This window comes from Crotalus tigris, unplaced genomic scaffold (assembly GCF_016545835.1).
Source record: "Crotalus tigris isolate CLP2741 ecotype Arizona unplaced genomic scaffold, ASM1654583v1 scf7180000017573.2180621, whole genome shotgun sequence".
Lineage (NCBI taxonomy): Eukaryota > Metazoa > Chordata > Lepidosauria > Squamata > Viperidae > Crotalus > Crotalus tigris.
Window position 1 is genome coordinate 257,314 of NW_024096483.1, and position 72,089 is coordinate 329,402.

The 72,089-nt window shown below is 37.5% G+C and overlaps 1 protein-coding gene across 9 annotated transcripts; it reads left to right on the forward strand.

Annotated features, from left to right (window-relative positions):
- The first annotated feature begins 14,250 nt into the window (after positions 1-14,250).
- On the forward strand, positions 14,251-59,684 carry TNFRSF19 (TNF receptor superfamily member 19). 9 transcript variants are annotated; one of them, XM_039356216.1, is made up of 11 exons: positions 14,251-14,515; positions 14,669-14,894; positions 38,941-39,030; positions 39,367-40,082; positions 41,638-41,816; positions 43,528-43,613; positions 52,215-52,379; positions 53,139-53,264; positions 53,901-54,003; positions 55,170-55,537; positions 57,895-59,684. In XM_039356216.1, the coding sequence occupies exons 4-10, from the start codon at positions 40,068-40,070 to the stop codon at positions 55,528-55,530; spliced, it is 1,035 nt and encodes a 344-aa protein (XP_039212150.1). In that variant the 5' UTR covers positions 14,251-14,515; positions 14,669-14,894; positions 38,941-39,030; positions 39,367-40,067; the 3' UTR covers positions 55,531-55,537; positions 57,895-59,684. The 9 variants fall into 9 exon arrangements, with proteins under 9 accessions (XP_039212150.1, XP_039212177.1, XP_039212184.1 ...); XM_039356200.1 differs by having other exon boundaries at positions 14,252-14,515; positions 14,664-14,894; positions 39,972-40,082; XM_039356196.1 differs by having other exon boundaries at positions 14,252-14,515; positions 39,972-40,082.
- Positions 59,685-72,089: the final 12,405 nt, after the last annotated feature.

Sequence of the window (72,089 nt, forward strand, 5' to 3'; positions counted from 1 at the left end):
TCAACGTGATGTGCCGGTGCCTGGAAGATGTGAGGGTCTGGATGGGGGTGAACAGGCTTAGACTCAACCCTGACAAGACCGAGTGGCTCTGGGTCTTGCCCCCCCAAGGGTCATCCTGATGGTCCATCATTGGTCCTGGGGGGGGGTAAACCTACCTCTCTCAGTGCAGGCACGCAACTTGGGTGTCCTCCTGGACTCACAGCTAAATTTGGAACAACATCTATCGGCTGTGGCCAGGGGGACCTTTGCCCAGGTTCACCTGGTGCACCAGCTGCGGCCTTATTTGGACCGGGAGGCTCTACTCACGGTTACTCATGCCCTTGTCACCTCAAGATTAGATTACTGTAATGTGCTCTATATGGAGCTACCCTTGAAGAGCGTTCGGAGGCTGCAGTTGGTTCAGAATGCAGCCGCGAGAGCAATTGTGGGTGCACCAAGGTACACCCATGTGTCACCTATCCTCCGCAAGCTGCACTGGCTTCCTGTGGGTCTCCGGACGCAATTCAAGGTGTTGGTTATCACCTTTAAAGGCCTTCATGGCTTAGGACCAGGTTACTTAAAGGACCGCATACTGCCGCATAGTTCCCAGAGATCGGTGAGGTCCCTCAGATTGGGCCTCCTTCAGGTCCCGTCGGCCAGACAATGTCGGCTGGCAGGTCCTCGGGGAAGGGCCTTTTCTGTGGTGGCTCTGACGTGGTGGAATCAACTTCCCCCCGAGATTCGAACTACTCCCACCTTGCCGGCCTTCAAGAAAGCCATTAAAACTCTCCTGTTCCGGCAGGCCTGGGGTTGATGTCCCCGGGGGGGGGGGGCGGGACATGATTGGGACATGCTGTATGAATGCACTCATTTTTATTGTTATATTTATTGTTTTAATTTTGTACGCCGCTCTGAGTCCCTAGGGATTGGGCGGCATATAAATTTTATTAATAAAAAATAAAATAAAAAAAATAAGACCATATTTTAGGCTCTTTTTGGAAAGCTAACCAAAGATGGGGCTGACCTCATCTCAAGGGAACCACAGCATTTTTTAAACAATTTTAAAAATATTTTTCATACTTTCCTTTTTCTGCCTATGAAAAACTTAGCTATGGAAAGTCAGACGTCAGAACAGTATTTCTTCTTTTCAAGCTTTCATGTTTTTACCTGTTTTATTTTTTTTTCTTTCTCTTCTTTCATATTCTATTTTTGAACAAGAGGAAAAAATAACTATTGTATGGCAAATATTGGTGTTGTCTTGTGAAAGGTGGACCCTAGAGAAGTTTGTGTCATTATAAAAAAAAATTGAGCGGAGGCATTTTTAAAAACCCAGTAAATCATTTCCAAAAACAAAACCTTATCCTAATCTTTTTTAGATATATTAATACTCTTGATTTAACTCCAATAGCCTGGGGAAAATGTTTCATAGAGTCAATCAAATTTCTCAGGAAAAATGTTACCTTGTTAAAGTTTTGCATGCTGGTACAGGGTCTTTTGAAACAGATTTTTTTATTCTTCAAAATTATTAAATTATGGAGACCTTCACATTTATAAAACAGCTCCCTTGTAAACTCCTTGGGAACCTGTGGACTTACGCCATTTTTGCATTCTCTGGATGCATTAAAAGCACTCTATAGTATATAATGTCCTCCTCCCCAGTACCTCATGCTAAAGGTGGGGAGATAAATTCAAAACTCAAAAATATTTCTCTATTTAGATTTTGAAAACATCTGATCTTCTGTAAATATTGCTTTATGGCTTGCTTGTTGCTGTTTGTGCAAGAGAGGCAAGCAAGAAAAATGCACATGACATTGTAAGCAAATTCCATCACTTATGTACTTGGATCAGATATCAGGACAAAGTACTTAAGGGCAGGATTTGCATTGTATTGTCATCACATAAGTGGTCATTTTTTCTGGCATCAGGGCTACCTGTGGACATCTATTGCACATAAATAAATAAATAATCAATAAAATAAATAAACAAGAGCAGAACTAGCACTTTGATAGATATGATGTACTGCAATTCTACAGAGAAAAATATTGATGCTAAAAACTTTGTGAGCAATGCAAATGTTTACATTGTCCTTCTAGAAATTATTTGGCTAAATCATTATAATTAAATGGAAAACCACGACATTGGCAAACATACATATCCATCATGCTATCCCATTTCTGGACAAGTAGGAGCATAGGAAAAAAGTTAAAAAAAATTAGTAAAACACAGAAAGTCATAACATAAGAAAAGGAATTACAGCTAAATGTGATGGGTGAAAGAAATTATCTAAGGATTTGCTAACATGAAGAGCACCAGTCCTGCCAGATGAAATAAGTGAAGGTAGTCCTCAACTTACAATCATTCATTACAATAGCCTTGGAAAAAGTGACTTGCAATCTGTCCTTGAACTTATGACCATCTCAGCACTCCCACAGTCATGGGATTGTAATTCGGGCATCGTTGCAAAATTTTATGGTCATGTGATTGTGATTTGCTACCTTCCCAGCCAGCTTCTAACAACAAAATCAATTGGGAAGCTGGATTTGCATAACAACCATGTGGTTCACTTAATGACAGTGGTAAAATGGTCATAAAATCGGATCCAATCACATGATGCCTTGCTTTATGACTGCACTTATAATGGAAATATCAGTCCCAATTGTGGCCATATGTCAAGTATTAGATGTACAGTGAGTTGCTGGTCTCCTACAGTTAAAAGTAAAGACTGCAAGGGACTTGTCAGCAAAGTGCTTACACAGAGTTACAAAGAATGAAGATGAGAATTGTTATGTCCTGAGCCTGTGCAAGCAGACTCAGGGCATTGCAAATGGTCCCGGGCAGGTGCAAGTTGCCCGGGACCAGACAGGCTGTCGCCAGTACTTGTGCGCATGCGCAAGTGCTGGCGCGCTAAAAGTTGCAGATTGACCCGGGAATGGCCTATATAAGAGGCCATGAGTTTTGGGCGTTGCTGGCGTCTTCCAATTGTAAGCTGAACTAAGAATAAAGAAGTCTTGAGAACTACAACTGCTTCTCGTGTCTTGCCATTTCGCGAAGGACGCAACACTGGCGACGAGGATGGGATGCCTTACATCAATCGAAAAGGTGTAAGCTTACCCAAGTGAGTCCTGAGCGGCAGGAGCGGCATCGACTCGGCAGCTACCCGCCAATCCAGCGTGCATTCGGGGGTAGGCTGGCAGATAGACCCTTCCTTTCTACAAAATGGCAAAAATTGGAAGGCTTTCGGAATTCAACGTCTCACATCCAGAGAGGTGGGAGTCCTACGTAGCCAGGGTGGAAAACTACTTCAAGGTAAATCAAGTACGGGAAGAGAGTTTAAAGGCTGCCACCCTGCTGTGCGTTTGCGGTCAAGACGCATTCGAAATCGCTGAGAACCTTGCAGCACCTGTCCCTCTAGAGTCTGTCAGCTACGCAGATCTAAAAAAGCTACTGAAGGAGCACTTCCAGCCCAAGATGTCTGTCATCGCGTGGTGCCACACCTTCGAGCAGAGGGATCAACGACCCGGAGAATCGGCCAAGGAGTACATCGCCGCGTTGAGGAAAGCCGCCAAACATTGCGAGTTCAAAGACCTCGAAGAACAACTGAGGGACAGATTTGTATGCGGTTTAAGGCATAGAGAGTTACAACAGGCTGAGGCCTTTTTGCCAAGGAGGACTTGTCATTCCAAGATGCCTTGAGAAAGGTCACCGCAGAAGAAGCAGCGGGCGGTGCCATCAAGAACATGCGGCCGATCAGAAACAGTCCAGATGCTGCGTCCGTGCACCAGGAAGAAGTCCAAAGGAACTCTGAGGAGGATCCTGACGAGGAAGTGGACCGTCTCCACCCCACAAAGGAAGGGAAACAAAAAGGAAGCTCTTTAGCTCTCCCCAAGTGCATCGGTTGTGGAGGTCGCCACAAGAGAACCGACTGCAAGTTCCGCTCCGCTATCTGCAGGGCGTGCGGAAAACAAGGACACATTGCAGCTGTGTGCCTGGGCCGTCAGAAGGTACAACCTCAGGAAGAATTGCACCTGAAAGGTACCAGGGTTCCCAGCCAGAACAGGGTGGGGTTTTGCGCTTCACGAAGAAGCATCTATAGGACAAGCACACACAAGCCCATTAAGAAAAAGCTGTCACTTAAGGTGAAGCTACAAGGGGTTCCATTGGCTATGGAACTGGATACAGCGTCTGCACTTTCAATCATTTCCATGCAAACGTTTAGGAAGATTTGTTCTGGTAGTGGAACTCAGGCCAAGCTGAGGCCTTCTGACATTGTGTTAACAGACTTTCAAAACTCCAGAGTGTGTGTTAAGGGGGAGGCCACCCTTAACGTACAGTATAAGGATTTTGAAGGTCCACTAGATCTAATAGTAGTAGGGGGTGAACGAACGAGTCTCATAGGACTCGATTGGTTTGAGGCCTTGGGAATACACGTCACAGGGCTCAATAGTCTGCAAACACTTGACCTACAAGGTCTGCAAAGAATTTGCAGATGTCTTCAGCCCCCAGCTGGGCACATACAAAGGACCCCCTGTGTCATTAAAACTAGACTCCACTATCACTCCCATTAGAATTAAAGCAAGAAGGGTCCCTTTTGCTTTAAAAAGTAAAATTGGCACTGAGTTGGACAAACTGATTCAGCAAGGAGTTCTAGAACCTGCTGACTCCAATCCCTGGGAAACCCCCATTGTCACGCCTCTCAAGGCAAATGGGGACATTCGCATCTGTGCTGATTACAAATGCACTCTGAATAAGGCATTACAGCAACATGCCTATCCTGTCCCTGTGGTCAGTCATATTCTGGCCTCCCTCAAGGGGAGGTGCGTTTTTGCAAAGCTTGACCTAGCTCAGGCATATCAACAGCTGCCTGTTGATGATGATGCTGCTGTAGCGCAGACCATTGTGACCTACAGAGGGGCCTTCAAAGTGAAGAGGCTACAATTTGGAGTAAATGTCGCTCCTGGAATTTTCCAAAGCGTAATGGAAAACACACTACGGGGTATACCAGGGGTTTGCCCCTATTTTGATGATGTCTTAATTGCAGGAGATTCTACACACAATTTAGCTGAGAGATTAAGGGCTGTCCTGTTAAGGTTCAGGAAAACGGGCCTCAAGCTTAAGAAGGACAAATGTAAAATTGGGGTGCCTTCTACTGATTTTCTGGGATTCAAAATTGGTGCTACTGGGATTCACCCTGCTGAATCCAAACTGAAGGCTATTATGCATGCTCCCAGACCAAAGTCTAAGGCCGAACTACAGGCTTTCCTGGGCCTTCTGAATTTCTACAATTCCTTTATTCCACATAAGGCTAGTGTAGCTGAGCCTCTTCACAGGCTATTAGACAAACAGGCCGTGTGGCAGTGGTCACAAAAACATGAGGCAAGTTTCAATGAGGTCAAGGCCTTACTCACTTCTAACAGTGTTCTCGCACATTTCAATGAATCCCTTCCTGTGTGCATTGCTTGTGATGCTTCTCCTTATGGGGTAGGAGCTGTACTAAGCCACCTCAGGGCAGATGGAATTCAGGTTCCTGTTGCATACTACTCCAGAACCTTGTCTTCTGCTGAGCGTAATTATGCTCAAATAGACAGGGAGGCTTTAGCTGTGGTTGCTGGAATTAAAAAATTCCATGATTTTTTATATGGCAGGCATTTCACGTCTTCACTGACCATAAGCCTTTGTTGGGACTGTTTACCACACGTAAGCAAACTCCCCAAATCATCTCCCCCAGAATGCTAAGATGGTCTATCTTTCCTTCTGCTTATGATTTCTCCCTACTTCATAAACCTGGGAAGGAAATGGGCCTTGCTGATGGCCTCAGTAGGTTACCCCTGCCGGTATAGAAGCTGACCCTGCTCCAGCTATCAATCTTCTCTCCATTCAGGCATTGCCCGAGTCTCCTTTGAATGCCAGAGATGTAGCCGCTGAATCAGGCACAGATCACACACTTTCACGTGTCCTTTCTTGGGTTTTATCTGGATGGCCAGAGAGCTGTCCAGGCACTGAGTTTCAGAGTTTCTGGTCTAAAAGGAACAAGTTGTCCACTTTCCAGGGTTGTCTGCTTTGGGGAAGCAGAGTTGTCATTCCTACCTCAATGAGGACTAGGGTCTTAGGTTCCCTCCACGAGGGTCATCCTGGCATTGTACGCATGAAGGCGCTCGCACGCAGCCATTTGTGGTGGCCTGGGTTAGATAGTGACATTGAAGCTAAGGTGCACGCATGCCACCTTTGCCAATGCTCGCGCCCTGAAATGCCACAAGCTCCTGTACATAGATGGGAGGAAACACAGTCTCCATGATCTAGGGTGCACATTGACTATGCTGGGCCCTTTCAGGGTCAATTCTTCTTGGTCCTAGTTGACAGCCATTCAAAATGGCTTGAGATTGTACCTGTATCTTCCACCACCGCTGCAAAGAGTATTCAAGTACTGAGGGGAATTTTTGCTGCACACGGGCTTCCAGATGTCCTCGTATCTGACAACGGCCCTCAATTCACTTCTTCCGAATTCCAAACTTTCTTACAGGCTAACATGATTCGTCATGCCATCTTTGCACCTCTCCACCCGTCCACCAACGGTATGGCTGAACGCATGGTTTGCATCACCAAGGACGCCTTGAAGAAAATTACCTACGGAGACTGGAATCACAGGTTGGCTGACTTCCTCCTTTCTTATCACACTACACCTTCCACTTCTACGGGGAGGAGCCCAGCTGAACTTCGTTGGGGGCGCAAACTGACTACCAAGCTTGACCGGTTGCATCCGGATAGACTGCCTTCTTCTTACACACGCCCCAGGGCACCTAGACAACTCCTTGTGGGTGCCCCTGTTTGGACTCGTAATTACGGGCCTGGTCATTCATGGGTCCCCGCTTCTATATCCAGGGTCACAGGTCCTCTGTCCTACGAGGTGTCCCTGGACAACGGTCGTGTCCTGCGTCGACACATCGACCAACTTCTCCCTAGACGGGACCTTCCCATTGAGACTCCTGGGTCTTTTCCAGGGGGGAGGGGGACCCCTTTGGGCAAGGGGAAGGGCATGGGCTGCTGCCCATTATCAATGAGGAAGCCACAAACGGCTCATCTCAAGATTCCGCGAGTGCTCCAAACAGGAATTCAAGGAGCCCAACTAGATACCAGGCATCAACGCCTACTCCAGCTAGGGAGTCACCCCAGGGGCACAATCACTACTCACCCGCATCACACAGTACTCCAGTCAGGGAGGATTCCCGGGAGCATCCCAATAAATCATTCCCCGCAAGAGAGCTGGCACACACTTCTAGTTGGCCCGACACTACCCCTGTCCCTAGAAGGGGGCAAACATACAGGGAGGTGATCGAGGAACCAAATCCCGACTATAACACCTCTGACTTCACTCAGGGGACAACTGAGTTTTGGGACAGTACTGAAAACCCCACAAGCCTGGGGACAGAACGGGAACCAGGGGACAGACAACCTCCTGACAGGTCTTGGACGGACCTTGGAGGTTCTACAGAATCGCCCAACAATGACAGTCACTTAGAGGGGGCAGAGAGCCTGCAGCAAGGCAGGACAACCAGATTAAACAAAGAAAGAAGCCCTGGCCTGACGAGCCTGGTGGGCAAGCAAGCAGGCCAGGCATTGGAGCACAGTCCTTGGGAATCACCAAGGCAAAACAAGGGGGACAGGCATGCATCACCCCTCAGTCAAGGGGTACTTGGCAGGTACCCAGAAGTTAGGAGGTCACAGAGAGCCAGGAAATCTCCTAAGTATTTAGAAGATTTTGTAACTCTATTGGCAAAACAGAGTTAACAGAGGGAACAGAACACTTAGACTAATGGAAGCAAAAGTAATACCTGGCATTGGGTAGTATGGCACTACACTCGCAATGGGTTATGTGTTACTATGGCATGGTTAATAGTTTTAACCCAGGGGGAAGGGGTGTTATGTCCCGAGCCTGTGCAAGCAGGCTCGGGGCATTGCAAACAGTCCCGGGCAGGTGCAAGTTGCCCGGGACCAGACAGGCTGTTGCCAGTACTTGTGCGCATGCGCAAGTGCTGGCGTGCCAAAAGTTGCAGATTGACCTGGGAATGGCCTATATAAGAGGCCATGAGTTTTGGGCGTTGCTGGCGTCTTCCAATTGTAAGCTGAACTAAGAATAAAGAAGTCTTGAGAACTACAACTGCTTCTCGTGTCTTGCCATTTCGCAAAGGACGCAACAAGAATAATACACATCTGACCATAAACAATAAATTGTTTTACAGTTGATAAAGAGTACTGATAGGGATAGACAGAAATCTGGATGTCTCAAAGAGAACACTACGTAATGCAGGATACTTGAACTTTGAGAAATAAGTTGAAATGATTGTTGCTCTAATGCTTTGACCCTGCATTTCACTTAATAGGAAAAGTTATAAAAACACCCATGAAAATGTAACTGTAGATGGAGACATACCAGTTAGTGAATCAAAGACCATTCATCAATACAGCACATGTTACAATGCCAGAAAGATAAATGTCATGAAAGAAAAATGGTGGCATTTATATTAGACAGCTGGTTTAAGGCTTAATAATTTTAATTAAGGCTATTGTGTCTAGATTCATTGATATTTAATTCAACACACAAACAAAGGTAGAAATATTCAGAAACCATCAATGACTTATATATCAACATGTTAGAGACATATGGAACATAGAAATTCCCTCCACAATGTCAAAGAAAGCAAGAGATGGTTAAGATAAAAGAGGCAGGGAAAATACTGTGCTTTGATGGAAGTAAAACATTACTTTGGAAATGGGTAAAGTAGAGCAAGGAGTTTCCAAAATTAGAAGTAAAAACAACTGAATAATTGGAGATGAAATTAAAATAAAGGAATGAGGGAAGAATGGAATACTGAAAGAATATTTTAAAAGATTGGGAATGATAAAGATATGTTGAATACAAAATATAACCTTCCAAGATTTTGTATTTATCCCAGACTAGCATAAAAATCCTTACTTAAATTCATATAGTCCTCTCTCCCTTCCTTCCTTCCTTCCTTCCTTAAATCTTGCTCAGCTGCATGGCACTTAACAGAACACTATAAAATTTAGTATCCAAATAAAAAATCAAGGAAAGGGTAAAAACTATGAAAAGTATTAAAAAAATGCTAGGTCTGCATGTGTATATGGTATAACTGGAGACATATTAAACTCTGCGTTTGGTTGGCTTATGGAGAGGGCATGCAGATTGTTCAACATGTGTATAAAGATTGCATCTGTGCCTGATAAATGCAAGTTATGCAATCTTCATGAAGATTCAATCTGCACATGCATGTTGAACAATCTGTACAGACACTCCATAAGCCACCCACACCCATAGTTCTGCTAGAAAACTAACAAGAGGAAATATTAAAAATACTTGGAGGAGTAGTTTGTTAACTGTTTTGGAGAAGGTTTTTTGATAAACATTCTAACTCACGGGCTATTACTAAAGAGGTGACAATGAAAAAAAATATGTGTAAAGTAGTGCAGCTTTCTGTCAGGCACAAGTATTGTAGTTGGTATATTTGCTGTTTAGCAAATTATTGACAAATACGTTATAATCCTTAAATTCAACTTCCATTAAAAGCTTATTTCTATGAAGAAAGTATGAACTTTTGTATCTCTAATTTCTCATATACAATCTACACAATCTTGGAAGAGCTAAGACATCTGTAATAATTAAAATTACTGATGCCTTAATCACTATAAGATAATACTTAGAATTTAGACAGTCTAAAAAAAGGGAAAAGATGATAAGAAAAAGCACCAATTCATTTCAGCTTTAAGATTAGCTTTATCTAGTTCCTTCCTTTATTGAATAACTTTGATTCAAATGGGTTTTTTTATAATAAATATATACATTTAGAAACGGAGGATGATTTTCCTCTTTTTTCATTATACCTGCTATGCCTTCTATATATAAGCCTGATATAAGGGAACATTTTGTTTATTAGTGATATAATAAATATAATAAACCATTTTTGGACTCTCTTCAGTTGAGTCATGCATGAATGCTGAACTAAAAACAAAGCATATTACACAAGTAAATGAAACTGGAACATGGAATCTATTGTTGAACCATTGACCATGTTGTTTGAATCCTCTGAAAACTGAAGCTCAGTCATACCTAAATGTTTCTTATTCCTGCAATCAGGCTACTGAGATAATCTCATGTATTTGGTTGATTAATAGGATTATGCACCATTAAGAAAACATATTAGCACATTTTAACATACAAAAGACAAAATTCAAATCTTATCTTATATTCTGGTTTAAAAGACAGATTCTGACTGTGGGTATCTGCGTGAAGATCTGGAGGCAGCATTCTACAAAAAGTAACTAGGAAATGAAATGAATGGTCTCCCTTGCACGTGGCCTCTTCTAATTATACATGTAGCTCTTGTTTAGAAATGCTTTTCTTCTTCCCAGCATAGCTTTTCAAAATTAAAAACTTCCTTACAGCATAAAAATGAACTTGTTACACAAAGCACAAATGCTGTGCATAATGTATAATCTTAGTATAAAATCTTAATGTTTTACATTTCTATCTGGATTAGATTAAAGACCCAGTCTGTTTCCCACAGCAGCCAATCATATACCCTCAGAAAGACCACAAACAGAGTTTTAAATCCCATTGCTGTTCACTAGAAGCTGTTTATTTGTAGGGCTATACAAAACCACTTTGAGAAGAATCCCAACATGTTATCTGTTCATGGGCACGCATGCTGATGAAATCTGTGAGTCTTTTTAAATAATGCAGCAACATATGAAGCACTGGCATTCAAATGGTATATTGCTCTATTCCAGTACTTAGTGCATACTGCCTCATAATCTAAAGATTATTATGAATTTTAAGTTTCAGTAATATCTTTTCAAGGCATTAAATACTAACCATTTTCATATCTTGTGGCAGCAAATTCTGTTAATTAACATATCACGAGAAGTACTTTATTTTTGCCTGTGAGCATCTACTGCCTAATCAAGTGATCCTAATGAAATAGTAAAATGCTTTGTTTTCTTTACACCAAAGGCACTAAATCTGCCACTCTCCAAACGTGTTATATCTCATTGTTAGCCAGCATAGTCAGTGTTAAGAGACTATAAGAGCAATAATGTAACAGGTCAAGAGCCAGTAATGGTCAAGGCACCAGACTAAAAATCAGGACACCATAAGTTCTAATCTTGCCTTAGGCACAAGGTGGCTCCAGGCCTCTTTCTCTCAGCTCTAGGAAGAAAGCCATGGCAAACAGCTTCCAAAATCTTGCCAAGAAAACTACAGGGACTTGCCCATGAGTCAAACCTGAGAAAAAGGACCAAAAATAAAGAGGACACCACTTCGTTATTTATATGCTACATGACATAATCATAGTCATACTCCACTTTGTATCAAGGTTGCAACTGTGGAGGTGATCAATAGTATTAAGTATCTTGGGGGTGCAGATAACTAACAATCTTACTTGGTTTCTTCATACGTTATCTTTAGTGAAGGGTGCAAACCAGTGTTTGCATTTCTTGCATTGGATGAGGAGAGCACATCTTTCTCCCTACATCCTGGCTACTTTTTACAGAGGCACAATTGAGAACATTTTAACAAATTGCATCACTGTTTGGTTTGGTGGTAGCAGTGCCTCAGATAGAAGGTCCATACAGAGAGTGGTAAGGACAGCTGAGAAGATTCTAGGAAGCTCATTTCCTGTTATTCAGGATATTGCTTATAAACTCTATGTGCTCAGAGCTCAAAGCATTGTTGGATACTCCAACACCCCCACTTCAGTCTGTTTCTATTGCTCTCATCTGGGAGGAGGTTTTGAAGTATTTATATCAGAATTACTAGATTCTGCATCAGCTTTGTTCCTTATGCCATCCATCTTGTAAATTCGCAGGATTCTTTTTTTTGCCTTGTATATGTATACATATGTGTCATACGTGTGTGTATGTGAGTATATGCATAATGGTATGCAATGAAATTTCATTTTAATATATGCTGATTAGTGTACATTTAAAATGACAATAAAGTTTTTATGTTTATGATGTCCACAGTGTGCTTTCATTTTCTTTCCTATCACTATAATGCATTTAATTAGACAAGATGACCAAAACAATACACAGTGTTTCAAATATGATCTTATATATGTACAGTTTCATCAGAAATATTATTCTGTAATCCAATTCTAATGATAATCTGTTTTACATATTGCATGTGGTCTTTTCCCTCTCTTTCTTTAGACTTTATGGTGAGACTGAATCAACATTTCCAAATAATCTAAATCAGGGGTCTTCAAACTTGGCCCTTTTATGAGTTGTGGACTTCAACTTCCAGAATTCCTCAACCAGGCACCTGGCTGAGGAATTCTGGGAGTTGAAGTCCACAAGTCATAAAAGGGCCAAGTTTGAAGACCCCTAATCTACATTTTTTTGATCCAAAATCTAAACTATTTGAAAGACCACCTCTCCCCAGTTACATCTACCCAGCCCACCAGAGCAGAAAAGAAAGATATGTCGCAAGTCCCATCTATTGGGAAAATATATTTAGTTGGACCAAAGAAAAGGCCCTTCCTATGGTGGCTTCCTCCCTTCAGAATACAACAACAACAACAACAACAACAACAACAACAACAATAATAATAATAATAATAATAAGTTGGAAGGGACCTTGAAGGTCATATAGTCCAACCCCCTGCTCAGGCAGGAAACCCTATACCATTTCGGACAAATGGCTGTCCAGTTTCTTCTTAAAAACTTCCAGTGTTGGAGCATTCACCGTTTCTGGAGGCAGGTTGTTCCACTGGTTAATTGTTCTAACTGTCAGGGAGTTTCTCCTTAGTTCTAGGTTGCTTCTCTCCTTGATCGGTTTCCATCCGTTGCTTCTTATCCTGCCTTCAGGCGCCTTGGAGAATAGCTTAACTCCCTCTTCTTTGTGGCAGCCTTGAGATATTGGAACACAAGATTGGCCTCCACATTGACATTTTTACAGAAAGCCCTAAAGACATGTCTCTCTCAGTGTGACAGGAAGTCCAGGGGAATATTGAGCCAATTAAGTGTCTGGTATGATTGTGTAGCTGCCACAACCAGGGTGTGGGATTATGGATTCTTAACAATGTGAAATTTTAATGTTGTAAGCTGCCTGGAGTCACCATGTGTGAGTTGAGTGGCCACATAATTTGTTTAATAAATAAATAAAATAAAAATAAATAAATCCAGCAGACTGACGAATCATAACTAACGTTCAACATATAATGCAAAACTAGGGTGCCTTCTTAAGAAGGATAGATCCTCACACTTCAATGCACAGAGAGATTTATGGCTCATGTAATTTCCTTCTCCAAGAAGGAAGAATGGACATATTTTTTTTTCATTCTTGAGAAGGCGGGGCTTAGAACAGTTACAGACAAAGATATCACATGTTTCCTGTCCCTGTGCTTATTACTCTATGGCCAAAATTAGTACTTTCATATCCAGATGCTGCTTTTTGTGCAAAGGCCATTTGGGCATCACCAGAGGAAGAACCAAAGCAAACATTCCATTCCAAACCACACTTGGCAGAAGTGCACAGGCAAACACGACAGAACACTTCCCCATGCAATAAAGCTTGAAGGAGAGAAAATAAACCAGTAGCCAGATCAGGTTTCCTTGCCACAAATCAGCAAAAAGAGCAGTTAGATCAACATATGGTCTCTTTTTATAGAAAAAAAAATAATCATTTTGCACCAATTGCATTGATAAGCAAAAGAATGGAAGGCTTCCCATGAGCTCTCTAACAAAGCTTAGTAATTCAATGTGCATTTCCTGGGGGACAGGACATCTCTGAATTGATATGCATAGAATTTGGTTATGAGACTTATTCTGAACAAATCCCCCTACCAAATTTAAAGAAACATAAACATCTGAAGTGTTATAGTTATAGTTAGTTTTAGTTATAGTTATAAAAGTCATATGAGTACTGGAGTTAAGGGTGGGAATTTACATACGTATTTGATTTTTTAATTCTTTTGCTGGTTGCAGTAGTATTTTTTTTGGCAGCTGTTGCAAATGCTCTGACAAGTTTATCTTTTTGGTCTGTGTGGGAAATCTGTATGGAAGTCACACACCATGCCAGCTAATGCCCTTGCTTGAACGTGAACAGACAACTCCATCCTACGAGGGCATTTAAAATGGGCGAACCCTTTTGCAGATTCATATTGAAAATTCCAAACAGCAGAACGTTCTTTCTTGCCTTGTTTACAACAGCTAACTCGATTAAAAACCACACCGACTCTTTGCTGCAGTTCAGCTGTGTTTCCCCACAGGCTGTATTATAGTTCTCTAACCAGTCCCACAGCATTGAATGATGTCATGGGATCAGTTCAGCGAGATGAAAGGCATTAAGCGGAACCCGCTGGCACTGGGGAAAACTTCCAACACACAATCCGTGAGGAGCACAGCTTGAGAACAAAAAAAAAAAAAAAAAAAGGAAAAGGAAAAAAGAAAAGATCAGCTAGAGACCCAGCTACTCAATTCCAAGAAAGACGGATTTTTTCCCTTTCCAAAGAAAAAAGGAAGGAGGGTAGGTTGACCTACACTGATAAGTTTTTATTACACGTATGTAAGGAAAAGAGGAAGCTACAGTATTATTAGCAGCTAAAGAAGAAATCTCTCTCTCTCTCTCTCTCTCTCTCTCTCTCTCTCTCTCTCTCTCTCTCTCGTCTCCAAAGCACAGCCTTTGATGTACGGCAACAGATCACTGATCAGATTACAAGCATTTGGTCTCACTGCTTGTCTGCCTTTGATGTGTGTGTTTAATTTCATTTTCCTGGATTTAAAGTTTGCCTGGGCTTGTACGTTTAAAAAAATTGAAAAGATGAAGGTGTTTAATATAGGAGCTCTGGCAGAGTAAAGTTCAGTTGCAGGAAGCGTGGCTGTTGGATGGGCATCAGGATAATCAGGTACAGTACTGTATTAATATTATTATGTTTAAAATTGGTCATCCATTGAATGCTGTCTGGTTTGGGGTTTGTTTGTTTTGCTAGTGATTTGAAAGGAAAACTTTAGGTAACTTAAATCTACTGCATTCCTAGGAAACATTTTAGGAACATTTTGGTTTACCGAATCTATGGTATACTATTAGAATAAAAATTGTTCTCAGAAAAGAATAATAACTGCACCACTTTTTACAATCAGAAGTCTTCATTTTAAAAAAAAGTAATTAGAAATGTGTGACTTTAAGAGTTGATCAGATTTACTTAACAGGTACAAAAACTGTCCCCCCCCCCATTTAAAGGCTACATTGTGCAACCTCTTCAAAGTAAATGATATGTATTGAATTTAAAGACTTGAGACTCATGGTGTCAACCCATTGCTAGTTACATATAAACTGGGAATCAGTCTTTACAACTGAATTGCTTGCCTCAGTGAAGGCAATGAACTAGCGTGTAAACTACACCAGAAAATACACTGCTCAGTACTTCATCCCTACAACGCTAAGCATGTATATCATGAAATAGGTTCTACTGTGTTTGATTCATTGCTTCACTGGTTAATATGTTTAGGATGGTAAACTCTGCCTCTGGCTCCTGTCCAAATATGTGTGTTCTTTAATCAGATTTGCTAAGGGGCAGAATTGCCACTTATAATTAGAGGTGTGTTTAGAGGTGCTACAGATGCTAAACTCAAGAAGTAAGAGCTTTCATGCATGTGAAATCTGAGTGCACAATGATATTCCTCTGCACACAAGCTACGAAAGTATCTAGGGTGAAGTACACATACACTAATGGCTATTTTATTATAATATATATTTTTTCATTTTATAATCTACACAATTCTGTGCATGTTTACTTAGATGTTGAGTCCTACTGTATACTTTTCAAAAATTTACTAAATTGTGCAAAATATAGTATAGACTTTTTGTTCATATCCTAATTTTAAAATTGACATTGTTTTTAAAAAGGAGATTAAAAATCTTTTAAACAAATCCCAGTTTTTAATAATCTGGCCAAACACTGAAATTGTAATCTGTTAAAAACCAAATCAAAACAAGATTTGTTTAAGCAGCTAATACTCAGAACATGTTAACTGAGGATTAACTGCTCTTAACAGGTTTTAGTGATGAACATCTGTTAAAGGGTTTCAGTTGTTATGTTTCAAAATCCAGCCTCTCAATGTGAGATCACCATATTTTGTGAAATCCATAGCCATCAACTATGAGACCTTTGACTCATAAGTAGTAAGCAAATACTCTGAAGAACATTTGTTGTTTTCTTAATAAAAAAAGAAATGCAAAACCCAAAAGGATTCTATTGGTTCTATATGCACATGAAAACACTAGCAGATCAATAGTGTAATAAATTCATTGGATATAGTAAACCATTTAACCTTTAATATATTGATGTGAGAGTCCCAAGATAAAATTAGTCATTAAAAATAAATATTTTTCTTTTTATTTAACACTTAAATCAATATCATATGCCTTACTCTCAAATCTAAAGCATATCTTTATGCTTGTAACCATATCCACCTCATCCAAGACAAATGATCAGCGCAAGGAGTGGCTCTAATTTATGTTCTCTTTCAACAAAATCTGGAGCCACTCTTATGCGGATAATTTAAGATCATTTTAAAAAGTACAATCAGTTACATATGTTGTAGTAGCTTCTTTGGTATGTTTAGTCCCTCGGAGAAGAATTAAAATTCCACTAAAACCGTCTTCTCTTTAATTGCCATAATTTAAAGATATAGGCATTGTGCCTAATTAGATTTTCTCTAAATTATCAACTTTCATTTAAACTAGCTTTGCTGTACTAATTCAAGTTCAGTCCACTTATTTATTTTATTAAATCAGCTTTTCCTGCTTTTGGCTACAAGTAGCAATATGTGTTTGCATTATGCTGGTGTGTTTGTGTGTGTATATATATATTTGTTCTTTTAACATTAAAAATCAATCCTGATTGATGATTCTGAGATTTATAATATCAAAGTGAGAGCTGAATATGTCAGGAGAAACATAAAATTACGTGGAATGCCAAAAGGGATAATTTAAAAGTGTATATAATAAAACAAGAAGAGAAAGGGTCAAGGATGAATGGGTGAAGTATGAAAGTGGTTGAAATACAAAAGTTAGTGATCATGACAAAAATTCATTGAAATGATTCGGTTTTATAAAGAGAATGAATGAGACCTGAGTCATAAAACAAATATATAAAAAAGAATGGACTGAAAGGAAGGGAAAGTCATGGGTGGATGGAACCAAGAGACAGAATAAAAACAAGTACATGGATGGTGTAATAGAGGTAAATAATTTGGTTATTGAACGTTTGCAAATCTATAACTCTGTTAAGACAGCTACCATTGCACCATTAACTACAACTGGAATTACATAAACTCTTCTATAGATGTGGTATATCTGGGATAACTAAAGGTGCTATATGTAAAAGTTTACTTTTTCGTTGATTGAACAAAAGGAATCACTAGCCATATCAGTGGAGAAGGCTTCATTTTCTTACAAATTAAGGTGGCATTTCTGAGGATATTAGAAATCAGGCATGGACTTGCTATGCCTAAGCTCAACTGTAATTAATATTCTTTCCAATTAATTCACACTTCAAAGGAACTACTATAAAGTAATGTAAATCATTTGCCTTGGGCAAATAACAAAGAAAGCTACTGTTAAGTCCAAGCATATACATGCAATATTTTAATCTTTTATTATTTCTTGAATTCAATAATACTAATTGTTCTTTAAATAAGTTTATTGTAATAAGCATGTGGACTAGGTTTGGCAAAACCTCAAGTCACAAAGCTAACTAAAACTATAGGGCAGTGGTTCCCAACCTTTTCTATACCCTGCACCCCTAGAATGCTTCTGATATATTCTTGCACACCTTACAAAAATTCAAAATAACGGCAATGAATTATGCATATACACTATAATTTTGAACCCCTGCTATAGGGCCTTATTTATCTCCACACCCAACCAACGTATACGGATAAAATGTCCCTAAATGAAAAGTAAAGTATAAATGTAATACATTAAATGAATAATATATTTTTTCTCCCATTGTCCCATCACTACCAAGTTTTCTGTTTCTGTTGTTCAGTTTATGGGATTATCTTGTTTGTATTGCTAATATAAGAAATGTAACTTGTCAGTCACTTACAAGGCAATACTATACTGTACATATCTATTCAAAAATAATTCTTACTGCATTCAAGGGCACTTGAAGATTGGTCTAGGATTTCAGCCAATACTTTCTATTAGTTATTACCGGTGCTTTTTATCTAAAAAAAAAAAAAAAAGGTGCCGGAACTCACACATATCATACAACTCGCCTTGCCTACCCTACAAGGTTCCATCCAAAAAAGGTGCCGGAACTCCATTCTGGGTGTTCTATGAGAAAAAAAGCCCTGGTTATTACGTGAAAAAAATTATCTTTAATGTCTGTTTCAATACAGCAAAACCTGATGACCATAAAAATAATGGATTTGTAGCTGGCCCATCTTCATTAATTAACTAATACCTTTGTTGATTCATCTAATTAATATTACTTTAGAGTCCCACAGTAAATTTTAACATGAAACAGCAGGGTAAATTTTTGATGCTGGAAACACAGCGCTGATAATTTAGTTCATTAAATCCATGTTTATCGTCTAATGATTTTAACAATGTGCCAAACTGTTGCCTGCAACAAAATTCTTCCGTAATGAAAGTTAAAATCTTTGTTGCTATTCCTAAAACTGATATGGAAGCTTGGAAATCTTATAGGAAGAGATGTCAGGATTGCTCATACTTGGCACGGAGGAATTGTGATATGTTTAAAATGGCTTAAACAAAGTGTTTATGTTGTAAAGGATACAGGTAGTCCACAACTGAGTCCAGAATTTATGTTTGTTAAGTGAGAAATTTGTTAAGAGTGTTTTGTCCCATTTTATGACTTTTCTTGCCACATTTGTTAAGTAAATCACTGCACTTGTTGAATTAGTAACACAATTATTAATTGATTCTGGCTTCCCCATTGACTTTGGTTGTCAGAAGGTAAAAAAAGATGGTCACATGACCCCAGGACACTGCAACTGCAAAATGGGAACTGTGATATTCTTCTACAGTATGATACGACAGGTGGTCCTCGACTTACGACCACAATTGAGCCCAAAATTTCTGTTGCTAAGTGAAACATTGGTTAAGTGAGTTTGCTCCATTTTATGACCTTTCTTGCCACAGTTATTAAGTGAATTGTTGTTAAGTTAGTAACATTGTTATTGAATGTATTTGACTTTCCCATTGACTTTGCTTTAGCAATTTAGTAATACTTGCATTGAGCCGTTTTAGTCTTCTACTTTATAAACATCCATTCACTCACTCAGTCAATCAATTCTTCATTCTGGCACAAAGCTTTCAGCAAGAGATGCATGGAAATATATTGCTCAGAGTTAAGCAATCATCAATCTCTTTCTACAAAGAGATCATCCAATATTATACCATGATACCCTATATTTGGGAGAATACTAGTATAGAAAGTTAATGTTATATTATATTATAAGAATCTGTTACCAATAGCTGTGCAGATCAGCTCCAGTTATCAAGCTAGTGTAGATATTTCTGCTTTATCATAAGAGTCACTTCAGTTAACTTCCCAAATAGATAGATTTTACTTTTCAGCAAGTGATTGAAATTAATAAGTGGAAAGATAAAAGAGAATATATAAAAAGTGGCCATTATATGGTATTCTTCCAAAACATAATGGGACATCATCAGTTATGTAATGCTAGTAAGTATTGTGCTATTAAAAACATCTGGTTTGATTCTCAGAAATCAAAACCCCTTGGTTTCTAAACTTCAGGATAAAAGCTGCTACTCATGTCATAAAAACATTGTTAGGACTGGCTGTAAGTCACTTTTTTCAATGTGTTGTAACTTCATATGGTCATTAAATGAATGGTTGTAAATCAAGAACTACCTGTAAAAGCAAATTCTTTAGCAGTTCTCCTGGTAGCTATCTTCTGTATTTGCTGCCTCATAGAAGTAACTCTTGAACAATTCTTGAAAAGGGGGTTTATTTACATTAGCATTTCTGTCGTAAATCGTTACACATCTTTGCTTAATGCTGTTTATAAAATTATAATTGAGATCTAATGTCTTTTTATTTTTGAAGAACCTATGACCTCTTATTCTTGAGTAAAACACTGTTTTGTTCAAGATGCTCAGAGTGAAACACAAATAGTTAGAATTAAGGAGGAAAGTGACTCCGAGGCAATTGTTCAGTCCAAGTATTGTTTTCAGAATTCATGTCAGCAGCCTATTTTAGGAAGAAAAAGTATTTTTCATCTTGGCTATGATACAGTTAGGATATCCCAGTTCACATCTTTGATAGTCATAAATTACAAGCTTTTTAAAAACATCCATAGAGGAGAACGTAACAGCAATATCTGCCTATCTTGCCTGGGCTTAAAGACTAGGGATGGTCAGAAATGGGGAATACTTGGATGAGAGAACCTCCAGATAATGCCAGAAATATAGATTTAATTGGAATAATTGAAAACATCCTACAACAATGTACTGCAATGCTAAACTGTTTTAGTGTTTGTGTGAGAGAGAGAGAGGAGAGAGAGAGAGATTATTATTATTAAAACAATATTAAAAGAAACTTTGCTCAAATTCTAAAAAATACCACTGAGAAAATATCTGTATGTGAAATTATCTAGAGAATTTTTTTATATTCAATAAACATGCTTTAAAAGAAAGCATTTAATCTGAAGAAAAAGTATCAAATAAGTAGACTATAAAATATGAGATGATGAAAGACAAAACAGACCATAGCAACTTCTTCCTTCTGCTCGGATTTGGGAATATCCTGGGCCTGTCCCTCACTAACTTGTCCTCCCACAAATTCTGTTGATTAGGAAATGGAGGGATTGGCAGCAGCTGCTAATGTCTCTTTTTTCTCTCTTTCTCAGAATGGCATGGGAAACTGTACATAGAGAGAAACAGGAAGCAATCCTGCTTACCAGGTTTTTTTTTGAGCTGTGAAACAGAGAAGGTGGATCACTCAATCACAATCCACTAAGTTGTACACTTGCACTCTGCTGTGTAGCTGTGAAGATTCAGCCTAGTGAATTACATTCACCCTAGTGCAGTGGTGGCGAACTATGGCACGGGTGTCAGGGGCGGCACTCAGAGCCCACTCTGTGGGCATGCGTGCCATCGCCCCAGTCCTAGGCCTTCAGCTGGGTTTTATAAAACCTTTTCGCTTTAGGCCTCTGCCGCCGTGTGGAAAAAAAAAAAAGTTCAATCAGTCAATTTCAACTTCTTGCGGGGGAAAAAAAAGATCTTGCAAAGTTGGAATTGATTGAACTTTTTAGTCCCACTCAGTGCCGTTACCACTGCAGCCACGCCCACCCAATTGGCCATGCCCAGCCAATCGGCCATACCCACCCGGCACCCGACGATGCATAAGTGGGTTGTGGGTTGCAGTTTGGGCACTCGGTCTCTAAAACATTCGCCATCACTACCCTAGTGTGTCACTCAGAGACAGAGGCCTGACAAAAGGTTTTACTGATTGTGCTTTGTAGAAAACAACAGCAAGAATAGAGCAAATTCTTAGAAGCTGCATAATTACCAATACGCAATATGATGAAGGGGACTAGATTATTGGGCCCAGTGCATTGCTTCCTAGAAGGAGAGCAATATGGAGTGAGTAAATGTCTTCTTATGATCAACCAGTAAATTGCCCAACCTGTGACTTAGGGGGAAATATATTGTAATTTACTGCTGTAAATGCAAAGTATCTATAATGCCCATAAAATTCAATTGACAAAGTATATATCTCATACGTAATTTCACCACTTTTTTGTGAACTTGATCTTCATTTCATACTGCACATTTGAGGAGATAACTCCAAAACCTCTTCAACTTTGTCATCATCTTGATGTTTTAGCCATTTAAATTTGTTGATTTAATTTCAGGTTTCTTAGATGTTGTCTCATCACCTGCAGGGGCCTCACTTATAACACTAAGCGTGATGGTCCTCAATAACTTTCAGTTATGGATTACTCTAGCGGTCTGCAGAAAGTAAAAAAGCCTGAGAATGTTCTATTGCTTTTCCCTGAAAACAGAAGTGGTGATATTAAGCATGCCTTTAAAAAAAAAAAAAAAAAAAGTCATGCTTAATGTTGTACTAACTTCATTGTCTCATACCCAGTTCTATTGCTTTTGCTGGAGGAAAGTACTTGTATGTATTAGTAAACCATGAGATTGGCACAAAATATAATATATGTTAACAAAAAAAGTATTGGGTTTAAAAAGTGGCTATTGAAGACATGAGCATACCTTTTTAATTTTTAGGCTTGGTACGAATCTTTAATTCTGCAAATATAAGTTGTATTAAATGCATTAAAACTTTTTGACAATTCATATAAATAATCCATAATTATAGAGTGGACTATTAATGAGAAAAAGAAATCTAAATTTAGGATGGGAAGAATGAAAAAAAACCTAAGTATTTTCATAGCCAGGAAAGATATTGGCTAAGAAATGCAAAACCTAACCATGTAAATAAAATGAAGATCAAAAGCAGGAAAACAAATGCTAAATGATATCATTTAGAAGGGGAATATTTGTTAAATTGAAAACAGATTATAAACAGGGAACTTCTGAAGGGACCAAGGAGATAAATAAAAGTAACAAAACAGATTGGGAATAAAAATTAAAATAATAAACCTGATGCATAGGAAGAACAAATTAGTTGAGATCAGTATGGTGGGAATTGAAAATGAAGATGAGATTCCAGCAGCTTAGTCCTGTGAAGAGCCAGTTTGATGTAGTGATTAAGCTGCTGGCCTAGAAGCTAGCAGACTCTGAGTTCTAATCCTGCTTTAAGGTATGAAAGCCAGCTGGGTGACTTTGGGCCAGTTACTCTCTCTCAGCTCAAGTCACCTCACAGGGTTGTTGTTGTAGGGAAAAAGGGAAAAAATGAGTATTGCGTATGTTTGCTGCCTTGAGTTATTTATAAATATAAGAAAGGCAGAATAAAAATCTAATAAATAAAACAAACTCAGCTGTAGTTCAGCTCATTTATTTCAGTAAATTGAGACTGCAAATACAGGTAGTCCTTGACTTATGACCACAAATGAGCCCAACATTTATATTGCTGAGCAAGACATTTGTTGTGAGTTTTGCCCCATTTTATGACATTCTTGCCACATTTGTTAAGTGAATTACTGCAGTTGTTAAGTTAGTAACATAGTTGTTAAGTGAATCTGGCTTCCCCATTGATTTTGCATAACAGAAAGTCGCAAATGTGATCACATGACCCCAGGACACTGCAACCGTCATAAATATGAGTCAGTTGCCAAGTGTCTGAATTTTGATCACGTGACCATGGGGATGCTGCAATGGTTGTAAGTGTGAAAAACGGTCATAAGTCACTTTTTTCAGCGCTGTTGTAACTCTGAACAGTCACTAAATGAATTGTTGTAAGTCGAGGACTACCTGTAAGCATTTAACTTGAATTCAGCAGGACTTACTTCTAAGCAGCAGCAGCTTTACTAAAAGTGCTATATAAATACAACAAATGTTTTACTCTATTAAGCAACCTGAGCAGACTTCCTGTACACAATCATTTGATGCAGTAATATTAAAATGGTAGGCTGAGATTATGTTACGAGAGATAGTTTCTGTAGAATTTAGGTAGTATTTCTTGAATATATTGTCTCCTTGTAATTTTTTCTACTGCCTGCGCTAAAGGGAGAGTATAAGGAATTCTTTGCTCATTTGCATCTTATAGAAAAGTTAATTCAACACAAATATTCAGCAAATCTTTCCAAATGTACTAATGCTATTAAATTAACACTAATGTTATGACTAAGTCTTTAATTACAGCAGATGCAACAAGAAATGTTCTCTTTCAAAAGCATGGGCATGCTAATATTTTCATTGTTATGTACATCTTACTCCTACTCAGAAGTAGATCTGTTTTTCTCCGCCTGCAGTCACTTGTATAAGAGAGAGGAAATGGTAATTAGCTAATGAAACTTAGTACTGTAAGGTTTAGCTGTATGTAACCAAATAAAATCAATCTTGATGATGATAATCTTAGGGTACTTTAGTGGCTGAGAAAGGCCAACATCGAAAGTCATGTTTTAACCCAACTAAATCACACATCACTGATTGCCTTCCAGCTGGTGCCACCCTCCTCTGTGAGAAGATAGGGTCTATTCGATTGGCTTGATTGAGTTGATTAACTAATAGCTCCTACTGGATTCCAGATGGAGGTTGGGGTTTTCTCCAAGGAACTTATGGGTGATTCAGGTGAAGCCTTGGTTGCCATGTGCTTTACTAAGAAGCTCTGGGAGATAAAGCACAGAAGAGACTACCTATATTTCTCCATCCTAATTGCATATACTGACAGATGTTCAGATACCTTGCCCAGAGGCCCTGTTTATCATGATCCAGTCTGTTGGGTAGGAACAGATCATTTGCAGGGCTGCTATGAAAATATTCTGGCTATTTAGCAGATACAGATGGTCAAATCTGTTCTGAATTGGACTCTGACTGGCAGGCCTAACCAAGGTATAGGCACAATCTGATGGTGTGATCTGGGATGAATTCAAGTCACTGACTCTCCTGGAAGTGGTGAAAGATACCTGTGTGGTTAGCTCAGCCACCTATTTGTTGGATCCAGACCTTTTATGGCTCATTAAGCAACTTAGCAGCTTGCCTGTAATTGAGTCCATACAGTGATCTTGGCTTTTTTGGGCGGAGGTAGTCTGGGTGGTGGTGGTGGTGGTGCATGCAATGGCCTTGAAAGAGTCTGTGGTGCATCCCTCAAGAGACTGTCTCATCTATTCTAGATTTTAAGGAAAGTGATTGAAAAGGTGGTCAGGCTGCAATTACAGAGGACCCCGAAGAAAGCAGATTGTCTAGACCCATTCCAGTTGAGATTTAGTATGGGACAGCCATGGTTGTGCTTGTTGATGACAGATCCAGGATGGGGATGGTACATCCATTTTTGTGCTTTTGATCTCTCAACAGTTTTCAGTTTCATCAATCACAGTATCTTTCTAAACAAACTCTAGTGGTTCTCTTCCTTTGCAGTTACTTCCATTTGGTATTAGTGGAGGGAGGAGGAGATAATTCCCTCTCTATAGGTGCTACAGGGCACCCCACTCTCTCCCCTTCTGTTTAATCTCTACATAAAAATACTGGTTGAAGTCATCCATCAGTTTTGGGTCCAGTATTGTCAGTCTGTTGATGATATCCAATTACATCTTTCCACTTCGTGCCACCAACAACCTGTTGCAATGCCTGGATGGGAAGAAACCAATTCTGATTCAATCCTACTAAAACTGAGTGGGTGTTGAAACTTCTCAGATCCAGGGATTTTCCATCTTTATTCCTGGATGGGATGCACTTCCTCGTCAGGTGTGGTGGCAACTTGTGGGTTTTCTTGGACTGCTTTTCTAGTGGTCCCCGATCCCCCTATTAACCAGGTCCAAATCTAATTCCCTTTTTCCGTTCCATCCAAGATCAGCTGGATATTGCCAATGTAAAAATGAGGCATTCCTCCCAAGGCGATTCACACTCTCTTCTTACCCAAATGCTACTTTCTGTGCTTTAGATAAAAGAAGACACAGGAAAATCACTCCCCACCCCACCCCAATCTTTCATTTCTCTGCCGTTGGATTCCCGCGTTTCTAAGCGTCGCCTACTCCGAGAAGGGTCACGTGGCGTAGCGGCCCGCGATTGGTTTGAGCTCGCCAGCCCGGCTGGAAGGTAAAGCGGCGGGCAATTGCTAGGCAACGGAGAGAGCGCTGCAGGGCCGAGAAGGAGGCGGGGTAGGCCGGGGAGCGATGGAGCCGCTGAAGCGGCGTCGCTCTGGATGGGAACCTTGAACGGCGAGGGTGGCTGCGGCAGCCCCGCCATCACCGGGGGCGAGGGACAACGTTTAACTCTCGAGAGCTCCTCCGTACGGTGACCGTCGCTCCATTTCTTCCTCTTGTCCCGGGCGCTGTGGCCCATGCAGGCAGGAACGACGGTGAGACTGAGGGGGCTGACGAGCATGTGGGCTGTCTTGTGGGGCGACCGACGAGGAGGCGGCACAAGCTGATTTCCCAAGGAGCCTGAGGGGGAAAGAACGAGAGACGAGGCTGGGCAGCGCGGGGAATTCTCCCTCTTTGCGCTGAGGGGACCCCGGGGAAGGAGGGGGGCGGGTTGCACGAAAAAATGGTAGCCGCCAGCCTGGCCGGCTTTCAAAGCGGGTAGAGCTATGCCTGGGATTTAGGCAACAGGATGCGCGGGGCTGGGAAGCTGGAGTGGGCGAGTGCTATTTCTGTTTCGCTCCGGTCCTCCTTGCCAGCAGCTTCCCAGAGACATCTGGCCCGCTCGCTTCTGTGGGAGGCAGGATGGGCGAGAAGACGGGCCTTTGATCTGATGCAGCAGGGCGCTCGCCCCGGCTCAGACGCCGGAGAGGGGCCCTTTGTGGGAGGCTCCTGGTTTCCAATGACTCGGCCAGAGGTTCGGTGGGGATTGCCATGATTATCCCACCTATACCAAACTCTCCTGCGCTGAGTAGCATCCAAGTTTATTAAAATAAGTGATAATAAAAACACTCCTATATTGTGTTTAGACATAGAAAGAAACAATGATGCTCCCCTGCATAGAAGGGCCACTTTCCGTATCATCAGGGGAATTAGATTGTCCTCATAACACGTGTTAAACCAAATCAATTTGGGGGATTATCCCAATTTTCTGGCTTTATATAATACATAACCCAAATTAATTTTGTGGACTGTTTTTGTCATCCAGTCTGTCATATGAATGCATCCCAGCTAAAAAAAGAGATTATAGTTTTTCACCTTCTGTAGCTCAAGAGAATGAACAACAAGACTACTAAGGGTGATCCTCAATCCTCAGTGCTATTTTCTGTCATTTGTCTAAACCAATCTAACTTCAAGAAGATCCAACTTGGAGTTAAAGAAAACTCTTCTTCATTAATATTTGCTACATTTAACTGTATCTGCTGCATTTAAATGTTTGCTGAATCAACTGTTGTCGTTCTGTTTTGATTCTTTTAGCTGTTACTGTTAGGTTTTGTACTTTCTGAGGGCATCTGTCAAGTGAAAGAATGAATTATAGTAAAATACTAAAATCCTGTTGTGCTTCCTTGGAATAATATTACTATATCCAATGAGGTTTGTTGCCAAGAATATCTCTGTAGGACTGCAATGTAGACCTCTTAAAGAGATTGTTAATATTATTTATCATCTGCAAACTCTGGTCTGTAAATATGTGTAAATTCAGCAACTACACTAAGATCAACATGTGATGGTTGGGAGAAGTGGGTTTCTTTTCCAGAAACACTGGCGTTCAGTTGATAAAATAGGATTTTTTTGGTTTGGTTAAATAATTCTTTTCTGTTGCTGTGGTTTTACTTGTATGATGAAACTGTTGGCAAACATATATGATCTTTCAGCTATTTTTTCTATCCCATATACTTAAGCCTTCATTGCATAAAGATTTCCTTACCCTATTCTTTGAATGAATACTCTAATTCATTTTTTTTGTGGTGTTGGAAGAAACACTTTGGTTCTGGTTATCTGGGAACTGTGTGCTCCAAGATGAATTTGTGAATTCAGATCAGGAAGAGCTGCTCCGTATTCCTCCTCCTAGAGCAATGGTTCTCAACCTGTGGGTCGGGACCCCATTTGGGGTTGAACGACCATTTCCCGGGGGTCGCCAAACAACGCAGTCCGCCATTTTTCCCCCCTTTTCCTTAGCTGTGCTACTCCCTTTTATTCTATTGGCTTTTGAAAGCCAGCAGAATAGACTCTCTTGAATAGAGTCTAATTCTATTGGCTTTCAAAAGCCAATAGGAATTGTCCAGGCTGTCTCTGCCCTGCTGAGCCCGCCAAAAGTCCCATTCTGCAAATGGTGCTGCACCAGTTGAATAGTCCTCGACTTACGACCAGTTGAGTAGTCCTTGACTTACGACCAGTTGGGGGTCGCGGCATTAAAAAGGTTGAGAACCACTGTCCTGGAGGAATGAGAATGAGGAACCAGGTCTTTTGTGTGGTTGCCCCATCGTATAAATAGCTTGCCTCCTCAGTCTTTAGGAAACAATGAAAATGACACCTTTTCATGCCATTTTTGGTGTTTAAAAGGGAATTTGACATGACTAAAACCTGTCATTCATGCTATTCATTGCCCCTTCTTGTTCTTTCTAGGTCATTTTTTTTGGGGGGGGGGGGAGATTATGTTACTTGCAGGCTGTGGGATATAATTTTATGTCAGGGAGAAGCCTAGTGTTCCAGATCTCATTTACACAACATTTATGTTAATTCATGATATTCCTAGCCTTCTTGCTAGCATTTATAGAAAAAGGCTATGCAGGTGCCAATTAAGAGTGAGCTTGAGATTTTAATTGTGTAGGAAGTACATATCAGAAGTAGCTTTTTGATAGCAGGTCACTCAGGCATTGCGGAACATTTTAAAGTTGGCAGCTAACTACAATATCTGATGACATTAAAGATGAGGCTGGCATATATCTGTCTAAAGCTGCAACTACTATTCATTAATATATTAAAATTAGGCAAGAAATTAATTTAATCCCAAATCCAGCATTACCTGAACACTTGGTAAATTTCATTGATATATAAAATATTTTCTCGAAAAGTTAGTGATTTTCTGTTTCCACCTGATATGCATTCACACATTTCATTAGAAAATGAAGGAAAGCCTAGAAAAGGAAAGATTTGGAACAAATCTTTATATAAATCAACAGGTTTGTGATGCAGCATTAGTAGCAAATGCCTAACACCTGTCAGCCATTTGCAGAGCCTCCTGATGTTGAAAATAATATGTTTTTCCATATATGGTGGGTGCAATCAGAAAATTTAAAATTTGTTTATATATGGTGGATATTAATACTACTGATCTAGTACAAAGTTCATTCAGATGAATGGAGAAGTTTACATCTATAGCTATCAATCACCTTTCTGTTGAATCTTTCCCTTATTTCCATCAACTTATTAAATAATTAGAAGAAATAATTAGAAGGAATCAAGATGTAACAACAAAGTGTAATTTCATTTTAGGCAGTCAGGATGAATGGAGCAAGATATACAATTTGACAAGATGATTTATACTACTATTTTATGCTATTTCTTTAGTAGGAATCACTTATTTCAGTTATTTTACTTTAGGTTTACATATTAAAATTTATAGTAAAATATTTATTAATGTAATTTATAACAACTATATCTTTTTAGTTATTTTCTTTCCCTAAATGTCAACTGAAATTCAGTTATTCCAAGGTTATATTTTATTTAATTTGTATAATTTTACAACAAAAATTAGAAATGAGTTTCCCATTTTATAGAGGCTATTTGACAAAACAGGATGTGTTTAATTATTACATATGAAAACAGCATATTATCTTATATGCTACAACTAGTTAGATGCTACATAGTGATAATACATGTGGATTAACATTATCTAATATTTAATAGGTCTCCAGGTTTGTTACCTACTTTAAGCTTTCATTACTATTTACATCATTTATTTGCCCTGTTTCTATTGAATGAATACAATATATTGTACAGATATTCACTTTAATGTAATTAATAAATTAAAGTTTAAGTATTAGACATTGGGAAGAATTTGCAAGGATATTTATTATTTACAGTTTTTTATTTCCCTAAACAATGCTTTTCAATTGAAGATTTTGTAATTAAGTACAGTATATATTTTCTTAAATAACATATTGTTGTACAAAAAGTCTCAGACATTTATACTTATAATTCAGAAATAATTTCTACAATTGTTAAGTTATGGATATATCAAATTTGAAATAACTTTTTTCTGTATGCACAGAAAAAGGGTTGAATGGCTTGGTTCCAGATGATAATGTATATAGGATAAGTACATTGCCTCTTAATACCAGCAGAGAATGAATTTGTTCAATAACAGCCTATTAATTAAGTTTAGTAATGACTGTTTATAAGACAGAAATGTTTGTACTGGAGACAGAAACAGGAAACATGCTGTTGGCACAGTTTTGTTTCTTTCAAGACTAGCTTCCAGGCAAATCAGTTATTTATATGTTCCAAAACTTTAATATTTAATCTAATTTTCTGGGTGAAAAGTGAAGCGTTAGTACATCATCTGGTTGAGAAATCAATAGCTTAATACATTGTTTCTACTTATATTAGCTGAGCTATATTTTGGTATTTTTGTAAAATGGGGAAAGCATATGAAATTTGTCTGGTCTTTGAAAAAGTTCAACTCTATCTGCCATGAAGTAGTTCAGAGAATTTGCAATTGTTGAAGGTACATATTCTTTGAAATATAATATTCAGATGTTCAAAGTACAGCAGTAAATTTACCTTAGAACCATTTGATGGCTTGCAATTGTCAGAAGGTTGAATAATTCTTCCTGCAAAAATGAGGGTGCTTATTTCTATCATAGCAATTGAGAAGATGTATTGCACTAATACTAGAATCATCTCAAGTGAAATGTTTAATGTTAAAAACTAGTATGACATTTAAATTTACTGAATTTCTCAAACGGTTTGGCAATTTAAATAGGAAAATATTGGCTATATTATTGAATACAGTAGGAAAGTACTTCTATGCTTTCGTTAGGAAAAATATTTTTAAAAACTGATAAAAATATGCAGAATAATATACTGCATATACATGACGGTAATAAACTTATTTAGTATTGTGGTTTACTTTTGTTAAACAAGAATAATTGGATACATTCTTAAATATATCCTTTTCATAGCAGTTTTATTTATAACAATTTTATCCTTTTTTTAGCAGTTGATAAACTATTTTAAAACTGATAATGCATGTCAAAATGCAAATGAATCTATAAATCTGGATTCACATATCACATGCTAAGTAAAAAAATTGTTGATTTGATTTTGGCTCAGTATGATCTTGTACGAACTAAGCCATTATTGTTAGTAAACCATGATTAGTGTGATGTTAAGCCAGCTCTGCCTTTTTCCTTCCTATTGCCTATATTTTGATTCTCAAATGTATTTTTTTTATTAAATTAATTTATATTACTACCCATCTCGTGAACGTTCTGAGGTGCTATTAAAAGTAATTTAGGGTAAGTATGTATAATGGTCACTGGAGGCAAACCCAGACAAAACAGTTGACAGAAAGCTATCATATGATATAGGCTGAGAGGAGAGCTCTAGGTAGTTTAGATACATTTATATATTTTTCTACCAATTTGCAAATCTGTATTAGAAAATATACATTGTGTTATCTATTCACTTTCCCTGGTGAGTTCTTTAAAATATTGTTAGTGTATTTAACTATCTATTTACCTGAATTGATCATACAGGCCAACTTTTCCTCATAGTCCAAATATGGTGGATTACAATTTCCAAGAATTCTTACTGCAAATTTTGACTGCTATAGAAGGATACTTGCTAGATTGGGGGAGTTGAGATAAATAAATAAAATGTATAATTGACAGATTATTTTATGCCCATAGTATATTACACCCATGATAATATTTCTGGAGCATGTTTTGCTTCCCTGACGTTGACTGCTTTCCTTATTGAGATCTGTCAAAGCTGTATCTTTCTGAAAGTATTAGGCAATTATAGGCAGTCGTGCACTGACATGAGAGAGAAATCTCTATGTTGTATATCTAAATTGATTTTTGTAATTTATTAAATTTCATTTATCAAGCGGTGTGGTAACCTAGAGGTGAAGATGCTCACCTCCCACTCAGAAGGCTGAGAGTTCAACCGTAGGCAGTGGCAGATGTTTATCGGGGCACAAAGAGAAAATATCTGCTGGAACTCTGTGTAGGCGTCAAGAAAGATTTCTGGCCAGTAAACACTCAGCTCCATTCAGTCACCCAACTCCACCCTGAATAAAGGGATTAAAGGGTCATAAAAAGAAAAAAAATTAAATTGCATTTATATTTTCTTGTTGGTAGCTTTAATTTTTTCTTTAGAGTAATGAATGAAGGTATACTTTGTTATAAAATACTTACATAGTCTAAAAGTGTTCATTGTCTTTTCAGCTTTTAAAAAGTGTATTAAAAATAAACTGGGAAAAAGGAATAACATAGTTATGATATACATTACTTTGCATTGCAGTATCCTAACTGCCTCATGACCAGCAATATCAATAGGGTAATTAGTATTAACATACAGGTAGTCCTTAACTTATGACCACAATTGAGCCCAACATTTCTTTTGCTGAGCAAGACAGTTGTTAAGTGAGTTTTGCCCCATTTTACAACTTTTTTTGCCACAGTTAAATAAATCACTATAGTTGTTAAGTTAGTAACACAGCTATTACTGGATTCCCCATTGACTTTGCTTCTCAAAAAGTCGCAAAAGATGATCACTTGACCCCAGGACATTGAAACCATCATAAATATGCGTCAGTTGCCAAGTGCTTGAATTGTGATTATATGACCATCAAAATGCTGCAGTGGTTGTAAATTTAAAAAAATGGTCCTAAATCACTTTTTTCAGTGCCATTGTAACTTTGAATGATCACTAAACAAACTGTTGTAAATCGAGAACTACTTGTTGTCTGTAATAATCCTATTGCATGTGTTTAATGTAGAACTTAAATCAGTGGTTCTCAACCTTTCTTTTTTTTTTTTTTGAAAATTTTTATTTTTTAAAACATACAATCATTTATAAAAATACAATAAAATTTTAAAATAGAGAACCCCCCCTTACCCTCCCTCCCACCCCCACCCCCCATCCCTTCACTTCCCAGAGCAGAATACAGGGTTAAGAAAAAAAAAAGAAAAAGAAAATTATAATAATTAAGAAAAAGGAAAAAAAAAGAGAGAAAGAAAAAAAATATCATAATTAACCTTTAACTCCATAACTTATAAAACAATTCTCTATAATATTTGATATTCATTCATAAAATAAATAAAACTTTTTAATTCCATATTTTTTCTGAATATAATCTATCCACCTTCCCCATACAGTAATATATCTTTCTTGTGTATGATCCTTTAAATAAGCAGAAATTTTTGCCATTTCTGCAAAACTAGATACTTTAAATATCCATTCTTCTAAAGTAGGCAAAGAATCTTTCTTCCAATATAGACCTACTAGTAACCTTGCTGCAGTTAATAAATTCAACATCAAAGTAGTTTCTTTTTCATTTAAGTCAACAAAAATACCAAGTAAAAATAGTTGAGGAGTAAACTTTATCTTCTTTCTAAAAATCTTTTGAATGTTCCACCAAATCATAATCCAAAAAGCCTTTACTTTTTTACAATTCCACCAAATATGAAAGTATGTCGCATCATTATTGCCACATCTCCAACATTTGGGCTGTATGTTGGAATACATACAAGATAATTTTTTAGGATCTAAATGCCATCTATAAAACATTTTATAAAAATTTTCTCTCAAATTTTGAGCTTGTGTAAATTTAACATTTCTTATCCAAATTATCTCCCATAAATCCAATGAGATCGGCTCCTGTATATTCTGAGCCCATTTAATCATACAATCTTTAACCAATTCTGTTTCCAAATCTAACTCTAATAAAACATTATATATTCTTTTTATATGAGCCGGACCTTGGTTTTTAATCTGAATAACCAATTGTCTATCTTCTAGTGTTATTCCCTCTTTCTTGTCTACAGTCCATCTATCCATTATTTGTAAATATTGAAACCATGACTGTAGAATATTTTGCTGCCTTAATACATCTAGGGATTTCAAATGCCAATTCGAACCAGAACAAATTAACAATTCTTTATATGAAATTTTATCAAAATTTGTCCCCTTAGAGGTTCCCTCAATTGCATGTCTGGGAATCAATTGCAATTGTCATTGTTGGGGAGAATTTCAGCTGTAAAAATGAATGTTCTACCAAAGTTTCTTTTTTTGTTTCAGATGATACCTATTCTTAAAAAAGAGGCAAATTTGGAGGAATGGCAAAAGGGTATCAATAATTTTATATGGGCCGGGAAGAAACCAAGGGTTAAATTTAAGATATTACAGGATGCTCGAGAAAGAGGGGGACTTAAGGCACCCAATTTGAAATTATATTATGACGCAGCCGCCCTAACTTGGTTGAGTGATTGGCTTAATTTAACAAATATGGATATTCTTTTTTTGGAAGGTTGGGATTTAATATATGGTTGGCATGCATATTTAATTTTTAATAAGAAAGTTGATCGGACTTTTAAATCACATATTTTGAGGAATGCTTTACTTCGTGTTTGGAAGAAGTATTATTATAGATTAAATTATAAAATACCTATCTGGTTCTCAACCTTTCTAATGCCGTGACCCCATAATACAGTTCCCCATGTTGTGGTGACCCCAGGGGCGTGGCCAAGTGGGTGAGGCCACCAAGTGGGTGTGGCCACCAAGTGGGCGTGGCCACCATGTTGTGGTGACCCCCAACCATAAAATTATTTTAGTTTCTATTTCATAACTGTAATTTTGCTACTGTTCTGAATCGCAAATCCTGATGGTCTCCTCCTTTTTTGATCTGGAAGCCACAATACTGGCCTCCATCTCTGATGGCATTTCCCGAGACTGAGCTGGTGTGCTATTTATTTGTTTAGTTATATTATTTGCGTCGCACATCAGTTTGTATCACAGCTTTATTATTTTTACAAATAGTTCAAGACAGTGAATATACCTTCCTCTTTCTATTTTCCCCACAACAACCACTCTGTGAGGCAGATTGGGCTGAGAGAGAGGGACTGGCCCAAAAATACTGAGCTAGCTTTCATGGCTGAGGCTGGACTTGAACTGAAAGTCTCCTACTTTCTAGCTGGGTGCATTAACCATTAGACCAAACTGGGGTCCTTCTAGCCTCACAGCTCCTGAGTAGCAGGTGGCGGCCATGGATAAGGAGGTCTTTGCCCAGACTCATGTTGCATATGAATTGCATCCTTTCCTAGGCCAGAAGCCTTGCTCATGGTCATTCATGCCTTGTTCACTTTCAATTTGGATTGCTGCAACACCTTCCATATGAGTCCCAAATGGGCATACAATTCACCAATGCCCGAAGAGGTCACTGGTTTTTCACTGGTTTCCAATACAAATAAAAGTTTTAAAGCTCTTGTTCCCTTTTTGCCCATCAATGAGTTTTGTGCACCAATCGATTATCTCTGCTTGTTTTGGCTCTGTCCAAGGGTTAAGCTTATTGATCGGTGGTTGACAGTTACCTCTGAAAATTCATATATCCATGCTATAATCACAGCAAGGACATCATGCTAATCAATTTCATTCGCTGCAGGGAAAGACATTTTGAAGATGAGATCTGAACATTAGAGATGGGTAAAAAGGATCAAGGGCTCTTATTTATAAAGCCCCAAATGGAGTGGGCCTAGGACTCAGTCAACAACGTGCACAGAAAGAACCACTATGCAATTAAATCAGAAAAGCAGATGCCAGATTCTGGAAACTTACCCTAAATAAAATTAGAAAGATGTTTCCTGCTCTAGGTCCCAGTAAGGAGTTTGACAAAATAAATTCCAAATTGAAACTTTTCAAGCACATGTATAAAATCACGCATACTTGAGTCGTATTTACGTTCACTGAAAAACAAGCACCGAGGACTCCAGCGAGGCTTAAATTCAGAAAAGGGACTTGTATTACCATTCGACCTCCTCAAAGTCAGCTCTTCCAATTCGCCGCACTGCAAATCACCAAAAGGGAAGCATAGAAAAGAAGGGAATGGCCAGCCTCGCAGCCCCGTTGCTGATCCCAGACCTCCCGCCCGGCTGAATATATTGAGCGCGGCTTTTTTGGTTCAGGGAAGGCGAACGTACTCGAGCTGGTGGATAAGGGGAGGGGAAGAAAAAAAACGGCAGAGAAAGTGGGGGTGCACAGGGCTTTTTGGGAAAGGTAGTCCTTGACATACAGCTGCCTATGGCCAACAACTCGATCCGGACTCTATCTCCCAGAGCGCACTAGGCAGCGAGCTGGTAGGAGGCTTTCTCTGTGTGAGCCTCCCTTACATAGTTCCAGATTCACATTGCATCCTATCAGGCCAAAAGGCGATGATGTCACCTGCGGGCTTGTGAGGCAGCGAGGCTGGAGTTACTGCTGCTGGCGGTGGTGGAGGAGGAGGAAGCGAGCCTGCCTAGCTAGCTACCCATTGTAAGCAGAGCGGGGAACTGGAGCGGGTGGCATTGGCGGCTCCAGAAAGGATGCACGGGGGCTTCAGGTAAGGTGGTCCCTGCTTCCTCCCCCCGCTCACTGCAGGCGGCAATCAATGCCCAACCCGAGGGCCCATTTTCAGATGGTGGCTCGGCTTGGGTGAACGTGATATGGAGGAACCTAAGTTACCTTCACTTTAATAGGTGAAGTTTAAACAGCTTTCTCTTTGATCCCGGCGTCGGGAGAAGTGGCTTTTGAGGGACGCCCGAGCTTTAAGGTTTTAAGCTGGGCTAATCGGGAAAGCGCTCTAGTCTGCAAACGAGGTAGGTCTTGGGTTTAAAAGGGGAGAAAGGGGCAGAGAAACTTTAAACACGTTTTCTTGCAGCGAGAGGTAGAATCTGCAGGGGAGAATATGGGCGTCACTGTGTGTACTGGATTAGCTCGTTTCTGGAAATATCCCTGCGTCCCTTTTCGCCTCCCGGAATTGTGTGGCTCCCTGAACAGATCTGCGCAAGAGGCCAGAGAAATGGGAGGGGGGTTTCGGGGAGTGTAACAAAAGGTGCAGATATCTTTCCCCTGTTTCTTTCCGGCTGCAGCCTTTCTTTCTTCTGAATGGGGTCGGGCTGGATACACCGCGAAAGAGATCGGCTTGAAAACCCGGTCTATCACCTTTATCATTATCTCCCCTCTCCCCCCACACACATACTTTTTGTTATTGTTTGTTGCTGCTGTTTAAACACACACACACACACACACACACCATTGCTGTGGGTTCAGTGCTGCCAGAGAGAGAGGGAGTTTTGATTCTGCCGGCTTATCGCGAAGGCATTTGAACAAGCAGACTAAAAGGAGGTGTGTAAGTCATGGCTTAACATTGGCGCAACAAGGTGTGTGTTTGGGTGGACGGTATGCATGCATACCATCCTCTTTATTGCGATCTCTTTTAAGCTCGTGGCACCCTTTTGCTAACCCCTTTCCCCCAGAGAGGAAACTTACCGCTTTTGGTTGTTTCTCTTTTGCTTTCTGCTGCTTGCTCTCTCTCGCTTTCTGCCGCTTGTCCTCTGTATTGCTTTCCGCCACATGCTCTGAAACCGAAACTTCCTAACTTTATATAGAAAAAAGCTGTGCATGCGCAAAGAGGAGGGAGGCAGGAACGGCACTTTTGAAAGCCAATAAGAGGGAGTAGGACAGCTAGGGAAAAGGGAAAAAATGGCGGACAACATGGTTTGGCGACCCCCATGAAATGGTCGATCGACCCCAAATGGGGTCGCGACCCATAGGTTGAGAACCGCTGACTTAAATAGAAGGCTAAACAACTTTCCATTTACTTCCATTTATTTCAAAGCCATGAAGACCTAGTCTAAGAAGGTAACAAATGAATGGTTAATTATTGAGGAAGTAGAATTAGCAGATAAAGGATAGCAAAAAGAAAGGGAAGAAGGGAGGAAAAAAGGAAAGAAGAGACATTGTAGATTTTGTAGATTTGAGCTCTGATTTAGCCATTACATGTATTGTTGCTATTGTTTAAAAATATTTTTTCCCAAATTTGAAAGCCCAATTTGAAAGTAAATATACTTTGGGTTGAATTAAGTGACTGAATCTATGTAATCTTATTGGCAACGTTATAGAAGAAGTTTACTATTGTTGTCTTTTGAGATGTTTTAAATTGTTTTATTTAACTGATTGTTTTATTTAACTAACTTGATATCTGACACAAACTAGGCTTCTTACTTACAGTACATATAATTATCTTCTATTTTGGAAAAGTTCGGAAAGTTAACCTTTTGGTACAGAAAAGGATAGATTAAATAGGATTAATATCACAGTGACTTCTGATTATAACTGATACTTTATGGAGAGCGAAATGGAATTTGGGGTCAACCAAAAACATTTAGTTTAGGTACATCTTCAAGAAAAACAAATGCTAAGATCAAATATATTCAATTAAATGCCAGGAAACTCAGATACAAAGAAAGTTGAATTGAGTAACAAGATAGTGAAAGTGTTAACAGGAAGAATGCTAACTAGAGTAGCTAAGAAATAACAAATATTACTGGAAACTAATGGCTAGCTTTAGATAGTGGCTAGAAGAATATCATGGTTTCAGATATAGCCCTTTGTTTCAATTCAAAGATGACATATTTGCTCATTAGCTCACATATCTAACCATATTATTACATGCATATGCTTAAATCAATAAATAATTAAAAACCCATTAATTGCATACATCTATAAAAAGGGCTATAACTCTTCCTCTTTAGACTTGTCTTTGCCTCTTTGCCTATTAGTATCTTCAAAGAAGTATGCTGGTCTCTGATTTAAACAAATTCAAAAATTTTCCTACAGGAGTTTTATTAGAGAGAGAGGGTTTATCAGTAAGTTTACTTGAAATTCCTCTAATAGGTGGAAACCTAATGTTTAATAAAAGTTCTTTGAATTAGGAAATCAAAATGTCTTTGTTTATATCTTCATAAATTAAATCAGTCTTTCTCTAGTGGAGGTTAATCTAGTTTAATTGTAGTTGGAACTAAATTAGGAAATGTAATATGATGCTAATTTGCAAAGTAGATAAGTTATTTTGTAAATGTTGTTATAGTTAATAGAGTTTAAGCAAGCACATTGACATTTTGGTCAATAATGTTTCTGTCCTCTTCATTCTTCTACTATTATTAAGAATTATGGGTTTGTCCATTCTTCTATTAGTAAATGCTTAGATAGGATTCCAGTAGTGGTTATGAGAACTTTCTCATTGAAATTTCAACTTGGATATAAAATCCAGGCATAACATTATTACTGCCTATTATTTATTATGTATCATAGGCATGTGTACTTTACAGCCTCAGGAATTATTTTTTTTCTTCTTTACAGGTCAGTTTCTTTCTTAAAGGAAAAATGCATACACAAAAGTTTGAGTGGCAGTATTTCATCTTTAGATTGCTGATACTTTTGATATACGTTGTAAGTAGATAAACATTTTTCTTATGTATTATATGTCATATTGGTAAATATTCTTGCACTCAAAAAACTAAATAATTAGGTAGTTGGTTTATGACTGCAAACCAGTATGTGAAGCACTATAAAGTTTGTATTATTTGTTTGTATTGTTTTCTTACACTGCAGCAAGGGAACTACTCTTTTATAAATGTCGACTTACTGACCAGATGTCATTATATACTATAGCAGATTAATCTGATCAATATCAAGTTGTTTAACACAAGTTGGCATTAACCTAAAGATAGCTAAGTTAATATATATTTATCTTACTGTAATAATAGAACATCTGTCTATCCCCAGGTCCTTGGGAAGGACTTGATGGATTGAAAAAAGTGCCAGGTCCAATTTAAACATCTGGCAGACTGTGTGACAAATAGTAGTAATAATAATGGTGCATCTGACTGACTGCAACAAACCATAATAACATTGTACTGGAATATTTACAAAAAATACTATTTGCCTGCAAGCAAGTACTGATGGGACCAAAACATGACAAAGAAATAGAAAATGCAGAAGCTAAAATGTCCTGGGACATCAGAATTCATAATACTGCAGACTTAACAACTGTTGATAAGAAAGACAAAAAACATGGTAATACCTGGAAATTGCAGAAGAGAAGAGAAAGAACTGAAGAAAATCACAAAATACAAAAATCTGCAAATAAAAGTAAAATGACTATGGCAAAAGAAAGCAAAGACAGTGCCAATAGTACTTGCGTGCAATCTCAAAACATCTAGAGCACAACTTCAATACTATTGCCATTGACAAAAATTACATCAGCAGTTCCAAGTACATTTCTGTTCTATGTATTTTCTTGGGAGCAAATTCTGAGCATGTATAGGACTATTCTTCAAAGATTCATTTCTTTAATAATGTAATCTTAACAGCCTCCCTCTTGTTTGTAGTTAAATGTTATAATTTGTGAAACTGGAGAGTGCAGAGAGCAGGAGTACAGAGATTATGACGGAAACTGTATATTGTGTGAACAGTGTGGCCCTGGAATGGAATTATCTAAGGTATGTTCGTATAAAATTCTGAACATTATTCTCTTGATTTTTCAAGTATGATATTACTAAATATATTTCTCTACTACACATAACATTGAAATAGCACTTATAAATTAACTATTTTGGAAGTTGCAATGTTATTTACTAGAGAAGTTTTTTCATAGTTTAAGGATTAAACATTCATTCTTTTATTCATACATACATATTATTTTATTTCTATGGCCACCCATCTCACTTAAGCCAATGCAGGGCTACAGCATAGGCTAATTGATGTCCCATAGAAATTAATGCACAGGTTGCTGCATTTTCCAGCAATTAAAGGCAGCCTCATTTAGTGTACCTTGTAATAGATGAGACATGATCATGTTTCTATTTCATTTAAGGCTGAAGCTGGACCAGTTGGTTATGGTTTCTATTTGCCAATTGAGTAGTACCTAGCAATCCAAGAGGATCTCTAAATCATGGGTCCTCTCTCTTAGTATCACTTCCTGAAAAGACAATATATGAGTAGGTAGAGAATCTCAGTGGATAAACAACAACTCTATTTTGCTTGAGTTTAGTTTCACTTGTTTTGTCTCATTCAGATTCTAATTATCTTCAGATATTGAATCAAAACATTGACCACACTGCCAGACTGTGATGTACATTTGGATATGATCAACAATTTGCCGATAATTGCACCCCATACTGATAGATGCTTCTCCCAGTGGCTTCATATAGGTTAAAAAAAACTGAACCCTGTAGCACTGTACAAGTAACAGAACACCAGACTGATATTTCTTTCTCTATATTCAACCGGGTCTGCCTATATGATAATTGTCTAGCAATAGATTATTTTTATTTATTGTGCAAATTTATTTTCCCTTCTTGTAAACAGCTATTAGGAAGCATTTTTTAGAGGAACTGTAGGGTTATTTTAATATTTTTTTTAAGTTTTCCCACTTTTTTATTTGATAGAATTTTATGCTGCTATTATATTTTCGGATATTTTGTTTATACAATTGTCAAGTATTTTTATGTGAGCCCCCATATATTGCAGAATATTATATATATATATATTGCACTATATTTAACATTATGTTTAGTTCTATAGCTTTTTCTATTGTTTATATAAAATAATCATTGTAAGCATTTTTGTTGATCATATATACTTTCAGCTTAGCTCAACAAGTTTATATTAAAATTATTTTTCTGGTGTTCATGTAATTGCTTGAAGGACTTCATAGGCTAATTTCTAAATTTTGATATTATTGGCATAGTTTAAAAATGGACATGTCAGTAATTTCCATAAGATTATAATAATGTAGCAGTGGGAATCCACTGAGTCTCATTTTCATTCAAATACTAGAAGTTTTTCAGATAAAGTGGATAAGTTAGTATTTCTTATAAAAGTAAAGGAGATTATTAACAATGGACAGCACATTAGGAACTGCTGAGAAGATTATTTTATCTCTAGAAAGTTTTTATTTTCAGAAATAATTACACTTAAGACCTCGTTTCATCTTTGTCATTTCCCATTATTTATGTCTCTTAAGTGTCACAGTAGTGTTTGTTAATCCCACAGGAATGTGGTTTTGGATATGGCGAGGATGCCCAGTGCATGACATGCAGGCCAAACAGATTCAAAGAGGACCGGGGCTTTCAAAAATGCAAACAATGTTTGGACTGTGCTTCAGTAAATCGATTTCAGAAAAGCAATTGTTCTGCCATTAGCAATGCTGTTTGTGGAGACTGCTTGCCTGGGTAAGTTATAGAAGGTATTATGAAGAACTGTAAATAATTTATATTCTCGGTTTTAGCTGGCTCTTCTACTTGAAGTTGTTCAATTGCTTCTGTACTCTTCAGTGAAAACTCGCTTTAATTGTTTATATTGCGAGGACGGAATGTTTGTTGTTTCCAAATACCCATTCAATATTATGAATATTTATATTAATAGTAAATAGATTTATTTTTTATTAAATGATGCAGTTTACATCATTATACAATTTAATTATACAACTGATGTTAATTGATATGTAAAATTGTCCACTGGATATTAAGTCTATTATATCAAAGTCTGCTAAATTAAGATTTTCCTCCTACCATCTCTTCCAGATGTGATAGGTGATTATGTACTGAAGCTTTGCTTTTAGGGCGTTCTAATGAAAAGCCCCAATCTAGCCTCGGGAGGCACGTGGAAGTGTCCCCAAGCTTCAGTTCCGTTCTCTGTTGCAGAGAACAGAGGCCTAAAGTACCATGAGATCACACAAGATGAGTAGCGTGAGATCTCGCCCCACTGATCTCATGTAATCTTGCGTTACTTTAGGCCTCCATTCTCTGCGAATGCACCAAAGGCCTGGAGCACCAAGAAAGTGAAGGATCTCGATCTTCGCAGGCTGAATATTGAAGGCCTGGTGCCTAGGGAGACCCAGGTGGGGGAGGGGAGGGAGGGAATAACTAGGGTGAATGTTGCAGAGCCACTGCAGTCACTCATAAGGGTGAACGACTGCCGTGGTGCTGCAATATTCGTAACTTTAGGACTTGCTCGTAAGCACTATGGGGTGCTCATCACATAACTTTGAACGAGCATTAAGGGAACGCTCGTAACTTGGGGATTATCTGTATGTGTAAAGGAGAGATAGAAATACCATAAGCTCTGTTTAGGTGAAAATGTGGAGATCTTAAAAATGGTCAAAGAAGAGTTGCTCACATAGCCTTCCCATCTCCCTGACCTCCCAGTGATGAGTTGGAAATTGGAAAACAGAATTAATTTATGCTGGTTTCAGTTTAACTTTAACTCTCAACACGATCTAAGAGTCTAATGAATTAATTTTGCAGATCACATGAAGAATTGTACTAGCATTCAAGCAAATGCAAGTGTAGTTCCCCATCACATTTCTAATTGAACAGATGAAAGGGCAGAAAGTAGCAGTGAGTAACAATAAGCTATAGTAAAACAAATGATGACAAAATAAAAGTTTCACCAAATTCACCTCAGGATATTAGGCCAAAGGCTTGAACTTGTAGGATTCATGGGGGCAATGAGTCTAAAAACCTGTTTTTTGTTTTCCCCAGAATGTACTGGGTTGCAGTGCTGGATTTCAATGTTATGATTGCCAAAATTTGGCACACTGTTTCCTGCCATTCTGTACAGTACTGCTCACCATATTTAAAAAGAATCTTCATAAAACTTAGGAAAAAGGAAAATCTTGCCCATTCATATGCATTTGATATAAATCTCCTCCTTTTTCATTAGTGCTGTGCTCACCACTGCCCTCAATTTTCTGTCCCATAAAGCATTAAATTGGTGTCCTAGCCCATCAGAAGAGTGTCACTACCTGAAACTCTTGCTTAATCTCACCTTATATGATCCCCTATTATTTCAATATCATTTTATTGATTTTTATTAGCATAATTCCATATTGACCTTTTTTTTCAGATTTGAGAAATGTGATATTTTTCTTCTGTCTTCCAGATTTTATAGAAAGACAAAGCTTGGGGGCTTTCAGGATATGGAATGTATTCCTTGTGGTGATCCACCTCCTCCTTATGAACCACACTGTAAGTGCTTCTGATACTAAAATGTTAGAACATTCATGATATAAATGCATTTTCCTGGTTACTATGAAAACCTGGATAGCCTAGATTGCTATCAGTAAGCAATGTGGTCACATGATGTCATACTTTACCACTGTATCATTTAGCAACATCAGTCCCAATCCCCAATTGGTGTTATAGTTCCAGGACTATCTATATGTCCATAATTATTCTCTGGAAAGCTACAATGAGTGTAATTATGAAGAAGCTCCATTCACTTGTGGGATTTGTGAAGCCCCCTTAAAAAAACAGAGCTCCCTAATTCTTGTGAGAAGTACTACTTGCTAGAATAGCACAAGGCTTCCACAAGGCCAGCAATTTGTGCAAGAGAATTGAGCCTTGCAGCACATCAACCAGGCTCCTCTGCGAAAAAAACAACAAAAAAGATAAGATAGGTACTGCTTGGTCCTGGGTGAGGAGCAGTGTGAGTCCTGCAAGTCCCTTGGATGGCCAAGTGACTGTAAATGCCCTCCATGTGTTGGTCACTTTTGCTCCCTTGCCTGGCTGAATGGCCAACTTGAGAGCAGGATGAGGCCTGGGGTTTCCGAGGGACAGGATGGGATAGGCCTTGGGAGGCCTGGGACAGGTTGGCCTGGGCCTGCACTAGACCTTTAAGGGTCTGCTGCAGCCCTAAGGCACCTGATGCTCCACTTAACAATCTGCACATTAATGGCAGGCTCCATTATGGTCATAAGTTGAGTATTACTGTAATAACTGATGGATTACATAGTAAAACGAGTTGACAGGTTCAAGAGTTATGCAGTGCAAGGTGAAAGTTTCCTCCTATTGTTCCACATAATCTCTCTCATGAAGTGTTCAGCTGAGGTCATTGCTAATGCATCATGAATCTCCCATGGGTCAGTTATTTGGAACAGCTGACATACACATTGAGGGTTCTCCAGTGTGGGGGGACAGCTCTTTATTGCATATGCATAGTTCCCTGTGCATTTTTCTGCTATTATAAGTGAGGTGTTTGCATGGTATGGCATGGTTTTCATGGTGTGGCAGCTCTTAAGTCATACTATTTTTAAGCATAATGTAGTACTGTTACTATAATAGCCTGACTAATAGATGATAGGTACAGAAAATACATGAAAGAAGTGATTTTTATGGAAAATGCAGGAGCAAAAATAATGAAATCTACCCATATCTTTATTTAAAACAGGGTCCCCAACTCTGGGACACAGCTCACTACCGTGCCACAGCCTGTTCAGAACCAGATAGCACAAACGGGCAAGTGCACACACGCGAAACTCCATTTGTGCTTCGGAACCAGGCCTCACAAGCAGCAGCCGAGCGCATGAAGCTCACGCATGCTGTGGCCAAACGCATCTGTGCGCAGCTCCATTTGCATGAGCAGCAGGCACTCACACTCATATGCGAAGTTCCATTTGTGCAAAAGTGGGCAGCACACATGCCACTTGCGCAATCAGAGCTGTGCACACTTAAGCACACACCAGCCACTCACATGGAAGCATCTCCCCTCCTTCCGCCCCGCCCCCCCCAAATCGCCAACCTGGAAAGTTTGGGGACTGCTGATTTAAAACATTCTATTTACATAGTAAATAAGACCGACCAATTTGATATTATTTGTGTGTGATAGGTTAGGGACTGGCAATCAGTAATATAGTTTTTTGCTCAACAAAATGTGAGAGCCTTTTAAACAAACTGAGGAAGAGGTATATTAGTATTAATAAGGTAAATTATTAGACTCACAAAACCTCAGTTTTAGCAGAAATGCATTTTTTAATTGTTTAAATAATTGAAAGAGACATTTTAACAACTCGGTGAAGAGAGGAATATTGTGACAAATAACTTTGCTAATTGGGAGAGTAAAACAGTAGCTCTTCAAATTGAAGCATTTAATGAAAGGTCCCATATGGATAACAACAATCAGGACTTAGTAATATGAAACTTATTGCTGCTCTCATCAAGTAAAAATATGTTGTTTGAAGATTTCCCTACATCTGTAGGTAATTATGTGTATTGCTGAATACTGATATTAAGCTGTTTTTATAATACTTTAATACTAGGTGAATTGCCTCACAAATTAACTAATTTATTCCAGGTTTTTGAAACTTTAGCATATTGTAAATAAAACTGGCACAATAATTATGTGGACAAAATTCTAAACGTTTAATAAGCATGTTCAATTTCTTAGAACTTCCCCAAATAAAATATGTACACTGATACACTATATTAAGTGTGTTTTGGCAATTTTTTTCTCTTGAATGCTAAATTGGCTCTATAAACTGCCCAGGCTAAAATCCTATGATCATATAATGTGATAGCAACATTAATAACAATCAGAGATAGCAGTTGATTATTACCTAGCTAGCTATAAATTTCAGGGGTGCTTTAATCTATTCTCCATCAGTAGACCTTTTAAAACAGAGTTATGGTTTAAATATTTACTCATGAAAAAGCTAGTTGTGGATTGTAAAAAGACCATCAGAAAGTTAAAAAGGTTTTTTAAAAGGGGAATAAAAAGCAAAAGAAGAGAAATCACTCTTGAGTAAACATTTATGATAAACACTGAATTCTGCATTATTCAATAATAGCAAATAATGCTGTTGCATATGTTGAAATGGAATCAAGAACAAATAAATCTGCAGAAATTAAATGAAGCACTTCTGAATACTGTATTCTGGATATAATGTACTGGATTTTCAGAAATTTGAAGGCCTGGGAAAAAAGCATGTAAATAAATTTTAATTATAGATTTAGAATAAAAAAATAAAATATATGAATCAGCATGAAATATAGGTAGTCCTTGAATTATGATCACAATTGGGATCAGAACTTCCATCACTAAGTTAAGTGGTTGTTAAGTAAGTCACGGCCGATTTTAGAATCTTTTTTGTTACATTCATTAAGCAAATCACTGTGGTGGTTAAGTAAATCAAATGGTCAATAAACGAAACCGGCTTCCCTGATTGACTTTGCTTGTCAGAAGCCAACTGGGAAGGTCACAAATGGCAATTATATGATCCTGGGACACTGTAACCATTCTAAATACATGCTGATTGCCAAGCAGCCAAATGTAGATTATGTGACCATGGAGAAGATGCAACAATTGTGAGGACCATTGGTAAATCACTTTTTTCAATGCTGTCGTAAGTTTAAATGGTTGTTAAACGAATGGTTGCAAGTTGAGGACTACCTGTATATTTACGATTACTATTTCAGGAGAATAATAAGTTTTAGCGCTTGTGAAAATGCAATTTAAATCACTGCTAAGGCATTTTATTTTTTATTTTATTTGCCTCAATAAATTTTACAAAAAACAATAAAACAGAAAATACTTTAAATTCTGAATCAGCAACTAACTTAAAAAAATACCAAAACAACAAAAGGGAAACTAATTATATATATCACATATTCATCAAACGTCAAACTAGTTTCTAATACTACATTTAAAAAAACATGACTCTTTAACATTATCAAATATAACATTTATGCCAAAACAGCACATATTGAGACTTTTTTTTATCACTAGATAAAGTAGCTAGATGAAATATGGAAAATGTATTTCTACATTTGGAAGATGCATACGCCTAAAAACAGCCTTTCAAGAATGGAGTAGTTATTTTAAATCAGGAGGATTCATAATAAGATTTAAAGTAATTTTCCATTTACATTTTGTCTCAATAGTAATTTGTCTTCTTCATGTCCAGACAAAGTGGTAATGCCTAGACTGTCTGGTCCCTCAGAGCCAATAGGCAGAAAGATAGTTCAAGGGATATTACAGACGAAATACTGTACTGCACTTGTATAATAAATACAAATTCATTAAAAACATAACTATTTTTTCTACTCTTTATAACAGAGAATCTAAAACTGTGATATTGAAGGCATTCTCATATTACTTTTAACCTAGCGTATGGCTATAGAAGCAGATGCCAACTCAGTATACACTAAGATATTGATTAAAGGAATTGAACTGCTTCTTTGCTGACCATAATTTGGCCCTTAAACATTTGTTTAATAAATTCTGTTCCAGGATCTTCTTATGTTCCCTCTGTTTCTGGTTTTATTTTTCAAGGAAATGGGATGGGAATCGTTATTTCATTTTTTTACCACAAATATTGATTGCAGTATATTATATGAAACAAAACAAGTTTCTAGACTTACTTAATGAACTGTGTCTCGGTATTGATTATACCAGCATTTCTTTTATGAAGTCCTGGTTCACCCCTGGCCAGTTTTTTTTTAAATATCAAAATTAATTTATTCTCTACACAAAAAAATTGACATTTGGGCATATTCAGCAAGACTTTAAAAGCTGCATTTTTAATCTGTTGACTCCAGTAGTCAAATATACTTTTTACTAACCTTATTGTTATCCAGGCTCATAAATTGGAGATACCCTCTTATGGTTGAACTTGCTAGCTAATTTAAGGGATATTTTTAATTAATCTCTGCTTATAATTTATTTTAAGATGCTTCTTGTTTTTTTTTTCTTTAACTGGGCATCCTTTCTGAACAAACACCTAATGAGTAAAACTCAGGGTTCATTATTCCATTACACAAATCAAATATTTTGCATTTTTAGCATTTGTTTATCAACTATAGAAAAGTTGGTGTAGAGAAAAAATAATGCTCTTTTTAATCAAGTCATAAGATAGATCATTTTTATTATTTCTGTTTTGAGTTTGCATTTGCTTTTTATAAGTTGTCTTGGAAAGCACCAATCTTTGATCAGCTGTTCTGTAGCTAGCAGTATAGCAGTGGCAATGAAGCTGGCATACAGCCATACTGGCCACGTGACCACAGAAATTATCCTCAGACAATGCTGGCTCCCTCAGCCAAGAAACGGAGATGAGCACTGCATCCTAGTCAGATACAACTGGACAGGAAAACCTTTACCTTTAAGTTCCATGGGAATATTCACCTGTTTTTTTCCCCTTTCTACCTGCCTAGTTATGCCGAATGATTATAAAGCAAGTATGTTTTGTGGGGGCCTCCTGTTCTCTCTTGAAAAATCATGGAGCTGCACTTCCTTGTTAAATAGAAAGGACAAGTTAAATGGGGATGTGAGATACTGTGAGATTTCTTATTCCTTACAGTTACCTATTGTGCACATCTGCACCAGTGTGTGCACACCACTGAAAGAAGAGCTGAACACCATAAAAAGACAGATTGTATAAATAATCTCTGAAGTTAAGCTTTATTCTCTGGAAAGAGGAAAGAAAGTGTTAACTTCAGCCATGAGATTTGATAATGTCAGTATTTCTCTTAACCAGTTTTTTTACACAAGTTAATACTAGAACCAGTCTTTCATCTTTTGAGTCAATCCCATAATTAGGATCCTTCTTTGCCAAAGGCTGAATGAGTGTTTATTTTACATATAGGATGTCTGCAAAATATTTAACTTAATCATTACTTTTTATTAACAAAGAAATAGCTGCTTAGTTATCAGATTTAAGTGAACTTGAAATTCCTGAGAGGGAATGGTGTATGGATAATGATTAACATATACTGAATGGATTCTCTTATATATTTATTAAAACAGCTAACTCTTAAGGACAGTGAAAGCATTTACACCTGATATTAATTACTATCTAAACATTTGGCTACAGCTCATTAAACTACTAGATTACAGGAATGTGATCTGTATATGCTTTGGTGGCCTTATTAGTTTTGTTCAGAATTTACTGACACGCAAAATTTGTTAACAGATAATGAAAATAGACTTCAGTAATTCATTTTTGTTCCATTTGAGAAAATAGAATACCTTTAAAAAAACATTCTACTCAAGATGTAAACAATCAAGTAATTTAGCTTATAACCAGAATATAAATTTATAAGCGATAACAAACATTGCTTACATTCCTTATGTCCTCATCTCCCAGAAAATTAGATAAAGGATGAAATATTGTTTATCATATTTGCATTTAAGTGTACTCTTCCTTATATGCTGTGTTGGCCATTCAATATGCCACTGTGTTGATTGTGCACACAGTAAAAGTGAAACTTACAACCCATTTCTTGAAATAGTGTAATAAACAGAGCAATCTGAAAGGTCTGTAGAATGATGAACAAACTTCTAGCAATAGAGGGAGATGAATAAATTAAAATAGAAGATATTTGGAATATATGAATGTACCATAGTGGTTGGTAAATTGCCTTTTCAGAAATAATAAGGGGGCAAGAAAGGAAAACACTGTGCTAGTGGCTACAGGACATGGGCCCAGAATATTTTGTATTTAGCATTCAATGTCTATTGAATGACATGAAATGAAAGTTGAAAACCTATCAAATAAGCAAAAGCTCCATTGTGGGATTACCACAGTTGATAGCCGATGTAAAGTCAGTAAATAGTCAGTTGCCAAGCATCTGAATTTTGATCATGTGACCATGGGGATGCTACAATGATTGTAAGTATGAAAAATAAGTCACTTTTTTCAGTGCCATTGTAACTTTGGTCACTAAGTGAACTGTTTGTTTGCTCCAAATATAAAACTTTATTGTCCTCCATCTAAAGTGATAGTAAGTAAATAGGAGAGAGCATAATGAAAACTGTTTGATTTTTTTTTCTACTAAGTATATTTTGGAAATTTGAAGTAACATTATTTACATGTTAGAGCAGACTTTGCCTTCCAGATTCACTAGACTTCAGCTGCTATAATGCAATTGGAGTCCAACATATCTAGGTCCCAGATTAAAGAAATATTGTTGAAATGTATGGAGATACTTTGTCAGTGTTTGGTCTTTTAACTGGCCATTATGTCTTTACATATAATTTTTCAGCAAATTATATGCTTTTAGTTTTGTCTAGACCAACTTGTGGTAATAGATTAAACATTTTTCAAAAGCTAATAAGTTGGAACAGTTTCTTTTAATCTTTTATTACATTAAATATTTGTGGATGTTTGTAGGTGAAGCCAGTGATTTTTATGGAATTCCATAAATATGGCAATCTATAGTTGTTGAATAGTCAATTGTAGTGTTATAAGCATTAAATGCCTTATATCATTTGTTGCATTAGATATACTGTACATTCTTTGGGGGTTTTTTGGATTACAGAGAGATTATACTTTTTTTCTCAGATAAACAGCTTTTGTAGATTTCTGTAATTAAAAAAAACATATTTGAGTACAGATAATTATAATCTATAGATGCTCATAATTCATAAAGAATGCATATAGTGATAGTGGCATGTTCTGCCTTTGCATTTTGTTTACTATAATGTGTAGAGAGCCATTGTATGCATGTATTATATAAAAATCATATATTTATTGTGTAGACCCATTTTGAGATAGCTCCCATATTGCTTGGCCTATACCAGGGGTAAGCAACCGTGGCTTTTTTATGACTCGTAGACTTCAACTCCCAGAATTCCTGAGCCAGTATGGCTGGCTCAGGAATTCTGGGAGTTAAGTCCACGAGTCATAAAAGAGTCAAGGTTACCTACCCCTGATATAGGCCAAACAATATGGGAGCTATCTCAAAATGAGTCTATACAATAAATATATGAGCCATACTGGCTCAGGAATTCTGGGAGTTGAAATCTACAAGTCATAAAAGAGCCAAGGTTGCCTACCCCTGGCCTATACAAACATTTAATGTATCCCCATTAATGATAAACAAGGCTAATCAGACAAAAAAATAAGGTTCCGAAAATATTTTAAAAAGTCTTTAATTATTATTAAATTTTCCTATCTGTTACCATGTTTGATATACAATATTTGGGGAAATTGGTGAAAATTGTTTCTCTTCTTTTCATAAGACTAGTTAATTACTTATAATACCACTCCTTGGAAGACTGGGTTTTATCCATCGTATTTAATATACCTTCAGTTGATACTTGTTGACTCTGTTTCAATGAATTTTGGACAGATTGAGCAGTAGATAGATTCTTTGACCTTGTTTAAATGGTCTCAAAGCATAGCTTACAATTAATGGAGGAACTTATTGATGTCCCTTTGATGATATTAATAGGTCTGGATTGCTGTTCTTCATCCACTTATGAAACAGGAATAGAAAACATCTTCACCTGATACTCTCTATAAGAATTAGTTTCAATAAACATGTTTACAGTATATAGCTTGCTGGCAAAGTTACAGTTTCACCATATCAAGCAGAGTATTCAGTTCTGGGCACTACAATTATGATTTTTTTTAAGAGCAAAGAATAATAGTGGGGAGGATCAAGGGACTGGAAATTAACCGATATGAGAAGATTTCCTTTGAGAAAAGAACTGAGGAGATCAACAACATTCTTCAAATATCTGAATAGATGGCACATAGAAGAAGGATAAGAGCTTTCTTCTGTCATCTCAAAAGTGTAAAGTGTACAGAATAACAGTTCTATGTTACAAGACAACTCCATTTGAGTGTTAGGGAAAAGCATTTTGCTGTTAAGAGTAGTGAAATGGAGTAATGGTAGTATTTTTCTTTGGTTTCATGCACTTAGTAGGGTTTGACTTCATTGGCCATTTTCAATTCTGTTTGTGCTGTGCAGTGAAAATTCTTAAAAGAATTTATCTCTGCCTAAAGAGCTTTGAATTGTTGCTCTTCTCTGCCTACAATCAATAAAAGGCATGCTTTTATTTATATATAGGCACCACAAAAGTGAATTTGGTGAAAATTCCATCCACTGTTTCCAGTCCACGAGACACTGCGCTCGCTGCTGTGATATGCAGTGCACTGGCAACTGTACTTTCAGCGCTCTTCATCCTGTGTGTTATCTATTGCAAGAGACAATTCATGGAAAAGAAGCCAAACTGTAAGTTTCTCTCCTCCTACCCCCACCACCACATTTACATTTACTGCTTACTCATGTCTCCTTTATGTTATGTTTTACCACCTAATAAATATCTGTGCAAAAAAAAAAAAGATTTATTTGAGCTTAACTAACTGTAAGTTAAGTGTAACCTGGAGTTGATTCAGTTTCCCAAATGTAATTTTGATCAAAGAGGATAAATACGTTTATGTGAATATATTGAATATATCCTCGGTTGATACCTGTCTTGATTTGTCTGGCATATTGTGAAGCGTTCAGAAGATCATATAAAAATACATCAGAAATTAATATCCCAAATTCATGTTGCAGTGTGAAAATTGTGAGAGTCAGAAGACAGGGTTAGAAGAAAGCAGTTAGCTACGGCTACTTTTCAAACGTTGCTATTCAGTTAGATTTTTTTAATAAGGAAATTATGGACAAAAAATAGTTATATTATTCAGAATTATGGATTATTGTAAACTCTTAACAACAATTTAGGCTCTTGTGGGAACTTCAGATATCTTCTGCCAAATATTTCTAACTGTTTTTCTTAATAATGAGGGTCAAGAATGTAGATCATGTTGAAATAGGCATAAAGCAACAAGATCCAAGAAAGTGGTTTAATTCATATTATGCAAAAACTTTTATAATAAGTGCTGTAAGTTAAATGACAGTGTAATGTTACCAGATATGTTTATAGAATAATTTAAATATAAATAAAATGGGTTAACACCCAGTGTCAATATCTTCTCTGTTCTAAAGGGTCTGTACAATCACAGGATGTTCATTATGAAGGTTCAGAACTTGCATGTTTTGATAGTTCACAGCTTAATATATATGAACATAAAACATGCTGCCAGGGCCAGCAAGATTCATTACAGATGTGTGGTAAGTATGATCTCTAATTGCTGGGTTAGTCTAAGTAGGAGAAACACAGTGAAGCTGAAATTTGAATAAAGCATATAAAAGTAACTATGGATATGCAAGATGTTACATTAACATAGAGTCCCTTAAACAATAGGGCTAGAGTGATAGAATTATTAGCATTTAGTAATATAAAGCAAATCAAAATTAGAAATATAACTATATAAATGTTTCTATGACTAAAACTTTACATGAAGGCTAAATGCAACACCACCATTGCAAAGACTAAATGTGTTATGAAGATTTTGTGTAAGAGCAGATATGAGCCCTCTGCTATGGCATTCTCAAACATATGATTGTTGTGTTGAACACAATCCCGTACGATCATCCTTCACCTGCCCCTCTCTCCAAAGTGGGTGGATGATGGATTGTTTGACTAGGCATTAAATTCTAATGGGACTTAAACAACCCCTTTTGTTGTTGATATTTTCTTGTATAACAGAGAGGCGAGAGCCAGAGGCCAACAGCTGTTCTTCACTATGTGTTGACTGTACACTATGGGATGTGTGAACCAGATCATAGTCTCAACAAATATAAATTATTTGCATTTCTAGAAAAAATATGCACTTTGTTTCTTATTTAAGGTTTTCTTTTTTCAAGGCCCAGTGCACTTGATTCCATCATTATGCTGTGACGAGTCCTGTAGCTTTGAACATAGTTGTCATAGCTGTCCTTTTCACTCTCAGTCTACGCTTCATGAAAGGTACTTCAGGTTTTAAATTTGTGCGTTTTGCTAACTTTTCTACTGAATATTTATTTGTCCTTATTACATGATGCATTGGGGTATATTCTATAGAGTTTTCAGTCAAGGGAATAGACTTTTTTGACAGATTCAGTCACTAATTGGAAAGGGAAAGGGGAATGTGCAATATGCAGGCAAAAGGCAATTTAAGAAAATTAGCCCATTTATCCCAGCAGAATAAATTGATGACTTTGAGCTATTGGATAGATGTTTAGTGGCAATTTCCAAAAAGTTAATTTTTATGATCATATCATATAACTTACATTCAAAAGATAATCTAAATGAATTTGACTAGTTTTCGTTGACAAAATTGTAAGACATAGGATTATACGCACACTACTTGAATACATACAAAATTTATTCATTTTCTGCTTTGAAAATCTTGAGGGAATTCATTGATGCTGTATGCATGCAGGATTAGATATATTGATTTTAAAAGATAATACTACTGATAATTCAGGTTATATAGCTATTTCCTGATTTTCATGCTAAAAAATATGAGTAGTTTACTCATGGGAGTGATGTAGACATGTTATCTTAAAATAAGATTTATCTCTTATCTTTGTATTCTATCAAAGATAAGGGTATGTCTACTGTGTGTGTCTTTTCTCTAACTATATTCTACTATGTACTAGATTTTTAAAATGTTCAGTTCTGGTGCATTTTGATTAGTATTGAAAAGCATGATTTTGTTGTGCATATTTCCTGCATTTTGATCTTCTCTCCTTCCCCTGTCATATGCAATAATTGTAACTGACAGCATGATGTAAAATGATATTAAATTATTATATCTTGATGCCATCTTTCTGCCCCTAAATGCAGAAATGTAACACAAATCATACTTTATATTTACTGATATATGTTTGTGTGTGTGTGTTTTCTGAGGTTTTCGCGGGTGTTTGTATGTAGGTCTTTGGTTATTCGGGTTTTCTCCCGCGTCAAATTGGAAGTGTCTTGGTGACGTTTCGACGAAGTCTCATTCGTCATCTTCAGGCTGGTGTTTTCGGCTTCATGCTTCTAGGAGCAAAAACCTCAGAAAACAAATATACATACATACATACATACATACATATATACATATGTTAAAATGAATCTTTGTTAAATGACTTTTTCTCAACTTTTTACAGGAATTCTAATTCCGTTGGAGAAATGATTCCAGCATTTCTTGGTTCTCTTTCACATTCCACTTGTGGAGATCTTTCAGATGCTTGGCCTCTCATCCAAAAACCAGGATATTGTGATAGTATTTCTTTCTCTGAATCATACCCTGAACTAGTGGGAGAAGATGAACATCTTTTCATCCCCTTAGATATAGAAAGAGACGCTGTGGATTCAGATAACAAACAGGATTTAAATGTAGTCACATCTACAAAATCTCATTTTGGAAGCTTGACAGAATCACCTAAACTTTCCAGTATCACTGCTCCCTTAAATCAAGTTTTGGCTGCTGAAACATTCTCAGCAACAGAGTATGACAGAACAAACTGATAAACAGGTAAGCACAGTTATCTAGTAGATAGTTTAAATGAAACTGTTAAGCAGTATTGTCTGGAATAATTATTTTCTTGTTCAGTTAAATGGACATCACAAAGATCCTCTCCTTCATTAATTAATGAAGAAAAAAACAGAGAAGGTGATTTTTAAAACTACTTTTCTGGGTTTGTATTTTGTATAATTTATTTGTTATATTTATATCTTACTACAAATGACTGTCAGGAATTAACTTAACATGGGAAAAGAAGTCTAAAGTATCCATGGTAGGAGACTTCCAGTTTTGCACCCGCAGTGCATGGCCACGCGAGAGCGGACCTCCACTCCCCACAGCTATTTTCTTCCTGCTTGGGGGACCCTAGATGGGTCCGAAGTTGCCCCGAAGAGTTGACCGTGAAGGAGGAGCACCCCGTTGATCACAAAGTGATGGCAATCACTTCGTTTGATCTGGGGAAAGCCCTCCGAACGCAACAGGAGAAAGGCTAGCGTGAGATCAGTGTCTAGCCCAAGCTGCTTGCAGCCGAAGTCCCAGAGCACGAACCTAAACATCGGTGAACAGCGTGCTTGGAATTGGTGAGAGTACTGATCTTCTTTCTTCTATTTACTATCCAAATCCTTGAAAAGATCCCCAAAACAAGAAAACTTCCAGACGTGAAGAGAGAGGACTATATCCCAATTCCCTTACAGATGGAAGCAGCAAATTAATATTAAAGGAAGGAAGAAATATATTAAAATTTGATTTAAAATACTTCAGTCTGGACAAATTTAGGAACTAAAAAACGGTCAAGATTATACCCTACAAATCTTTTGATGGAATTATACAAATATATAACAAAAATAACTTTTTGATTGAAAGAAAAACTGAAAAAAGAAATAACTGCTGACATCTAGTCTAGAACACTAACAGTAAGGACTCAGAAATTGGCAGAGTGCCTAGAAACAAAGAAAAAGTTGTTCCTTTGAATTGCAAATAAACTTGAAGACAGCTGGGAATAAAGGAAAAGCCAGCTGTAAGATTAAAAAATGTTTGAAAGAAAAAAAAACCAGCTGGACTTTTGCTTAAATCTTAAGAACTGTTTATGGAAAAGAAAAACCTTGGCTTTTTGGGTAATCTTTTAGAGGAGAATCTGTAGGAAGGATTTAAAGTGGCTTTACATACTAATCTGTAATTTTGACTGACTGATAAATTGACTTTTGAATTAAAACATTGATGAAAGATTATTTGAACGGGGGACACAATATGAATATCACATACATATCAAAAAATGACAGGATGCCACATTGAATATTTTCTCCTGAAGGACATCGCCTGGAAAATCAAGGGCCTCCAGAAGCAATACTTCAAGGCAAGATAAATACTTTCCAGGAGGAAATATATGTAAAGCTAGGACAAATACAAATGACAATAGACTCAAACCACAAGGAAATCCGAAACAACTTTGATGATTTAAATAAGCATATTTCCAATCTAAACTTACAATTAAAAACACCCAGGAAATAACAACAAAGGGACAAATAAATCAGACAGCAGACTACAAATTAGAAGAGTATGATCAAATTGATGAAACAACAAAGGAAAAGAATTACAATTTGACACAAACAGGAAAAAAATCTTCAAGGTTCTGATTTAACAAGAAAAATGGAATTATCAGGAGAACCATCAAAGTTTGGGAGACAGAAAGTATTTATCTTTCTTACTTCATCTTTTGTATTCCCAACAACATTTGTAAAAATACAGGAACTGCTGGGTAAGTGGATTATATCAACTTGGAAAATTACTCGGCAAAAGAAGAAGACCAGAGACAGATACAAGAGATTTGACTCGCCCGGAGGATAAACAGGGAAGAAGAAGGAAAAGGAGGCTAATTGTCAGTTGTCTATAGTGTTTCTATTGGCTGCAGAAATGTTTGCCTCTCTGTATTTATTGCTGTTCCAAATTTGTCATTGGGTTTTGGATGTGTCAAATGGGGTTTAGGATTCTTCAGTCGCTCCTGTTGTAGTTTCCATTCTGGGGGTTTCTACCAACTTTGGGGGCTAGCAGGGAGGTGAGAAAAAAGATCCTGTGTTTGATCTTGTCATCTTTCAGTAACTAATGAGATCATCTGAAAATGGAACTGTAACACTGTATGTGTACAACAGCAGTTGTAGATGTACTACAAGCTTTCTCTGAGAAGGATTGAAAAATCATTGATCTGAAATATCAAGAAGGAAAATATCAAGAGAAAAAGAAAAGTTATTTTTTCTTTCACAATGAAAAGTTAAGTGGGATACAAAAGTCTGTAGGTTGTGACCAATAAAATGGAGGACAAAAATAAGAGAGGATTGATGCATTCTGTGTAACACCTTTTTGTTTTCTTTTAGGAATCTGCATGAGCCTTTCTGGCAGCCCTTAAACTGAGTGCCTTTTTCTAATGTTTATGAATGGAATGCTGCCTGGATCTCAGTGGTACTGCTTCAAAAACAGCTGAAATAAATTGACAGCATTTGAAAGCTCTTTGGCAGTTGGATTTACAATAAAGCAGCTGTATGAGAAGATTTCAAGGAGCAATGTGGTCAAAGACCAGAGGCAGCTAACTGCGTGTTATTCCTCATTCAGACATAGTTTGATGGATTGAACACACAGCTAAGGAGATTATGTAATGAAAAGCGGTAGAATAGTCTTCTGAGTATATGATCTAACAGCAGATGTGTGACAGGAATTTGTCCTTTATTATATTGGCAAAAGGAAGCATTTGATAGGATTTGCAACAAGCTGTGTTGAATCTCTGTGAATGTGCCAAGAATCCTAGCACTGCAAAGAATCTTTTTTAAGAAAAATGAACATTTCTGATTTGTCTATACTTATTTATTGTGAACTTGGAAACATCATCTGCTGTCACAGTTCAGTATTGTCTAAGTGTTTATATGGAAAAACATATTGTAGAAATTGGAAAGCAGTGCTCAAGAGCCTTTTGCACAACTCTTTATAGGGCAGCTCTCTGATGTTTATCTTGAACTAAATCCTGTTGGGTTCATTGCTGCCTACTCTGGAGGTAAAATAACTCCAATTTTCAATGAAATATTTCTCTTATAAATAACTGCTGTTATATGCTGGTGTTTGACAGAATTTCATAATTCAGAAAAACACATTAGATGTCATTTATTTCAGTAAGAATGTTTTGTTAGTTATACCGGGCATTTATTATGTCAGTGAAATTTAAAATGCTTTTTTATACATTTTTTAAAAAAGAAGTTTAAAATAAAGCCTGAAATTATAAAAGTGTTTGGCCCTTTGATCAGTCTCAGGATCCTAGGATTCCTTAAATTTCTTTAAAAGAAAGAAAAAAAGAAAGAAATGAACAGAGCCAGAGCAGAAGGCATCCAGGACCTGAAACTATCTACCATTTCCAACCTTTTCCATGTCACCAACTAGACAAGAAAAATATAGATCAGCAGTGGGACTATTAAAAAAAAAATCCCATTGCTTGAAGAAGTAGGTAGAGATGTATATATTAGTAATTATTTCTGCTCTTTAAAATAGTAGTCAAGAGAGCATTAGAATAGTTCTGCCACTTTGCAATCCTATTCCCTCTTACTTGTGGATAAAAATCGAATTCAACAGAATCTATTTTCTCAGTAGAAATGGATAAAACTGCAGTCTTAAAAGCTACACTTTTAAACCCACCAATACGTAATTGAGGGAATACAAACTTATATATACTTATTTGAAATGAAAGGTCCATGAGAAAGTAGGATATAAGGTCAGACATGCAAGGCAGATAGGTATGCAAAGATCAGGGTACTATGTTAACATTATTATTGCAAAATTCATGTTTATATCATTTTTGCATGAGGAACCGTATGTTTATGTAAACTTTGTAAATAAACTGACATGCATTTCAGTATTCTGTAAAACATTTGGTAAAATATGTATAGAAATTTCACCTATGAAAGCTCTTTCCTAAATTAATTTTGTCATCTTTATCCATTATCTATGTTATCTATGGACAATGGTAATTTTGTATGTGTAATTTACACTCTATAGCAATGATGGCGAGCCTTTTAGAGACCAAGTGCCCAAAATGCAACCCAAAACCCACTTATGCATCATCGGGTGCCGGGTGGGTGTGGCCCATTGGCTTGGTGTGGCCCATTGGGTGGGCATGGCTGCGGTGGTAATGGCAGACTGGGTGGGACTAAAAAGTTCAATCAATCAATTCCAACTTTGCAAGATCTTTTTTTTTTCCTGTGGGAAGTTAAAATTGACTGATTGATTGAACCTTTTTTTTTTTTTTTTTTGCACACGGCAGCGGAGCGAAAAGATTTTATAAAACCCAGCTGAAGGCCTAGGACTGGGGCGACGGTGCACATGCCCACAGAGAGGGCTCTGAGTGCCGCTTCTGGCACCAGTGCCGTAGGTTCGCCACCAGTGCTCTTATATAATTAGATTACTCACTAGCCCACATATTAAAAATGAAGAAGTATAAATTGTGTATAATATACTGTTCATAAAATGTTTGATTCAACTAAATTCATACTGATTATGTTGCCTATGTCAAACAGTGATATATGCAAAAAGATTGAATGATTAATTATGAGCCATCAAGTTAGTGTCAACTTGATGATCACATAGATAGACCCTCACTGGTATGATCTGTCCCTACTACGTCCCTTCAAAACTTCCAGTGGTACAGCCATTACACTCTATTCTTCTCTTTCCTTCAGTCTTTCCCAACATTATGGATTTATCAGGGGAGCTAGGCCTTTGTATAACGTTTCCAAAATATGATAATTTGAGCCTGGCCATTTGTGTTTTAAATGAGAATTTTGGCTGACTTGTGTGATCAGTTTGTTATTTTTTGGCTACTGACGTTTTCTCCTGAGTCTTCTCCAGCATTCAAAAACTTCAGCACTCTTTCCTTTGTGCTTATTCAAAGTCCAACTTTAGCCTGCATGATTCTGATCTTTGTAGGTCACAGCATCTATATATATTTTTTTCTAAGGTTTTCATTGCTGCCCTTTCATGTGCAAGTCTGGCATATTGTTTTATTACTTTATAGCTGATAAGGGATCCCAAAATGTGAAAACTATTCTCCATTTCAGTATCTTCATTATCAGTTCTAAGGCAAGTTGCTGTACTAGTTATTAGTTTGGTCTTATATTTAATCTTTCCATTTTTTCACTGGGCTCGACTTTGATTATGAGAGCTTGCAGATCATTTTCAGCTATTAGAGCAGTGTAGAAAAGGTTACTGCTGTTTCTTCCTCCAAATTTTAAAACCATGCTCATCCAATCCATTCTCCTTTATCCAACCTAGAGTTGCCTCTTAGCAAGATGGGCAGCATATAGGTTTAATCAATAAATAAATGTAAGTTAAATAAATAAGGAGAAAATATACACTTTGTCTCACTCCTTTGCCAACCTGGAGCCAGTCTGTTTTGCCATGTTCCTTGCAGACTTGACTTCCTGTTCTAAGTATAGGTTTCATGTAAGGGCATTGAGATGTTCTTGAATTTTCCTGACGACATTCCACACTATGAGATGGTCAATGCAACTGAAAACGGTGGTATCCATGAAATACTTGCTAACGTCTGTTTGGTATTCTTTGATTTTATCAATTATCAATAATAATGTCTCTTGCTCCTCAGCCTTTTTAAAAACCGGCTTCAACAACTGGCTTTTTGCGTTTCATGTAGGTTTCTAATTTGTGTTGATTCTGTCTTCATTACTGTCTTAGCTATATTCTTCTCTACTATGTAAGCAACATTGTTCCTTGTTTTTCATGTCCCAGGTGATCAACTGGATGATCTTTTGACTGAAAGTATCCAATTTTAGCCCATTTCAGTTCACTAATGCCTAAGATGCCAATGTGTAGTTGATTAATTTCATCTTTCACTGTATTAAGCTTTCCCACATTTATGCTTCTTACATTCTGCATGCCCACTGCAACTCTGTCTTTGGGGCTTCAATGTTTCTTTTCCTACGCTAAAACTGGACGTCCTGCATGTTTTAATCTAACCAAGTCATATACAGCATCAATACTCAAAAAAAAAAAAAAAAAAAAGTCTCCCAGTAGCTTTTTCAGTGCATCTGACATGAGAAGCCCATAATTTGGCATTATTTTTTAAATCACTTTACCTGGTCTATCCAGGTGATTTTCTTAGTCAAATACAGGAATAGCTTAACATTGCCCAGAATGAAATTATACCTTTTACGTTATTTCTAAAGGTGTATAAAATTAAATTTAATTAAATAAATAAATCCTTGCTACCCAATATAGGTGCCTTCTTACTTTAGCTGGGCAACTAGGGTTATCTTCATGCTTTGGGTGATCCATTTGGGATCCAGTGTATACTTTTGGTGCACACTCTCAGCAGTGCTCTCTGCCACCATGAAAGGGAAGAATAGCAGGGCTGAGAAATGGGTAGAAAGGGGAGAACAAAAACATACTGACATAGACTTCTTTCAAACAAAATAGATTTTTAATAGTTTATATGTAGAAATAGAAAAGACTGTGTGACTTGCAGCCATGTGTACATGTTTATATATTTTTCTATTTGTTAATAAATAGTCATTCAAATAATATATGAATGTCTTAAAATACTCATCTTTTTGTACATGAATATGGGATGCCTCAAGTTATTGTTTTAAAACAGTGACATATCAGATGCTGTGCTACTTTCTGCTGCAGCTTAGATTGATATTATTGTGGTTATAAATGAAACATGGATGAATATTTACTTTGGATGAATATCTGAGCAACTCCTGTTTCTTAATTAAGAGTCTTACTTCTAGTCAAGGCATAAATTTGTGATCATGAGCAATAGCATAATTTTTAGCATGGAAGCTGCTTGTGAACATAAGGTGAGAAATAATTCTGACCTGAGTGCCTCAATGATTTGGCAATTGAGTTGAACAGGACAGAAAAGGGTTGGAATAACCAGAGAACAGCCACAGAAAGGACATTTAAATCAGGGGTAGTCAACCTTGGCTCTTTTATGATTCGTGGATTTCAACTCCCAGAATTCCTGAGCCAGCTGTGCTGAGTGTTAAAGGAATTCAGAAGGGGCCAGGAGTGAAAGGGAGTCCCAAGCATTTTTCTATCATACTGAAGAGTGACATTCAGCTAATTTGAGAGACTGAGAAGGGAAGAAGAAAAAATAGAGGGCTTTACACTGGTAGCACCCTTAAGAAAAAAAGTGAAAATAAATGCTTAGAAATCTGACTTTTGCTGTTGCCTGAAAACTCATAGAATATATGTGTGCAGCAAGTGCAAGTTCTACTGGTGCTTTAAAAATAAATACGAGAATTGGAACAAGAAGTTTTATTAAACTAAGTAAGGCAGCTACTACAAGAGGTATTAACTGAGATGACCCCATCGATTACTGGCTCAGAGAAAGAGGCATGGGGGTGGGCTGTGATTGACTGGATGGAGAGCTGCCTGCTCAAGAAGAGGAAGGAGAAGCATAGCTGCCACTGGTTAATACTGGGAATCATCAACAAGTTGCCTCCAATGAAGAACAGCTGCCGCCCCCACCCAATCTGCTGAATCTTGTCTTGCCCATTGGGTTGTCTCCAAGAGTTGGTGCTGCAGGTTTACTGCTGATACTTAGAGTGTTGACTTGTTCATTTCAGAACCAGGTCACATTTTCCTGTATAGGAATGTGTGTGTGTGTGTGTGTGTGTGTGTGTGTGTGTGTGTGAAAATATTTTGGACATGTCGTCCCATGATGACTTGCATTCCCCTCCAAAAGATGCTTGACTACAGGTGGGAACATGAACATGGCACATCTGTGCAATTCCCTGAAGCAGCTGGGAATATTCATCAACAGATGTCAGTCCTACAATCCCTGAAACAGATGCAGCTGCTTTAAAGGGTTGGAGGAAAATGTTCTCATGTGCTTAAAGCTCCGTTTGAAGATTGAATCCAAAGTATTGCACAATCCTATAAATTACAATTTTCTTTATATAGAGAAAATACATTTTATCTTTTAGAAAAACATAAGATTATATTAAATTATATGAATGGACTTGAATATGAAAGCTATGCTGAAGTTGTCTACTAAGCTTACATCACTTAAGCATATTTTTTTATCCTGAAAAATGTGAAGTTGCTACATTATCTAGAGCCAGTTTGATGTAGTGGTTAAGGCAAAGGCTAGAAACAAGTAGACTGTGAGTTCTAATCCTGCCTGAGGCATGAAAGCCATCTGGATGGCTTTGAGCCAATCACTCTCTCTCTCAGCCCAATCATCTCACAGGGTGGTAGTTGTAGGAAAAATAGGAGGAAAGAGTATTAGGTATGTTCACTGCTTTGACTTACTACTAATGAAGGTAGGATATAAATAAAATAAAAATACTCATTATTTGTTTGCGAATGTGCCATAATTACAATTTTTCCTGTGTTGGGGGCATCATATGGCAAAGTTAAAACCCTTAATTTCCCTTTAAGCACTCACTCCAGTAGATTAAATTACTTTATCTTCCTCCTTTTCTGAGATTCACTGTGGAGTGAGGATTACATTACAACCTGAAGCACATTCCAATTCATTTTTTTAAAAAGACAAAAACAAAACCCTTATTGGTTCCAATGTGTGCTGTTGTTGAAAGAATGGGCCTGGTATATTCACGTAACAAAGGAACACAATGCAGGCCTGTGTTAATAGGATTCAAGTAATCCTCCTTGGTTTTTAGCAGCAGTGCTGGCGAAACTGTCCTTGGCTTTACAACACACTTTTGATTATGTTTTGCAAGATGAAACGCTTGCAAAAGGATTGCCAGAGGTCCTACTGTGTTTCACAGCAGTAGTAAAGATTGAGATGAGAGAATATGTTCAGCAATAGCCTGGGTAAGAATGAAGAGGCAACTGACAAGATAAATGGTAAAGATTTCACTCCAGTTTTATTCTGACAGTTCTGTCCTGTCATAGGTTGTGAAGTAAAGCTTGGGATTACGTCTGCGCAATATGTTAAATGGAACAGATACTTTAAATACTCTCAGTGCTTCTCGATCTCAGCTACTTTCAGATGTGTAGACCGACTCCAACAATTCCTCAACCAGCGTGGGAATTCTGGGAGTTGAAATCCACAATCTTAAAATAGCTGAGATTGACAAACACTGTTCCACCTGAAGCCAGGAGATCATGAATGCCATCATGAGCATTTGGTGGAAATGATGGACATACTGTACATTTTATAGATGATATTGTCTTCCCCTCTTGCTTTATGGTTACTTTTTATTTATCCAGAGATTCCAGATACATAGAGGCAAGTGAAGAATTACAGTCCAACTTTTCTTGTTTACTTTATAAATGAAAGGCTGTACTCATACATCCATACATCGAAACTCTAGGGTGTTTTTTTTTAATTAAAAATGTTTTAAGTAAACTTAGAGGTCATCCAATTCCAAATAGTGGGCAATTTACACTTAATAAGTAGAGAACAATAAAATAAAATAAATGTCACACCTATCTCAAAAAAAAAAAAAACCCAAGTACAAACCATCATAGAAACACTTACCTCCAGTTCTGGGAGAACATCCAGATTTTCAAAGCATTTTAGAAGTCCTAATAGAGTATGATCCCACCCCACACAGCAGGCAATGTAATAATGTGTCCTACCAAGATCTCACTAAATGACATCGTTTAGTTGAAGAGCATCCTATCTACTTGATCCTATTATGACACTGTAATAGGTCTATGATGCCTCCCTTCCCCCATGTGCTTCTCTCCAAATATTTGTAATACTGGTACTTTTACCAGTAGATTGGCAAAGAGAATTTTTCCCTTCATGCTGATGCATGATATGTGATTGTGTTATTTTCTTATCCTGCCTTGGAATCAAGGCTTAAGTATTCAGACTGATATTGTCATTGCTTCTGAATCCAAAAGACTCTGTGACCCAGCCTTTCTGGACTGGGGACAGAGCAGCACAATGTATTAGGATTGTAATCAATTCTACAGCAGTGGGACCTTAACCATGTCAATTGGAAATTATGAGGAGAGTAATTACAAACATAACAACCATTTTGGTATAGAGCAGTGGTTCTCAACCTTTTTAATGCCGCGACCCCCAACCGGTCGTAAGTCGAGGACTACTCAGCCAGTCGTAAGTCGAGGACTACTCAACTGGTGCAGCACCGTTTGCAGAATGGGACTTTTGGTGGGCTCAGCAGGGCAGAGACAGCCTGGACAATTCCTATTGGCTTTTGAAAGCCAATAGAATTAAACTCTATTTAAGAGAGTCTATTCTATTGGCTTTCAAAAGCCAATAGAATAAAAGGGAGTAGCACAACTAAGGAAAAGGGGAAAAAATGGCGGACTGCGTTGTTTGGCGACCCTGTGAAATGGTCGTTTGACTCCAAATGGGGTCCCGACCCACAGGTTGAGAACCACTGGTATAGAGGCTAGAAACCAGGAGATTGTGTGGCATGAAGCCAGCTGGGTGACCTTGAGCCAGTTGAGCCAGTTGCTGTCTCTCTTAACCATAGGAAGAAGGTAATAGGAAACCACTTCCCCAAAATGACTCCAAGAATCCTACTATTGGGGCTTTTCCAGGAGCCTGACTCATAGGCACATCTATACGCACACTAAATTAATGGATTTGAGTCAGACTCTTCCTGGGAAAAAGAACTCCCCTGATTATTTTCCTGAAGGAGCTTTGTCCATATGGGCACAATCTGAAATTTTTTCAGAATCCATTTCCAATGCATGAGCCTACAGTCACTCTCATTTTGTCCTCAAACCTTTTGGACAAGGTGTGCAGATTGATCATTGCTGAAGAAGATGCTGTGGCCGGTTTCAGGTATCAAGCTTAGTTTTTCTTTATTAAGACATTTAAAAAATAAATAAATTACAATTGTCTGGGACTTACAAACATAGCTAGTACTTAATGAACTATGGTTCAATTCCTAGATTGGGGAGGATGTGAATTTATGGACAATTGCTTCAATTTGAGAGGAGATACCATTTGTATTCCTAAAAGTGACCATTGCATCTACCTCTAAAGAGACAGAGATATTCTTTTCTCATAGACAATTTTGTATCATTTATTCACAGTATTAGCATTCTATTTTAATTGTACCTTTTAACTGTAAAGACTTCCAGGAATCATGCATTTCTTTATATGCAGCTTTTACACATGAATTGCAAGGATGCTTAAGATACATTATTGCTTTTGTGCAACAAATAAGATATTACCTATTCTGTTTCACAATTTTTATATACAGTACATACATGGTCTAGCCAAAGCTGGAATCCAAAGATCTGCTTTGCACTTTCTCAAAGTCTGTTGGATTTTTTATACTTGTTTGTTTAAATTGCAGATTCCTTCTGTTGTATCATAGTAGTCTGTTTGAAATTCTTCTACATTTTAAATATGTTTTGTTGTCTGAATTGACACTCTGTTGTTCTGGAGGGGGATAAATGAAATCTGTCCAGAGTTGCATTGTGGAGTGAGTGGCATATAAATTTATTAAATTAATGAAGCCACAACATCCTTTAGATGTGTTTGAATTCCATCCACTGGAAATGCTGTTTTTCACTACATCTAAACAGTACAATTACACAATTGCATTTTATTGTAATACTGCCTGTATTGCTGTACCATCATTTGAAGATATTTCTGAGACATTTCTTGAAAACAACAATTCCTGTTTTCTGGAACAGCAAGCTCAATTTTTACATTGCTTCATTCAACATATTACAATTATTTAAGCAACCCAATGAAGTGCATACAAAGTGCACATCCCAATAAATCTTTGTAATGAGGTGTAATACCAAGATAATACCTTTTCAACAAGCCTCAAGATGTGGCACTTGGATTCTCAGGTGAGCAGATCAACATTTGGGTGTCATATCAAAGTTAAGCACCCCTGATAATTCAAGAGGAAAGAGGGAATTAGGATCTTTCTTAAATTTATTGCAATTGTAACCTGTTATTCTTGTTGGAGCAGCCTTCAACCATCAATCAGCAGGTGAGAGAAAAGCCGTTACTTCAAAAGACCAGTTTATCAACAGATCTTCTATTTCAAAAAGAATCTTGGGCAATGTGTTTTTATTTAATCTCCCTGTATTTAATCAATAGAACTAGTTTGGCAATAATGGTGCATAGATTTCATGGGCTTGTGATGCTTACAGTGTTGCTTCTCGCTTAGGATCTGCTTTTAAAGCTGTTGCAGATATTAAGATTTCTGTGTAATATTTGCTATGCAGAGCTTTGGTGCTGACAAAAAATAATTGCAAATGAAGGGACCATGTATGCAGTTTGAGTCCCTTTCATAAAAGTTTCGATAATGTTATTCACATCTTACATACTTATATATATTATGTGTGTGAGAGAGAATGACAGTGTGTTTTTAAAATCTTCAGAAAGCCAAGAGTGGTGTAGAAGATGACAATTTTCCCCAGCATCTGCCATAGTGGGTAATGGTGAAAAGAGATGGGAACTAATATTCTCAGTCTCTTTTTCTTCCTGCCTGCCTACTTCAAAACTTAAAATATTTGAAGTAAAATATGTTCAAATGACTCACCTGAAATGTTATATTGTATATGTCAAATCTTAAATCCTTAGTCTTTGGCATATCTTGATCTCTTTTTGATTCACAGGTAATAACCAAATGGAGTTTGCAAAATCTGTTCCCTTTCATTTAAGTTCAGCTCATAAACCCTAATAAAATATTTCCAGATAATGGAGATATGTAATTATTTCACTGACAAGGTCAAAGAAAATGACAGCATCTTGTGAAATATGAGGGGAATGGGATTTTGAACAGTCAACAGTTAATCTGGAGCAAAACAGCAGAAGATCTTTGCCCATTCACACTGTATCTTCCAGAGCTCTTTAAAGGGTCTGGCATCTTGGCTGAAGGCATCACTTTTGAACTAAGGTATGGCTTGAATTTAAATGTTCCTCATTAAACAGGATTGGACATGCCCCTTCAGTGTGATGCCCCCCCCTTCACACTGAAAGGATGTACTAGTGAAAATTATAGTATTTTGTAGGACAATAAATGTTACTCACTCATTGTGGGAAGCCAGAGATTCTTCATCTTTATTTAGAGGATATGAATAGCATCTTAACCAATAGTAAGAGTTGTCCCTGGAAAATGTCATTCCTTTTCTCTGACATTTACCATTTTTCCCAAGTATTGGTATTTAGATTCTGTCTTCTGGATGCCTATGATCTGTTTCTTTTTAAAATTGCTGCTTGTTAGTCCTACATGGCATTGGGGGAGTGCCTCTTTCGATCCTGCAGGGTTGGCTCACTCTAAGTTCATTTGGTTAAACAAGGACATCTATGGGGACCATTGGAAGTGTTCCTTCTCTGATACAGCAATTACCTTCTAGGTACTCTTAGGTTCCCCAAGATCTAGATGATCCCCCCCACTCTACTGTTGTGCAGCTGCGAAGACCTGGCTCTTCACCCAGGCTCTTTAGCAAGGAACAGTGAGATTCTTTGCTTTATTACACATGCAATTGTTCAACTTTATCTTCTTTTAAGTTTTATTTACTTTACAGATAGTCCTTCAGCTTATAACTATTCGTTTAGTACAGTTCAGAGTTACAATGGACTAAAAAAATAATTTGTGATTGTTTTTCACATTATGACCATTGCAGCATCCCCATGATCAGTGTCAGTGTCCTGGAGTCATGTGATCACCTTTTGCAACCTTCTGACAAAGTCAATGGAGAAGCCAGATTCACTTAACAACCAGATTACTAACTGAACAATGGCAGTGATTTACTTAACACCTGTGACAAGAAAGATCTAAATGGGACAAAACTTGCTTAGCAACTCTCTCTCTTAGCAACAGAAATTTTAGGCTCAGTTGTGGTCATAAGTTGAGAACTACCTGTATTATAATTTCTTTGATTGTTGTGAGTTCAGAGTCATTGAGAATTGAACAATGTACATACTTAATAAATTGTTGTTAGCTGCCCAGAATCTGCCTGTCTCCAAACTGATTGACTGAATTTTAATGTAACTACTGTGGGAAGTATAGACTTCATCCTGGTTCATCCAAGCCGGGGATAAATAAACATGGTGACTGCTTGTGAAGAAGGTTACAGTTTATTGAAGAGCCAGACTGAAAGATGGTTCTGGCAGGAAGGAGGAGAGAAATCAAGGGATGAGCACATGTGGAGTAGGTTTTATACCCTCTGAAAGCTTTTGTTTGGAAGTTTCCTGTTCCTGTGGCATGAACTTTGAGGTTATTTCCTGTGTCACGTATTCTGACCTGAGTTTAGCTGGCACACAGACAAAACTATCTGGTATTCTTGATGGTGATGGGTTAGTCCTATTATCCTATCCTGCTTCCCTGGTGATGGGGCTAATGGCTCCTAAAGTTTGGGTGGGGTATGCAGATTTTAGGTGTCTTTTTGATCTCCTGGCTCCAACTTTCCTGATGTTTTTACATTTGCATTTGTATAGGGCTGGCTACTGCTTGGGACAGAGACTGGGGGGCAGGGTTGGTTTCTGCTTTTAAAAAATCCTTTTGAGGAAATATATTTTTCTGCCCTTTTAATATTTCCTTCTCTGGGACTCTGACTTCCCTCACTACTGTTCTTGTGAAGACTATTTGGAATGATTCTGGGTGAGAGAGAAGTTCCCTGAGGATGGGCTCTAGCATGAGTCTGAAAGCTGGGGAAACTAAACCTCTGGTTCTATTGACCAACCCAGATAGGATCCTGCAACTGTTTAGAACAGTGGTTCTCAACCTTTTTAATGCCGTGACCCCCAACCGGTCGTAAGTCGAGGACTACTCAACCGGTCGTAAGTCGAGGACTACTCAACTGGTGCAGCACCATTTGCAGAATGGGACTTCTGGTGGGCTCAGCAGGGCAGAGACAGCCTGGACAATTCCTATTGGCTTTTGAAAGCCAATAGAATTAGACTCTATTCAAGAGAGTCTATTCTATTGGCTTTTAAAAGCCAATAGAATAAAAGGGAGTAGCACAGCTAAGGAAAAGGGGAAAAAAATGGTGGACTGCGTTGTTTGGCGACCCCCATGAAATGGTCGTTCGACTCCAAACGGGGTCCTGACCCACAGGTTGAGAACCACTGGTTTAGAATATTATTGGCTGCTAAGTCTTTGAACAAGAGAAAGCAAGATAAAATATGAATTGTGTAGTTCAGGTATAAAGGAGGACCATAGATTCAGCTACTCTGTGTCTACGAACTATACATCAAATGCTCTGCTTTTGATGTGCCTCTCCCCCATGAATTCATTTCTCATAATTCAATGAAAAAAGTCTCAGTACAGTAACATCAAATGGAATATAGGCCTTCATTAAAAAAATAAACAACCAGCTTATATGCCTTGAGAGAGGAATGATCCTAATCTGCAGAGATAAAAAAAAATAGTTGATTCCAGCTTAGGGGGCAACTCATTCATCTCAACCACGGACTGAGCCATATCATAAGGCAAACTATAAAACATTAACTGTGCTTCAAGAGGATGAAAAGGTGTGTTTGCAAAACACAGCTGTGTTTTATTTACCTAGTTCGGTGGACCCCATTCCTCTTCCTTTACATTCAGTTTATTCAAAAGAATCCAGAAGACAGCCAGGCTAAAGGGGCAGGAGGTAAATGTATTCACAAATACCTTTGAAGCTTTCAGTTCTGCTTCCCATCCCGCCCCTCTGGATTTATCAGTAAGCCATAGTCATGAGCAGTTAAAACAGGAAAGGTATAATTATTGTTCTGTCTCTATAATCCATCTTTCTCAAGGTGCAATTGGTTTCTACTGTGTGGCATGTAAATTACTAGTTACAGAGGTTTAAAAAAAATGATCACATCAAAGACTTCTTCTTAAATGGGTCCCTTCAAAATTAGAACAAGAATGTAATTATTCTTATTTATTTATTTAAAGGCAGAATTAGATGTGATGGGTAGTTGTTCTGGGGGGGCGGGAGGATGGGAAAGAAGGAAATTTAGAGCAGGAATGGGCAATTTTCTTGCACCCAAACTATGCAAAGCTAGTTTCTTTTTCTAACACTCCTCCCTCCCATATAATCAATTGTTGTTGTGTTCCCAAAAATCAGAGAGGCCAAAGTTTTCTTCACATGGAGATAGAGGTCAGAGGATTTAAGGAGCAAAATGTGTGCCTTCAGTGTCATAGTGGTGTTGACCATCATCCAATGGTCCATCTCTTTGTTCCAAACTGCTGGGGATCAGAAATATTTTAAAAATAAAATAGAGATTTGAAGGTTCCACAAGGGTACAGAATCCCCTCTTATCTCTTTTCCTTCTTCCCCCCCCCCAAAAAAACCATGAAGACAAATATTTGACTGGGGATAGTTGGGAGGTGCTACAAAATGAAGATTCAAATTACTATTTATGGGCAGTTTACAGGTTTGAAACAGCAAAATTCTGACAGTAGCAGGTGCAGACATTGGAATACCCTTCTAGTTGATTCACTGCTATCTTGGTTTATTCTTTAATTTCACAGTTATCATTAATAGCTAAAGGCATGAATGATTCGGATGAGGGGATAGATGGGGAACTCATCAAATTTGCAGATGATACCAAGCTGGCAGGAATAGCCAACACTCCAGAAGACAAGCTTAAGATACAGGA

What these genes read in the sequence shown, in the direction of transcription:
- TNFRSF19 (XM_039356187.1), top strand. An exon ending in TGATACTTTTGATATACGTT is followed by an intron (nt 39,031 to 39,971) that starts GTAAGTAGATAA and finishes TCTTGTTTGTAG; the next exon opens with TTAAATGTTATAATTTGTGA. An exon ending in TCCTCCTTATGAACCACACT is followed by an intron (nt 43,614 to 52,214) that starts GTAAGTGCTTCT and finishes ATTTATATATAG; the next exon opens with GCACCACAAAAGTGAATTTG.